The 72,089-nt window shown below is 35.9% G+C and overlaps 2 protein-coding genes and 1 long non-coding RNA gene across 4 annotated transcripts; 1 reads left to right on the forward strand and 2 right to left on the reverse strand.

Annotated features, from left to right (window-relative positions):
• The first annotated feature begins 34,505 nt into the window (after window positions 1-34,505).
• LOC135143248 (G2/mitotic-specific cyclin-B1-like) lies at window positions 34,506-44,511 on the forward strand. The gene is made up of 6 exons (XM_064075127.1): window positions 34,506-34,667; window positions 40,584-40,954; window positions 41,288-41,343; window positions 41,842-41,920; window positions 41,993-42,127; window positions 44,301-44,511. The coding sequence occupies exons 1-6, from the start codon at window positions 34,506-34,508 to the stop codon at window positions 44,509-44,511; spliced, it is 1,014 nt and encodes a 337-aa protein (XP_063931197.1).
• LOC135143088 (uncharacterized) lies at window positions 44,443-45,273 on the reverse strand. The gene is made up of 2 exons (XM_064074936.1): window positions 44,930-45,273; window positions 44,443-44,547 (listed from the first exon to the last, which is right to left on the reverse strand). Exons 1-2 carry the CDS (start codon window positions 45,222-45,224, stop codon window positions 44,537-44,539), a joined length of 306 nt encoding a protein of 101 aa, XP_063931006.1. The 5' UTR covers window positions 45,225-45,273; the 3' UTR covers window positions 44,443-44,536.
• A 10,588-nt stretch (window positions 45,274-55,861) lies between these two features.
• On the reverse strand, window positions 55,862-57,173 carry LOC135143255 (uncharacterized). 2 transcript variants are annotated; one of them, XR_010282716.1, is made up of 4 exons: window positions 57,038-57,173; window positions 56,676-56,896; window positions 56,409-56,623; window positions 55,862-56,355 (listed from the first exon to the last, which is right to left on the reverse strand). It is a non-coding gene; the product is annotated as an uncharacterized LOC135143255 (long non-coding RNA). The 2 variants fall into 2 exon arrangements; XR_010282715.1 differs by having other exon boundaries at window positions 56,409-56,627.
• Between the last annotated feature and the right edge of the window lie 14,916 nt (window positions 57,174-72,089).

Raw genomic sequence — 72,089 nt, forward strand, 5'->3', positions numbered from 1 at the left:
CAAAGCGTGATATGTATAACACAACCCAAATAATTGGTTATAATAGTTCGGGTTCAAATCGTGTGAACAGACAAATGGTTTGCAATCATCATCGGATTCATTCTCTCACGGCAAAATGGGGTTGATTTTCAATAACAACAGCGTTATCAGCAATTATTTAGATGGAACGAGTGTTGCGTGGGATGTAGTTTTCTGTTTTTTTTTTTAGCTAAGAAATGTTACAATTACGGTATTATTTCTACATGAAGTTCCAAAATTACTGAGAAAACAATAAGTTCAGCAGTAGTTGTTAAAAATAGGATACATGTTCTAATGAAACAAGACAAAGTTAAGACCAGGATAGTACTTTTCGTGATTATTGAAACAGAAATCATCCAGTAATGACATGTTTCCATTTACATTTCAATTACATTACCAAATTAGATTTTGCTACTGGATTTGCTCCAAATCAAGTCGGCTTTTGCATAATTATAGACTGTGAAAGATTTTTGATTGAACTTCATCTAAATATGACCTGGAACAACCTCTGCATATTGCGTTCTCGTTATTAGAAATCTGTCTTTGTTTACTTTGTTTTAATTTTGAAAATTAGTGTTGGGTGCCTATAATGCTGTCAATTATTAATTCAAAAAAATGTTATTGTTTTTAATGCCTTAAATGTTTGTGAAACTCTACAACAATAACATCCATTTTATTAGTATTAAAGGTAAACACTTTTGACAATTACGTTATACTCCTAACTATTTAATACCTACAAACTTTTATATAAATTTATATTATAAGGCAATATTTATCCAAATCCAAAGAAATACCTACCTACTTTAGATAACATGTTTTATTAAGTGAATATACCATAATATAATATTTCTTCTATTTTAGGCATAATGTTATATAAAATTTGTAAAATCTAGGCACAATTATAATAATAATAAACTTTATTACGGGGAACCCCATTATATCTAAATTACAAATATAATTAAATATAAATACACTAAAAAATCAAATTAAATTAAACATCCTACCTTATCTACAAAATAAAGAAAGTACAAATAACAACAATAATAATAATAATAAAGAAAGGAAAGAAGAAAAGAAATATAATAACTAGATAAAGAAGAGAAATTAATAATTACGCTGTGCATAAAAACTCGTTATTGTACTACTACAATAACTCTTGATAAATGGATGTCGTAAAGCATCTATGTGACACCATATCTATAAATTCACTATGAACATTAACAACTCGGGACATTCTCGCCAATGATGAAAAAAATCCATAATTTGTCCTGTGAAGCTTGACACTGAAAATTGGCTTGCTTCGTCATATTCTTGTAGGACAGTTGATAGAAAACAAACTCAATAATTCGGAGCAGTCGATAGTACCATTAAAGAGCTTATACATAAAAGTCAAGTCTCCTTTTGTTCTACGTATTTCAAGAGAATCTAGGCCTAAAATATTTATAATTAGATGGTAAGAATAGTCTTTATGGCTAAAACCAATTTTCTAAGCACAGTAACGTAAAAATTTATTTTGAACTCTTCCAATTATCCTTATACTTATAAGTAATATACTGTGTTGACCCTATTATGCTAGCATATTCCAGTGTAGAGCGTACTAAAGAGCAATTTACTTTTTTATATGCATGAACAGAAAATTCATTTAAAACCCTTGTTACCATACCTAACTTTCGTAGTGATTTATTAACAGTCATGTCTAAATGAGGGACAAAACTAAGTTTTGAATCAAATATGACCCCTATGTTATAAGTGAAGTCAAGAAATAAATTCAACTTACCGAGAGAAATTTTGTAACATTTATCAAAATTAATACCCATATCATTAGAAGAACACCGCTGAAAAATATTACCCAAATCCCTTTGTAACAACATGCAGTCATCTAAATTCTTAATTGCTTTATATACCTTTAAATCATCCGCGAAAAGAAGTAATTCTGAAAATTTAACAGCATCGAAAATATCATTGATAAACAATAAGAATAAAAGTGGACCACAATGCGAGCCTTGTGGCACACCTGAACAAACTACAACCGGATCAGAGACAGAATTCCCTATTTTGACGAACTGTTTTCTATTATGAATAAAATTTTCAATCCATTTAAGAAATTTGGTACCAAAATTCATAATCTTTAATTTATATAACAAAATATTGTGATTAACTCTGTCAAACGCCTTGGAGAAATCTTCATAGATGAAGTCAACCTGAAATCCTTTTTCCAAAGCGTTGACAATGTAATCTTGATATAATTTTCTTTTTTAGAATGACTTGCTTTTTCTTTTTTCTTTTATAGAATGATTTGTTGTTTTTTCTGTAATTGGGTTTAAGCCTGTAGAAAAATAAAGTATTATTATTATTAATATTATTATTATATTAAATTGGTTGTAGTGGATCTTCCTTGACAAAATCCGTGTTGCTGACTATGAATAAAATGCTTGCACGACAATTTTAGCTGGTTAGATATAAGTTTATCTAAAAGCTTGGGAATAACCGACTGAATACATACCCCTCTATATTTTGTGATGAGTTCTCTGTTTCCAGATTTAAAAATAGGAACTAAAAAAACTTTCTTTCCAGATGTTTGGAACCACACCAGAAGTAAAGGATAAATTATACAAAAGATGTATTGGTTTATAAATACTAAATATACAAGAAACCAGAAATCTTGTTGAAATTCCATCAGGTCCTACATTATTGATAGGCTTTAAACTAAGAATCGCATCGAATATTTCACTTAACGAAAACATTCTTAAGTTAAAGTCTGTTAAGCACTAAACTGTTTTAAAATAGTCAGCGAATAAATTAGATGCACTCATTGAATCAACTGATGTTCCATTGTTATATTTCATAGTATTTGGAAGACCGTTCATGTTATTTTTCTCTTTCCAGAATTTCCAAAAAGAGTAACAGTTAGAATTGATTTCAGTTTCCATTTTTGAGATACATAAATTGTAACATTCTGTTGTTTTCAATTTACATAACCTCCTGAGTCTAGAGAATTCGTCATATATATTTAGATCACCACTTATCTTATAAAGTTTATGCAGTCTTTTTTTAGAATAAATAAGGTTTTTCAGTTCATTAGAAAACCATTTGGGAAAACGCGATGTCTTAAAGTATTTGACAGGGATCCAGTTGCGCATAGATTCATTTATAATACCATAGAATTTGTTAAGGCATTTTAGATCAGAGTTAGAAAACAGTTCTTCCAAATTAATTTGTAAAAGAAAAAAAAGAGAGTTTATGGCATCATAGTCACCGTTAGAGAAATCGTAATACACTTCATTTACTTTCATGTTCGAATAAGGTGCATTGCATAATAATACTTGAAAATCAAATATAGGGTGATGGATAGAATCACTAATTAAAGTTTCACTTGCATATTGTATCTGTGTTTCTAAATTATTGGAGAAAACGAGGTCCAAAAATGCATTTCTTCTACTAGATATTTTATTAATCTGGTACATATTTAAATAAGAAAAGCAGTTGGCAATGGCCATAGCTTTAGGACATCTGTTTGACGATTTCGCAATTAATGTTCCACAATATTCCACCGTGCGTTTGGAAGCTTGAAATCGCCACAGATATAGACAGACGAATCTTCGTATTTTTGATATTTATTAATGATTAAATCACAACATTGTTCATGCACAATTAATTCAGATCGCGGAGGAATGTACACGGCCCCAAAAATTTTATTATTTCATGACTATATGTGCTTCCCTATCTAAGACAGTTGATATTTGAATAAACGCATGTGACATAGTGTCAAATAAGGTCCAGATTCAGAATTAAATTTTGGATCAAGAAAAACAAACGACGCTCCGATATAGCATAAAAAAATTGGTCGAACGTTATTTCGACAGGACTTCCTCCGCCCCCGAAGTGCAGTGCCACAAATGTCGCTTCTTTGAAAAATTAAAAAATCTGATTTTGCGAATTTGTATTCAATGAAACAAATACAAGAGTATTCTATTTTATTAAATTTATCATAAACATTTTTGAGATGTCATAACATTGATAGGGAGATTGTGCAAATTTTGGTTAGCGTTTTACCATCTACACGATATTCCTAACATACATATAAAATACAATTGGTGGTCCGGCAGTTTTGGAGATTATCTGCCTAATAAAAATCTGAACAGACGGCCCACAGACTGAACCAGGAGACCTAATTTTTCATACTCTATGGGCCATAAAATGTCGAGGAAACATAAAAGTAGCCAGTTGCACCCCGATGGACTCGACTACAATACTTTCTTTGCTTACGCCCAGGAAGTAAAAGTAAAATTCGCAAAATTAAATTGTATAATTTTTCGAACGTTTTGTATTTTATACAACGTTGACATTATCTAGAGAAAGCTAAGCTCTGTATTTGTTCGACTGTATTTCAAGGAGGAGGGAAGTTGTGTATAAGTAACACACTTTACTTCGCTACAGCATCCAGATCGCGTTTGTTTATACATATATTTGAACGAATTGTATAAAATGTGTAGGTGCGACAGCGACGATAATTCCGCTGATGAGCAACTGATGCAGTACCTACACGTTATTGTTGTAAAGTTTCCGGGAGATACTTTTTTATGCATTGCTTAATGAATAATACTTTAGTTTTGCTTATTACATCCAGTGCATTGATTGATGTATCGTTCCAACAATAATAGAAAAATATGAATGCGTTGTAAAGCACATGAATAAACTACAGTGTAATAATAACAGTTACCTATTCTAATATTGTATTCTCAGATTGTGAAAATGGGATGAGCTCTTTCCGATTTAAGGGAAAAAAAGTTGGAAACATGGAAATCGTACCCGGGTTTTCTGTTTGGAAACCACATACACAGATACCTGAGCCAGTTTCTGCTTTTACGACGTATTATGTGGTAAGAACAGTGATACTGCGCAATAATAATTATAATAATAATAATAAACAAAAGCAGGGTGGATTCACAAAACACAAGTGTGGGAGTATAATAATTTATAAAATTTAAGATATATTAATTATACAAAATTTTACGGGGATGTCATCACGTTGTTGGTGGGGATGATTAGACAAATTTTAGTTAGAGTTTTACCATCCACATGAAATTCCTAATATAAATAAAGAATTTGACAACAATTGGCGCAGTACTTTCGGAGATTAATCTCTCTAATAAAAATCCGTGACGGCAGACAGATAGACAGACAGACAGACAGACGAACATACAGACGAACAGACAAACAGACAGACAGATGGACGGACAGACAATTGGACAGGCAGACGGAAAGGGGAGACCTAGTTCTTCCTACTCTAGGGGTCATGAAACGTCGAGAAAACGTAAAAGTAGAGAGTCGCCCGACGGACTCGATTACAATACTTTTCGAGCGTAAGCGAAAAATTATATAATACTGGGTGTCTGGAAAATGGCGGATTAACTCTCCGTTACGCTCTTAACGATCAACTGGTGAGTGTGGGTCAAATTTTGGTGGAGTTATAATGATTTTAAAATTGGTTCTTTTGCAATGGTTAACAACTAAACAACACCATTCATTATCACAATAACTAGTAATAAAACTTTTAGTTAATATTTCTCTCGCCCATGACCATGTTTAATTATTATCATTTCAGTTAGACTGTACAAGGATATGGATATGTTGTTTTTGCAATAATTTGATAAAATTCCATTTGACAACAATGTGTGCCTGATATAAAGGACCACCATCGTTAATAAGAAACCAGAAAGTAAACCGGAGGTATCCACGCATTAGGTGTGTGCAGTGTTGCCAAGTTTACTTTTATAAAATTACGTTTTTTTTCGTAATCTTAAAGAGTTTTTTTATAATTTCTTCGAGATTCCTGAAACACCCGTATATAACGTACTAAAGAGTTAATCCGCCATTTTCCAGACACGCGGTATAGTATGCAGATATTTAAATAATTAGATTCCTGAATGAATTCTTTGGTGATGCAAGGGTACATTATCACGGATCTTACGATAATGAACATCCCTTCATCTTCATCATGATAATTTTTATCATTTTTGTCCATTACTATCATGATCATTGTCAGATATAAAAATTTTGGTTAACACGCACGATCCACATGTAGTTTCATAGTTGCAATAAACCTCAGAGTTCCGGCATAAATCTGTTAGCTGTCGGTATGATCGTCATGGTCAATATAAATCGCATGTTATGATGTCCAAGAATAGCATGGTTGCCTTGCTGACTTCTTTTTCTCATTAATCTGTTACCTAAGTGTTCCATTCCGCCATTTTATTTCAAATTTCGTTGAGTTGTTCCATACTAGATTTGTAAACACTCTGAACACCATGATTAGTTTTATATTTTCAAATAGATGATCGTTGATTTGTGCGGTACTTTGACCTAGGTTACTAATTTCCTATTCAAATATTGCTCTTAATGTTTGTCATCTTCCCTCTTCCTGTAATAGTGGTGGTGATATTACACATGAAGCCTGATTTATTGATTTCTTTTTCGGTGATGAGATATTTAAGGAAATAAGGCATTCCTTTCTAGAAACTATAATAATCTTGAAAATTTAAACATCGCAACAAGGAAAATCTTCACACAGCATAGAAGGCATCATCCAAAATCGTCCATTGAAAGATTCTCATTACCAAGACAGAATGGAGGAAGGGGTTTTCAGAACCTAGAAAACTTATATCAGAGACAAAAAATCATTCACAAAGAATTAGCAACACTTATGAACTTAATCGAAGATACGACATCCTATTACACTTACATTTCATCTCCGTTCCTTGAAAATAACAAATACAAATTATACTGGGATCGCACAATACTTACAGACTTAAACATTACACCTAACAGACCAGACATCATACTTATCAAAAAACACACGAACGAAGCCAATCTCATTGACATTGCTATTCCTAACACAAACAACATTATTCAAACATACCACACCAAGATTTCAAAATATCTACAATTATCGATAGAAATGAAATCCATGTTGAATCTTAAAAAAATTTCAATTCTACCCTTAGTTATCTCTAATGTACCTAAGTGTAGTCCCAAATAGCTTAGTTGAGAATTTAAAGTCTGCATTTGAATGATTCAATAATAATTGTCAAAATTCAAAAAGCTGTTTTGTTAGGAACATGTCATATTGTTCGTAAGTTTCTCGAACAGTCTGATCATGTCAGTCAGATTAGATTAGCACCAGTAGGTCAGAGTAGTGTAGGTCACTTTCCAAGTGATGCGCGGATAAATGATCGGTAGTTACGCTAGACTTTTGAGGATGGGGTGAGATTAGAGAATAATAGCAGACTAATTTGTATGCTGTAATTCTAGAATCTTGAAAGTTGTTTTGTTAATCTAATCAATGCATATCATTACTTGGTCTTAATACCCGTAATGATAGAAGTCTTGCTTGAATGCCGGTCATGTCCGGGTCAGTGGTGGATCTTAATAATAATCAATAATTGCAATTTTACGTTAATTGACTTCATCATTTGCAATCTGCTTTAATACTAAAAATGATCATCGTTATTATAATCATCATAACCGTTGTAGTAATCATATTCATCATTGTCATCATTATAATCAGAATCCACATGGTTAGCACGAACATATTCAGAATTGTCATGATCACGATCATTGTTATCTATCTATCGTCATATTTCCGTATGATTCGTATAATAATTACAATAATCAGATCGTCGTTATAATTATTATCATAATTATTAGGGCCCACATTTACTTCATACGCCTACAATCATTATGTCGACATATTCCTCAAAATTTTCATCAAGTTTACCTATAGTTACTTAAAATTAGGATTCTACTAATTCTTTTGATATTTCACGCTTTCGCTGGTTTGTTGTACACTTCTACCTAAGTATTATATTAAGTACCTAGATGCTGCAAGGCAAAAAATCAGCTGGCGGGTATCTCAAAAAGGTAGTAAACTGTAAAACTTGGAGACTAAAATAATAGAGTCGATACGATAGTTAGATTAATTACTATTAGGATACGCTTAGGAATTAGTAAGATTTTTAATTTTTATATCAACAGCGCTGAAGGAAAGGAAAAATTTCAGTGAAAATTCTTAACAGTACTAGTATTGTAAAATATGCCTTAACGTAACTCGTTGCTAAGACGTTATTTGTATGGTAATATGTATGGATAAAATAAAAAATGTTCCGGAATGAGAATACCTCTAGCCGATCGAACCATCTACAGTTTACAATTCGACGATGATCAAGCAGTTATTGCAGGAGACAAGGAAGATCTGGAATATGTGATTCGCTAGCTAAAAGAAACTTACACAGAATGGGGACTAACAATGAGTATTAGAAGACCAAATATCTAAAAATTGATGATGGAGTAGAAAACCCAAAAAAATAAATGCCACAGAAGAAATAGAAGGCTGTACCAAATTCAAGTAATATTTAGGTGTAATCTATACTTATATTATAAAGCTGAAGTGTTTGTTTAATTGAACGCGCTAATCTCAGAAACTACTGGTTCGAATTCAAAAAATCTTTTTGTGTTGGATAGTCCATTTATCGTACAGGCTACATAACATCACGCTACTATGAACGAATACAAGCATAGAGCACTAAACATAATTTTGTATGCATTAATGCTTAGGACATCCTTATGCTTTAAGCCCATTGTGAATGAGCACTTTAAACAATTACGTTCGCAATACCTTGACAATTCAACGGTTAGACGGTGGTATTTTCGAATGTGCTGCAATTTATAAATACCATGCTGGAAATTTTAATCGCTGAAAAAACCTGAAAGACGCCGTTAGGAAAAACGTTGTTCCTATAGCTCCTAGAAATACATACTATCGTCATCCATTGTTGTACGATTGGAGCAAATGCAGTTGGTAACGCAAAAAATTCCCCTGGTTTGGAACCAAATTTTGTCAGCAGAGAGCTGACAGCACGTAAATGGTTGTCACGTGGTCGTGACGTGCACGCTATTCTTGTTTAAAGTCGTTGTATTATTAGTGGTTCAACAGTGTTTTAATTTAATATTAGGGTTTGGTCTTGGGAGAACTGCATGTCAGTGTAGTGGAATTTAAAAAAAAATTGTAAACCAGTATCTACGTATGAAAATGTTTTTTGCTATCAAGGCAAGTGATGCAAAATTTCACCAAAAATGTATATAGTATGGCTATTCAATGAGTAAAAAAATGTATAAACAAATTTTGTGTTTCATTTAAAATCGTCAATTAATAATATTAATTACTAAATATGATTTTATTGATTAAATTTTATATTTTGTTAATATTTATTTAATCAACACATTTTTTTAATTGTATTCAAATAAAAAATCCAAATTTTGTGCATAAACTACAAACTTTAAATCCAACATAAATCCATTTTAAATTTCACAGTCTCTCAAATAGTGTTAGTAATTTTTGTTTTTGTTAAGTTTACGCCAGGTTTGCTCCACGGTGACGATACTATGGGTGTTCTGTGATACTATATGTGTTTTCTAGGGGCTATCGTTGTTCCTAACGCGCGCGGGAAGTGTTATTCCGAAATTCGTGCAGGCACTCGCTACGCTCGTTTCGGTAACACGTCCACTCGTTTCGGAATCGCTGACTTCCCGCCCTTGTTAGGAAAATAACTATTTCAAAACTCGTGTTGAAAGTGGCTATCATACTGGTGCCATTTTATTCGAACTCTGTTTGAAATACATATTGCCACATAGATACAATTGTTTATCTACTAAATGGCTGCACTATAGTATACTTACTATTGATTAGTTTTTCAAAGATCTTAGCAAAAATGGGCAAAATTGAAATTGGTCGATAGCTGTTAATGACATCTGACTTCGATCCCTTATTTTTATACAAGAGAGTTACCAATGCATGTTTAAGCTCTTCTGGATAGTGTCCTATGGAGAAAAAATTACTATTTATTATGGTGCCAAGAACAGGAAAAATCTGTTTCCATGCATCATTTAGAATTTTGCAGGAAATACTATCGAAACCAGCAGATCCTCTGTGATCAAGGTTTTTATTATAATTTTAACCCCAATGGAATCCGTAGGAAAGAAAAAGAAATTTTGAGGAAAGATTTATATTAAAGTTTTGCGATTTTTAAGTTGAATTATAAAATGTTACTATAAAATTTTGATTTGAGTGCCTAGCATACAAAACAAAGGGGATTTATAAACCACGGGTATAGAAGTATGTTATTTTATAAACTTTAATGAGTATTTATTACGCACAATTTTGAAATGACGTCATCAATTTGTTGATGGGGATGATCAGACAAATTTTGATTGGCGATTTAACATGCTCACGATAAACTTAAAATGTTTGAAAAATTTCACAGCATTGGGATTTGCAATTAGATTAAAGTTAAGTTGTGACACGATTTTGATTTCTTTTACAAAAATCTGGATCTCTAAGGTAAAAAATAAAAGGCAGATTCATAAAACACAGCTACGCTATTTAAAAAAATTTTAATAATATTCACTCTACAAAATTTGAGATGACGTTCTCAAATTTTTGGTGGGAATGATTACACAAATTTTGGTTAACGATTTACCTTCTACAGGATATTTCTAACGTATGTACAAAAAATTTCATGTCAATCAGTCCAGTAATTTCGGAGATTAACTGTCTAATAAAATCGACGATAGACTACATACGACAGACAGACCATTAACCACTGTCGTTATTACAACAGTATTAATTAAACGGCATTACTGTTTACTACATATTTTTGCTTTTTTTTTTTGTATGTAATGAGGTCAATGAAAATATTTAGTACTGTGCACTTTCGTTAAAGTGCACTGTGGAGGCACCACTGAAATAAAGTTTCAACATTATTTTTTTATTTCAAATAAGGATGAGAACGAATTTATGTAAAACCAGAAAGATAACAATTACCAGAATATAACAAAACAAACAAAAATATGTGTTTAATTAACAAACTTGTAGAAGTAGCGGCAACCACAAACTGTCTCGCTTCGTAATTTTGAATCTAAAATGACGTTTATACTAGACTGGGTAAAATCTTAAGATTACGAGAGAACCATGAAGCTCTCGCCTTATACAAATCGGTTCTTGGAAGTCAAACCGTATCGCATATAATGCGAATCGAAGACCATCAATAACTAAGGATGAGGTGAAAGTTCTAAGATATTTCAAAAGATGTCAGTGTCCTTCCGAGATTGCAGTTTTAAATTATAATATTGTATTATGTAGAGGTCAAAGGTTTCTGGAGGGAAATTATTTGTGTTCTGTAAGTGGAGAACAAACTGTGAAATACTCTTATCCAGTGGATCGTGATTGATGTTGAAAACAGTTCAACTGATGGGCTGTGAAACCTGAGTGATTGGTTTATTTGATAAATGAGATATCGTTCACTTAGCGCGAGATACCGATTATGACAAGATAAATTGCCACATAGAGATGAACACTCAAATATTACTAATAATTCAACATAGTCACGTTATTTTATATTTGTAATTCTTTTCACTATCGACATCTATTTAAAAATGATTATTGCTATCGGTAGTAGTAGACGTGCAACTAACGTGGTATATTACACTTTGTACTGATTATGATCACTAATTTTATGTTAATAGCTAACAAATTAAATTAAGCTGTTTGAAAATAAAATCCAGAAACTTCGCACAAACACTGTTTTATCGTTCGTATAAAAAAAGTAATGGTTAATACAATAAACTTAGGACATTCTTTATTCACAAACATTCTTTTAATGGCACCTATATTTAGCGTTTAGCTCGTGTTAGACATCATGATTGATATAGAATACAAATCTGATATGGTTTTAAAAATATATTCCATGTTAAAACTGGATATCTAATTTATCGTTGTGTTTGAGGTGACCGGCTCACAATCAACAAACAGGTCTGCTAATGCTTGCTTAGTATGTTTCGAATTCGAGTGTACCTCAGCCTTTAGTTCATGTAATTGTCGTTGTAAAAAATCTGGTCTCAATGTAGATTATAATACATTTTATTTTTCATCTGTGAACACATTTTATGTTTAATTAGGTATATTAACAGATGTGATTTTTACTATGAAGGGATTTACAAATATTTCGCAATGCTAACATTTTCTTTTAATAATTAATTTAATTTGATTGTACTTGCTTCAACTTTAGTTTAGCCTGTTTCGGCAACCTTGTCCTAATACTATTTTAATCTGAAATTAACAGTTTCAGTTTGTGCAAACTATATTGTTTATGCCATCGTTCTAGTAGGTACTAGCTTTTATTAGCGTATTTCAACAAAATAATATTTGATTGTTCAGTTATTACTTTATGTTACCTACACAACAACAAAGAAATAGCAGAAAAAAGTTGTGCATAATTTCTTGCCTAGGCAGATATACTGTCTTATTACCTACACATGGGTTTGTACCATGTTAAACACTAATATATAATAGCTTTTCATAAAATTTTAATTTATTGAGTGAGTTTAATTTAATTATGAAAACGAAAAATTATATATATTAAGGGACACTTTAAGAGCGCATAATAAAAATTCGAAACAGTTATCTTTAATAAAGTTTATAGACCATTTCAAGGTATCATTAAATACAAATTTGAAGGTTAATTAGACTCAATTTTAACAGGTTCGATAAAAGAAGAAAATACACAATTAAATTTATAGATGAGACTATCCGGGTGAGTACTTTCGAAATTATTTATACGCGTTTACCTGATGTGTTTATATAAAAAAAATGTAATCTACAAGCTGTAAAATTTAATGCCTGAATTTATAGCATCGCACCTCATAAAGTACGTTTTAGTGTAGCTGTCAGGTCATGACCTTCATATACATTTGACAAAAATAGGCTGTAACTTTAAAAATTATTCGAAAAACTATCTCCATATATAGATATAATTAATATTTCCGCCTAAATATTTAATAATAATTGGACTCAAATCATTACGTAATTTACAGTAAACTCTATAAGGTAATTATAAAAATAACCAAAATTATCAATAAAGCAGGGGCATCAAATACGGAGATGTTGTAATTGTAAATGTTTTGCGTAAACTCATACTTTATTTTAATTATTTTGATTTGCGTGCTAAACAGATCTCTGCAAAAGTGACTAAAATACGTTATTTAAACAGAATTTCCGTCCCCTTGTGACGTCACTCCCGTCTGACGTCAACTACAGCACCGGCAGCTAGATTTAATCGGGGCAAGGTCGTGGATCTTTATTATTTGGGGTGGTGACAATATTTTGGGCGCCAGTTGTCGACATTCTGTCGGAATGTCGACGAGAAAATGAAAAAGTAAAGTTTAGACGAAGAGGGAAAGAAGAGGTAGTCGAATGACAGAAACAACACCTACTCGCTGATATGTATATAATTTTGAAACTGAATTTCCGAAATGACTTGCTTTAAATATGCAATAACAATATAATTTTGAAACTGAATTTCCGGAATGACTTACTCTAGATCGGCAATGACATGACGCTTAAGCGTGTAAACGACCCTTAAGATTTACAAAGTGGGTAAAAACAATCTGTACCTTGATTCTTAATTACCTTATGCGCTTACGCCACGAAAACTGATATTCCCAATGCCGCCACTCTTGTATGTTATAATAAATTTCTTAACTGATAATAAATACTGGGATCGAAACCATAAATAGGTAAGTGCCTTCTAAAATGCTCCTAAATGATTAACGTACCTACTAACAATTATAGATTAAAGCTACGAATTAATAACTACTACAGCAAACCCATAACTTAACAATTATAACAATTATAATAATCACATTTTGTGGACCTCTTTGCCACCATAAACCATAAATTGTACAGTAAATACCTCCAAATAGTTGTTAGGGGATGGTATCTCGGGCTAATCGAAAAAAAAAAAAGGCAGCTACCACATTCCACGGCTATTTCAAATTGACTCTCTTGACTCCAGAGTTTGGTAGGGAGTCACCAATATGACACCAATGACAGTACCAAGATATCAGACGTACCATCGGCCCATCAGAATCGGGATCTCAACGGAACCAGTCCACACAAAAGCAGGGGCGTATAGCAGCAACACTATGATGGTTAGCACTCTGGCTTTATGGTCAAAATTACAACCAAGGAGACATAAAAAAAAGGACCTAGGTGTTATTGGTCCTTTTTAATCACATAATTTTAGTGTATAATAATTGTAAGGTGGTATTATTAATAAAATTCAGCCCACAGAATTACTCGCTACCATTTTTAAATCTTTATCAGAACCCCCCTCTTTTTGTGTGTCTTTTTCCGCTGATCCTCGCGCCTTATCAATTACACGGCCAAGCGTCATGTCAGTAAAAAAGAAGCGCAAGAATTTGAAATTAGTGCGAAATAAATGTAACAATTACTACGTGATTGTTACATCCTTCAAATTAATCAATTAAATACAATTAAATAAGTCAAGTTTCTCGGCTAAATTTATTCTAAATAGTATATTATGTACCACGGAATGTAAGTGTCAATTCTGTGGTCGAGAAATTAAATTCGGGAAATCGAGGACCGCAGGGCCCGAGATTTTCTAAACATCTCGCAATTGCAAAAGATACTAACATTCCACGGCGCATACAGTATTTTTCGCCATACCTGAAGTAGCTAATTTTAAAAAATATTTGACAAATCGGTCAAGAATAATTGCGCGATTGGATCGTCGAGTAAAGCAAGTAAGCTTTTTTTTTTGTTACTGTGGACACTTAAAAAAACTTGAATATTAAAATCAACAGAAATTTGAAAATTTCTAAACCCATATTATGCGCCGTATTTTTGGAATCGTCGACAATGGATGTTGAAATGGCGGCGAATCTTGCTTGTGCTTCGGTTAATCCGAAAACAACAAAATTTTGAAGCAACGTCATCAAATTGTTGGTGAGGATTGCCAAAAATATTTTGGATAGCTTTTTACCATCTACACGAAATTCCACAAGAATCAGTAGTTTTATCTGTATAATAAAAGCGCCAACAGACTGCAGACAAATAAACGACGGACGGTAGACAAACGATTGACATATTTTTTTCTACACAGTAGGGGCGATGGAACGTCAAGAAAACGTGAAAGTAACCGTTCACCGAATGAAACCTATCCTATTACAATATTCCCTAGCTTACGCTCAGCAAATGAAATGTCAAGTCTTGAACTCAATTTAAAAGTACTACTACTTTATTACTATTAAAATGCCCTTTGGAATCTCCTCACCTCTAAATGTGTGATGATTACTTTACGTTTTATAAAAGAGATCCACTGATGGTTTTTATTTCACGAGAGAAAGTACTGTAATAGTTAGTAGTAAAGTTTATTTGACGAATGCTGCTTTCATCTTTTCTTAACGTTTCACGATTTACAGAATACGCAAATACCGATTGTCGTCTCCGTCACCTTCGTCGGATGGCGACTTTACCTCTACTAGACGTATAATATTCGGCGTTACCAAACTAATCACATGCAAAATAGTTAGGTGTTTTTTTTTTTAGATGAACGCAAAGTATTAGTAAAATTTTATCAATTTGTTTCTTTAAAAATTGGTGATATTAGTTTAAAATACCATTTAGTAAATTGTCCCTTAAATTATGTAGCACAATATGCTCATCCGCTCATATAATACTAATTCACTCCCCGTTTGAATTTTATTTAAGTGTAACAAGTTTAAACAGTCAAACTTTGTAACTTATCTTACAGATGATGTTATAAAAAACTGTTTCTTTTCTTTTATAAGATATTAAATCCTAATTTGAACATGTGGAATATTAACTAGAATTCATTTTTTCCTTCCTCCCAAAACAGACTATAACAAACGTATTGTTACGTTGAATGGGTGATTGAAATAGACTTAGATAAAATTCAGCAATTTATTTTTTAATAACTCGAATTTACACGACCAACTATTGCAGCGATTATGCACAAAATAATCTCGGACCGACTTGTCTGGATTACATTAGAAAGTTCTCGACGACCCATAGGCGTCGTACCAGGGCGGCGTATGGTTTATTTCGTAACAATCTTATTTCTAGTGTAGCTTACAACTGTCTTCATTTCATATGTGCTACGACTAGTAACAACTTTTCTTAACTCAACTTATCTCTCAGTAAAGTTTACGAATGAATAAACCTTTTTTCTTATTTCTTCATTCAAAGTGGGCATGTTGACTATTGAAAGTAAACTATAAAAAAATTGGAGTCTGAGGTTGTTGCGAAAAAAATTATAAAATTTGATTTTGCGAATTTGTTTTCTTTTATGATAACCCCTGCAAGTTAAAATAAAGATGTGTTGGTATTATTATTAATATATTATAAAGGTAATGCATGTTATGATTGTGTCTCAAGTGAAGTTTTCCATTACAAAATCACAACATTTTAGCAAGGAAACGAATATCTTAGATATGATTTAGTCGGTAAAATTTTGAGATGACATCATAACTGTGGTGGGAAGGAGGGATAAACGGATAAATTTTGAAGAACTATTTACCTTGCCTTTACAGCATTGGATTTGCAGTTTCAAAATTAAATTCTAAGACCTTGTTATATAAATTTGGATTCATGAACCACAAGTGTACAAGTATAGTATTTTAATAAAGTTTAAATAACATTTACTATTATATCTCACTAACAACATTTACTACGCAAAAATTTTCAAGTGACGTCATCACATTGTTGGTAGGGATGACCAGAGAAATTTAACAACTACAAATTTTGAGAAAAGTTGTATGAAAATAATTTTATAGATGCTTTTTATGAACGTCCACGGTAATGATTTTTCTGCCTACCGTTTCCTGCAAACGAGTCTGTTCATATTTCATGAAGTTAAAATTGACATTTCGGCAGAATTGATGCAGAGTGTATTCAAACGACAAAAAGACAGCTTTGATTTTGATCTATGGTGAGTGCTTCACGATTATGTAGAGAATGTTATCCCTAGAAGAGATGTCTTAACAAGATTTTGTTTTGAATTTGTTTGTTTTTAATTTTAACCTGACAGTTGACGTTTAGGTATTTCTAAAACCAAACAGTTAACTATGTTTTACTTTAAAAAAATAGTGTTAGTAAATATCAAGAACTGCTATATAACTGTATTATTAGTTGTATTTTGACTTTTGTTAGGCCCGGACCTTCTTGTGAATAACTCTGTATATAATGTTTTACTTAGGTCAAATGCAAATATCTGAAAAACTATTGGAATAAAAATTATTAGATCTATAGAAAACATTTAACAACACATTTAAAAATACTTAGTTAGTTATTGCTTAATCATTTTATGTGATATTATTTTTGAAATAAGTAATGATGGATGCTACTCATGCGCACTTTAAATACTGCAAATAAATTGAAATTTGTAAAATCGTTTATTAGATGGATTTTAACCAGAAGTCTAAATATAATAATGTTAAATGAAGAAAGCATAAGAAAACCTACAAATTAATCCCATTGAACGCAATACGAGTGCAATAAATCTAAGATACGGAGTAAGAGTATAATAATTCTTATCGGCATCTTGCAAACGACCATAGAGATTATCATATAGTAGCGAAGAGTGCAGTAACAAGGTAAAAAATGTAGTATAGGTAGCAGTAATAGCGTTATCTTAACGGCGAGAAATTTTTTACTAGTACACACCTAGACGCTTTACAATGTAATGAGTCAATTACGGTATCCCATCAGATAACACAATGCGGACCGGGACACTACTTTATAATTACCAGGCGCTGCTCTGATACTTGCGGAATTTGCATAAACACGATGGCTTAGATTCATTATCAGTACAAAGACCGAACACGTCTTTATTGTTACTCTAAGATGAGACATTTTTACTGGTTTTTTGGTCTGAGCATTTCTTGCATATTTGTTTACGTCTTTATTCTACCTTCATTCATGAATTATTTTTTGGCAGGTATTTTGAAAAAATCAAGTCCTAAGGTTTAATTTTTCGCCGTAACTTCTGCGCTGAATGTTCAAAATAAGATTTTATTAAAACACTGTACAATTATTATCGACAAAAAGTTGCGCCTTTCTCTACTACCGAAGTACATTTTGTCTTCTTTTTTTCAAGTTTATTCTTGTTTGATCACTAAATTAGAATTTCTTTAAAAATAGAACCACGAAGGAACTAATTACCCAGAAGTGTGATTTTATACAAAGTACCCACCTGCCAACTGCACACTCATTTATGAGCTATTGCTAGAATACTACGCTTAAGGTAAAAATTCCCCATTTGTAACAAGATGATAAAAAAAATCTTTATAGTTCACATAACGCTTTGAACAACCTAAACAAAACTGTTTTAGCGTAAGGTATTAATCTGTATTTTTGGTAGTTGTGAGTAACTTAATGAGTCAAATTTTATAAAATGTGGTTACCGGTTTTGCACCGTATATTTCTACAACTGTTTGTTCAAAGTATCTGTTATTGCAAAATAAAAATAATATGCTATGTTTGTAATGTCGTAAGCTATAAGCACGCTGTATGTCGTTCCATAAAAAAAAAACAATGAAAACATGTCTACAAAATGTGATAAAACTGTTCTCTCATAAAAGTTGCCTACAGTTGTGGGTTATGTTATCAATAAACGAAAAAGAGTGATATTTGTTACCAACAATTCGATAGGAAAATCAACAACAGTGGTTCATCATCTGAAATCGAAAAATGAAGTTTTAATAAATGATGGGTAAACACCAACCTGAGTGAAGGTATAAAAAATGGCACTACAAAAACTGTTGTACGTAACATAATAATAATAATATGTGACTTTTTCGTCTATTTTTTTTCTTACAAACAAATAAATACGACTATTTATTAGCAGATAAGTGATAAACTTAAAGAATTTAAATATTCATTAAATAAAAACTTCAGGATTGAATGGACATTAATCACAATTTTTAGGTAACAAACGAGAGTGGATAGAAAATCTTACTGCGAAATTATATGTGAAACAAACAATCATCTGGATTACCCTACAATCATAAACTTCACATACTGTGACATCAGACATCAGACATTACGTTAGAGACTCTTAAGGAAAAGTTTGAGTCGGAAGCTAAAGCTCAATTAGAAGGAAATACAAAAGACAAAGTCATACAACCCGAAAATTAAAATTTTCTGTTTTTCAAAGAATTCATACAGTGAAAACACCATTTACGCAAAGAGAATCACCCCTCGATTAATTTTATGAGAATTGTTAAGCTAATAATTTTGTATAAAAATAGGAAAACAATTTTCTTTTTCGTTCTTGTCCTTTTGAAAATTTTTGAAAGTGTATTAAAAAAATTAAATTGCACAGTGTTTAGAGAGAAATAAAATATTAATCACAGAACAGGTAGAGTGTAAAAAATGTTTCTAACAATATCAACTCTTACAGCTTTTTAAGTTGTTGTATCCGGCAACAACTTTAGTAACGTTCGTTTTGCAAATTTCTCTATAATATCGCACATAACCCTTATCCATATCAAGCTTAGCCTTAAGCAAAGTCTACTAGACCAGTTTTGTTTACGACCGTGATTACCTGAATATTTATTTATTGGTATAAAATTGTCAATGCCTTACTCTCTCCCCATTAATGTTAGAACCGTTAAACATTGTTACCGGGCCAACATTTGGAGGCCTGATTAGTGCGATCATTAGGTTAAGGAATTAGATAAGTTGTTTTATTCAAATAATATTTAAGCATGTCCGAGATCCGCGGCACCGCGGTCCGAGATCCGCGGCACTGCGGTCCGAGATCCGCGGCACTGCGGTCCGCTAATCGGAGCGCGGCTGCGACAGCAGCCGCATATAAAGATACGTAAAATTAGAGCAATAAGCAGTTGAGTCGTGGGTTTCAAGGAAGTCTGTTGTCGTCAGTGCTCGCCCCGGCGGCTAAACGGCCAGACAACCCCAATAAACCGTACCTTCTTCTTTCATCGAGGCTTTTTTTCACGAAAAACCCCGTGCTCAGTTTTTTGCCGTAGCAAACAAAGCACCCACACCGGTTCTTTTCAGAACCCCATCACCCAAGGGCACTCCGACACCCTGGAACAAAGTCGGCGTACCGACGCGGGTAAAGACCGGACGCTTCCCCGCTGGAACCGCGAGGTCGCGACGACCCGGTCCCGTAACACATTGGCGCCCAACGTGGGGCTCTTTCCTGACAAAGCTGTCAGGGGGGCTCATTCGACTACAAGGAGACCAGGCTCCGAAAAAAGAAAAACGACTTGGCCAGTACGATGCCGCCCCAAGTCCACATTGTAGACTTCTTTCCGGCCAACTTCCATGGAGGTCAGCGCCGTGAAGACGAACACAAGGCGACCGCCACTCTGAAGACGACTTCCACCAGACACCTGGTCCCGCCACTCCAGGTGGTGGAGCCGTCGCACACATTCGAGACAACGCAGCCGCTCCCGTCCAGCAGCCGCTCTGGGGGTCCAGTGGCACCCAAGACTTCCTGCGGGGCTGAAGGCCTCGTCGGACCGCCACCGCCCCAGATCTGCGACTTGCCCGGCTTGAGTGGCGATTTTTCGCTAATTTTCCAAGGCCTAATGGAACATTTCTACCAACAGATGTCAGCCGCCACCACCGCTGCAGCCCCTGCGGCCATGACCACCTCGTTCCTGCCGATGCCGATCTTCCAACCGGAGGACTTCCTTCTGACGTTCGGGGGCGAACCTGAGGAGGACCCGGAGCTCTTCATAGAGAGTTTGGAGGCCTACTTCCTCGAGGTCGGGCCGATGAGTCACCGCCACCAGGTGCTCGCGGCGCACCGTCAACTGCGAGGAGTCGCAGCCAGGCGTAACAAACATTACGCCCGCCAAGACGCCTGCATCGCGGACCTGTGGAGGCGCTTGCGAAGCGAATTCGGCACGGAGAACAACTTCCCCGAACTGGTGGCCGTATTTACGTCAAGTTTATACAACAGGCAAGAAGATATTGACGTCTACGTCACCCGGCAGCTGCAGCTATACCGCCGCCTGTTTCCCGACGGCCCAGAACAACGCCTGATTCAACAACTAATCAGGCAAATGCCAGTTTCAATCCGCGCTGCCCTTGCTGTCCGCAAGTACGACAGCGTCGAGGAATTTTGTCGGACGACTCGGAGAGTCCTCGACATCTCCGCCGACGACGGAACCGAGCCGGCAGAGAACTGGCATCCACCTAGGGGAGCTTCACCACCGAAACGGCCCCCACCACCTGGGGGACCCGTTCTCCAATTTCCACCCGACATCTACGCCGCTCCGATGCTCCTACCAGAGCACATGAGAGTGGCGAATCAGCAGCCAGAGCCAGAGGCAGAAGTAGATCGACCGGCCACGCCGTCCAGAGAACTTCACCTCCAGGCCGGTCCAACGCTTCAACCGGAGTCCGAGGCTGAGGCAGATCAGCAGGCAGTTTCACCTGCGGAACCTCGCCTCCAGCTCCAGTGCGGTGTTCCCGCCGAACCGACACCCACGACAGAGGCAGATCAGCAGGCGATTCCACCTGCGGAACCTCTCCTCCAGGTCCAGTGCGGCGTTCCCGCCGAGCCGACACCCACAACAAAGGCAGACCAGCAGGTTGTCCCACCTGCGGAACCTCTACACCAGGTCCGACCCAGTAACTATGTGACCACAGCAACGATCTCGCTCCAGGACGTGGTCAAGTCGGCGCAGATCACAGATCCGGAAGTCGCGGACATGATATGCCGACTGCGACGCATCACCAGAGAGGGGCCTGAGGCGAGAGGCGACGTCGGATTTGCGAAGAACTACGTAGTCGACGACGGCATACTATGGCGACGAGGTGACCAACGACGCCTGTACGTGCCGGACACCGCCCGTCCAGCGGTGTTTCGCGCTTTCCACGACTCCGTGGACGCCGGACATCCCGCGCCAGAAAAAACCGTCCACGTCATCGCGCGGCACTACGCCTGGCCGTCGATGGACGCCGACGTTCGGCGACTCGTTAACACGTGCCGCACATGTGCGGGCAGAACAGATGGTCCTCACAAGCAGAAGGGTCCACCACGCACCTACCTTCCAAGGAGACCAGCGCCTCGGGTCAGAGAACGACCCCAACTAGCGACACCGTCCCAGAACAGGCATCAGGATGTCGTCCAAACCCAGCGAGCGAACTGGTCAGGTGATGGACCCGGAGGAGGGGGACCCGGAGTAAACGTCACGGAGCTGGGGTGGAATAAAAAAACATTCCACTCCGATGACGCACTTTGACGGTCCCACCGCACCAAAGTCAGGCCTTCGGAAGAGGGGAGAGTGTTACCGGGCCAACATTTGGAGGCCTGATTAGTGCGATCATTAGGTTAAGGAATTAGATAAGTTGTTTTATTCAAATAATATTTAAGCATGTCCGAGATCCGCGGCACCGCGGTCCGAGATCCGCGGCACTGCGGTCCGAGATCCGCGGCACTGCGGTCCGCTAATCGGAGCGCGGCTGCGACAGCAGCCGCATATAAAGATACGTAAAATTAGAGCAATAAGCAGTTGAGTCGTGGGTTTCAAGGAAGTCTGTTGTCGTCAGTGCTCGCCCCGGCGGCTAAACGGCCAGACAACCCCAATAAACCGTACCTTCTTCTTTCATCGAGGCTTTTATTCACGAAAAACCCCGTGCTCAGTTTTTTGCCGTAGCAAACAAAGCACCCACACCGGTTCTTTTCAGAACCCCATCACCCAAGGGCACTCCGACACCCTGGAACAAAGTCGGCGTACCGACGCGGGTAAAGACCGGACGCTTCCCCGCTGGAACCGCGAGGTCGCGACGACCCGGTCCCGTAACAACATTGATGTACCCAATGTCATATATGTATGTCTTAATTTAGTAACGTTTGCTTATCTTACTGCGCACATACATCGATATCTTCACTCTCCTGTGAATGAAATGTGCACAGGTTAAACAATATGTGCAAGCAAGTTAAACATGTGGATTTGTTAAGTTTAAACTTGGTATTCAAAAATTTGTGTAAATTACAATTTCATATTTTCTAATGTTAGTTTTAGTAATTTAGTTACTTTTAACTTCCTAATGTTGCTCTAGAATATTTTGATTTGTTCTCCTATTATCTGCATTGCTCTATTCTGTTTTGTTCTATTATTATCATTATACTTATTTATCTTTTTATGTGTTTGTTGTTGTTTACTTGTGTCTGTTAGATAAATAAATTTTATTAACATTGTTAGTCATTACAAAAGTGTTTGTGTGTGTGAAAAACAGAAGCGATCCATGTTGAGGCTTCTGTTAGAGTCGAGGCATACACGTCATTAACGACGTCGCTTTTTACCAACAGGAAATCAGCAATACCAGGCAAAAATTCGGCTTTGTAGCTCATATGTGTTTTGTGACATTACGTTGACACTTTGACACTACAAATAGTAAAACGTATGGTACCATGTATCGGTTTGTGCTTTTTTTTTGTTTTTTTTTTTGCCTGGGAGGGGAAATGCTTTGGGAAGCACCGTGTTAGTTTTCTTGCTTACTACCGTAAAACACATCCATCTGCGCAGATACTAAAACTTTGTCCTCTTCACGTGGGTCCTGACTTCTGAGTGGTTACAAAGGTGCTGTGCCACTGCAGTTCGGCTGAGCTATTGACTCACCTCGGAGGTTGCCTCCGCATTATAGGCTTTAATCTTACAGTCCTCCTCTCAACATCGGTGCAAGGATCTAGGGACGGTGTGATCGGTGAGAAGTAAGACCGAGGGCGGTGGGTCGGTGGGTGCAGGGGGTGGAGCCACATGCCGATTTTGACGTCAAGCAGCACCCTGCTGGGCCGCTTGCGACTTCTTGAGCCTTCCTCGTCGAACTCGTAGTCGATGGCTTCTCGGACCAGATGCTGGGGTGTTCTTCAGCTTTCTTGAAGGTGCGAAGTGCAATTTCATACAGAAATTCCTTTAACGTCGCAATATTAGCCTTCCGAAGAATATGGTTGTGTCTAACGAACCAGGAGGCCCTGAAAACTTATCGGAGAATTTTTGTCTGGAGGACTTCCAAATGATGAAATTTGGTTTTAGAATGCTCACAGCTCCAGGCTACTGAGGCATAAGACATGGTGGGGCGAATGATTGTTCGAAAGAGACCAAGTTTGTTTTTGTTCGACGCCTTTGATTCCATTGGTCTTGGCTACAATGTAGTTAATGTGAGGAATGAAACTGAGTTTTTTGTCACTGAAGACACCCAAATATTTTGTTTTGTCCTGGCCGAACATGGGGACGTGCTCCACCGGACCGTGACGACTTTTCGTGATCTCTCTGCAACACTCCTCCAACTTGGCAGCTTGTAAGTAGGTGGTGCGCCGATTTGGAACGTACAAGGATGACGGTGTTGTCTGCATAGATCGTGAAACTGGTTTGAAGGGGTTTGGGAATATCTGCGGTGAAGATCGCATACAGTGGGGAAGAGAGCGCTGATCGCATATTTCAAGTAGGTATCTGTTAGTTCATTAAAGAAAAATATTACATTTGCTTTCCTTATTCTGAACAAATGTACAAAGACATCTCACGCTACTAGAAACATGGTGCTTATACAATAATCCAGTTGTTACAGGAATATATGCAAAATTAGAATAAAATGGATACTTTGTGATGTATGACACATGGGTATTTGAAAATGGTTGCGTAATTAGGTCAATGCATTGCAAATAGTGTCAAAAGTATCAAGCAGTTTAAAGTCAAAGGAGAACAGTATGTTGCAGTGGTACATCCATGTAGATTATTTATTCTTCTCCTTTTATAACGTATTACATGCAGCTACTATACAGAGATATTTTTTTAACTCTGAACATAGACCGTACATGGCCTATGTTCAATTTTAAAAAACACACATCAATACGTGTAATATTGGTTGCATAACTACGCTTTATTACAAAATGGTGTTGCAACTTGCAAACTGTCGTTGTGCTGTCATTAGTATCATTCAACATTCAAGCAGACTCAAGTAATCACGATTAACGAACATGTGAAATTTATTTACTAACAGAAACAAGTACGACATTTACTTTAATCTTACTCGAAGTGACCACCTTCATTTTCTAGGGGGCATATATACTGTGGCGGCATGGTGGCGGACATGCGTAATGTTGGTTGCATAGTTACCAATGATATGATATGTGTTTTTTAAAACTAAACATACAGGGTTAGTCACGAGAGAATTACTTCTGAAAATTATTTTTACGCAACCCAAAATACGAATACCATGTACCATTTGATACTAACTGAATTTAAAATGAAATGTTTAATCCATGATTGCTTTGAGTTTGGCAATCTCATTTTGACAATTGTGGAAAAGGAGGTTACGCGAGTGTCCATGGTGGTACCGCAAGAGAAAATTATTTCTAAAAATTCCTTTTACGGTATTTTATTCAAAGGTTACAACACAAACTCAAACAAGTAAGTAAATAATCTGCTAATCTACTAATCTGTTGAAAATGTTGGGCATTTTGGGGGGATGCTACAGTTTTTTTGTAAATGGATTGCCGAAGAAGTCCAGAGGTTGCGGATTTGCACTTCGAAGAGGCTCTAGGTGACGCAGAGATGGCGAATTAACACATGCACATTAGCGGCGAACAACATTGGTAGAGCACTTACGGCTTCAGTATAGCCCAGATTGATCTGACTGTATGTCGTCGATCCAATGGGGCTCTAGAGGCGAGTCAACGATGAAAAAAAATGTTAAAAATTAATTAACGTCAAAGTGACACTGTCAAAGTCAAAGCAATCATGGATTAGGCATTTCATTTTAAATTTAGATAATATCAAGTGGTACAGGGTATTAGTATTTTGGGTTGCGTAAAAATAATTTTCAGAAGTAATTCTCTCGTGACTAACCCTGTAGACATTTACGGTCTAGATTCAGAGTTAAAAAAATGTCTCGGTATATCGCTGCATGCATAGGCAAAAAGTCTTGATTATCATAAAATTAATCAACACATTTGTCTTCAGTGATGTGAATATTTGCTGGTGATGAATTGAAATAATTTATTTGTCCAACAGAGCATAGTTCCATTTACACGACAAATTATTCCTATCCTTAATATAGTCAGTAAGGTTCGGATTGTTTACATCAAAATATCCAAGAAATATGCGCATGTTTTTGTTCAAAATATGCACCATTTTATTAAAAATATGCAAAACATGCATCTAGTTGAATTCATGTACCTTTTTACACACGTAATCAAAAGCTAACGTCCGAACTAATAACTGTGACTTTATAGTAATTAGTCAAAAAGATGGCAATGTTCATAACGTGTAAGATGACACAAATGTATAGGCTCAGGCAGGTCTTTTGCTTGTGGTGCTTTCTGATTGGGCCTTGATTTTGTTGGGCTGGGAAGCACGCTGAGTCTTTTTTTTCGAGTTTTAATCTTCGAAAAAAGTTTGGGGAGTTTAATACTTTAGAAGATTTGCTCAAATCCAGACCGAGAAAAGGCCCGCGTAACGAAAATATTGAGGAAAAAACATCCGTAGGTACTGTACAAAATATAAAGACTCGGAATAACATTAGAACGTATTAAAGCAAAAAATCCCAAAAAGAAGCGAAAAGCAGCGCATACAGTTTCAAAAAAAAAGCGGGAAGTTATAAACAATTTTGGTCAGGAAAAAAAATCGTTGTGTTTTGATGGACAAAGAAACGAAGATTAAAATGGACTGCAATACACTACCCGGCCCCTAGTTTTATAATGCAGTCGTAGGGGAAGATGTCCTCGATGACATGAAAACAAAAAAAATTGAAAAGTTTGGGAAAAAAGTCTTAGTGTGGCAAGCCATTTGTTCTTGTGGGCTAAAAAGTTTTAGTTTTTTTTTTACGATTGGAATAATTGGGGGTGATGATTACAGGGCAAGAATGTATAAAAACGCGATTATCGCCTGTTTATCGCAAATATCATATCCCTCCATCGTTTTGGCCAAATTTGGCTTCGGTCCACTACGCTGGTGCCACTCAGGAGCTTCTTAATGCCAATAATGTACAGTTTTTAAAAAAGGAAGATAAACCACCCAACTGTTCTGAGCTTCGTCCAGTTGAGCGATAATGGGCAAATATGAAAGCAGTGTTAAGAAAAGATGGCCGAACAACATCATGACTTGGAGAATTTAAAAAAATGTGGCCTCCTGCTACTAAGAAAATCACAAAAAAACCTGTGCAAACAGCGATTCGCGGTATTCGCGCAATAGTTAGAAAATTTTATAGTTTCTGAATATAATTGATTAGAGAATAAGAATAATTATTTCATATAACATTGTTAAACATTTTTATAAAAAAAAAATTAGCCCAAAGTACTCGAATTAGTAGCAATTTTTCAGTGTCCGCTTTATAAAATGAACATTCCTTATTAAAAAATGTGCATTTGAGAATTTCAATACACAAATCCCTACACAGTTTTTGTATAATAGTGAACCTGTATATCATAGTTTTTAATAGATTTATTAGTAATTATTTTCTGTAATTGGGTCTGTCCTGTTGAAAATAAAACACTATTATTATTATGTATTATTATTATTATTAATTCAATCCTCGACCCTCATGTAAGCTGAATACTTCTATACTGAATTCATTGCACTATATTTTGATATGATGATTTTGATTTGATATGATTTCGATCGCTCTTCGACTTATCTTGTTGACGTAGCGTTGTTCGTTATTAATATTTTCTGTTCAAACGGGCTTAGTTATTACTTACTACTACTGCTAACTTCTTATAGCACTTTATTTATTATATTATTTCACACTTTGGCAAACCTTGTTTGATGTATTAGCTCACAATTTTTCTAATTAGCGGATATCAAATAACCTCAAAGGCCGCACTCTCAGTGTAAATTCCGATAGGAAAGTAAATCATTTTTAATAATGGTTTGTAAATCAAAGGCAATTTGGGCGGTTTGTTGGCATAGTCCGAGAGAGAACGAGAAGGTACTTCATTTTAACATATGGATTTGGATTTTTAATTCCCATTGGTTTCTCTATGTTAACTCCCCGTAATTCCGGGTGGGGCCTCCACTTTTTGCAAAGTAATAAGAGCATAACGTTTGACGAATTTTTGTCAGTTCTCTGGTCGGAATTTTGTAGTGTTCGACTTCTTATTTCTAGGCGCGTCATTTGCTTTTTGTTGGCGTTTAGTTTCAAAGTGAAATAGTTCTAATTTTCTTTTTCAAATTTATTATTATCTTTTGTTATTGCTTCTTTTTTTTGTGATTTAATAATTATTGTGTAAAATAAATAAGGGTTACCGATTTTCAAGTGAAAGTTGGATTTTTTCTTTTTACGAGTTTTGCGGCCAACCCTTTTGGGTCTTACAAAACAGCGAAAAGGTAAGTTGTTTCAATGGGTAAGGGAATTATTCCCATTTTTTTGTGATTCGCGATTAGCACTTCTCCGATAGCAGAAAATTCACGCAACCCATTTTGTTAAGACCCTTGTAATGCGCAAGCGCTTAGGTGGTGAAAACCACCCCCCTCCACAAATATTTTTGAATTTTATTCTGATACTTGTAACAGAACCGTGACGAAAACAGTCGGTATCGGTAGTGCCTCGATAGTGCTAAATAAATCCATTATTTATTATCAAACAGTGTTTGTGTTACATATGGTCCTTTGAAGTCATCACCAATTTATCTTTGAGCTTTCGAACATATTTTGTTTAATTTTAACCAAATAATATTATTTCTGATCAACTCACGCACCAGCATTGCTAGGTTGGTTACATTTGTTTAGATTACTTTATTGTTTATTGTTAGTAATTTATGTTCCAATATAGTTCCTTCTTTGTTCCTCATATTCGATTTTCCTTATGTAGGAATAATTAACTATAAGAGATGACAACAACATGTTACAAAGTTACACCAAAGTAAAAAAATCATTAATCACATTTTGAAAACGAAGACCACTGGAAACACAAACTATTTCCTGAAAAGTGCGAAAGGAACTTGTTTCAAAGTTCGTCTCGTATGTAGAGAGAGACATACGAAAAATACAAACAAATATGCATTAGGATTTGACCCTTCAAGACGGAGAATAATTGCTAATTATGAAGTCTCCCGCACTTTGACAAGAGAAACAGAATGACACGCAGCGTCAAGAAACATTTGAGAGGTTAAGCCTTTTTACAACAGAGTATACGTTGCTGTGTCAAAAAATGATTTTGACGACCACAATTTTCTTATACGCTATATAATACGGCACAGAAAATATTGTGGAAATTATTTACGAACCATCAGCTGTAGAGAGAAGAGAATTGTTTAACGTTCCAGAATTATTATTTCATGTTTAATAGCATGCAAAGTTAAAATTATATCGATCAGTTATTGGTACCGGCGTTTCCAAAACATTTCAGGCAAATGACATCGTCATATTCCCATTGCTTTTCATTGATCTATGAGAACCTGATTTGCTCATATGGCCCGAAATTTTCTGGAAACGACTGTAACTACTAGGGTCACTTACTGAATCAACAACAGTTGGGTTACTTGTAAGTGTGTTGTCAAGTAGTAAAAAATTTGTTATTAAAAAATTTATTTTTATCTTTAAAAGAGACACTTATGTGCGTCGTTAAGACAAGATATAAAAACATTAAAACTGTCTCAAGAAAACTTATGTAGTGCACTAACATGCCGCTGCAAATAATATTTCTTCTACAAGAAAAGCTTCACAGGAAAGGGCTAGGACAACTTTTAAAAGAAGAACAAAGAGACAGTGACAACAAATGAAATTCTAATATAGGGTAATTCGAGGGGACGCGACCATGGTTTACTTTTTTGACAATTTCTGTGTTACTGTGAAAGCAAATGACTTCAAATTTGAAGGAGAATGTTTTGCTACACCATAGATTTCACATATCAGTCAATAAATGCTAAAGACCTTCACAGTGAATTTTTGTTGTTTTATCGATGGATGGACATTTCTCTCCTTGAAGGGTGAGGTGAGAAGGCCATACTGTGTAGGGAGTGATGGCCATACCATTTTTTACAGACATTACGTATAAAAAAATAATTTTTATAAAACATTTATTAAAAAACACAAAAACAAAGAACATTCGTCATAAAAACTTCAAATAAAATAAACAAATTTAACAAAAAAAAAGGTGGGTACAAATCCAAGCAACTAGTAAAAATGTTAAAAAGAACGTCCAGATTATACGTTTAATTAAAAATCGCATATGTAATTTTTCGGTGTATTTTTTCCACTGCATAATTTGTGCACCCAAGTTCCGCATGAAATGCAGCGATACCAGAGATCCGATTTCCCTTGTTCTCCACAAATTATACATGTTTCATCATCAGATTCATCATTAGTACACTCGAATGAAGAATCTGAAGAATATTTTCTCTTCTTTCGGAGCGAGGAAGATGGTGTTGTTTTGTAAGATTTCTTGCCACCATTGGACGCTGTGACCTCATCTTACCGCTGGTTTTTTGACTCGTATTTTGCTTCTTTACCTGATTAATTCTACATTTTTGTATATGCTCTGGTGAAGTTAATAAGCAAGCAACACTTTTTGCTCGCTTTTTAGCTCGTTCCACAGTCAGCTTCGGTACTTCCGAGATGTTTTCTAATATTTTAAAAGGAGTTTCTTTTTCTTTTTGTTTTTCTGCATGTGATGTACTGGGTTGTCTCTCACCTTTTGTCTGGTTTAATTCCACAGCCAGCATATCGATATCTGAGAAGCTTTCCACTGCTTCATGGCAGGTGTATTTGTCTTGTTCTTCTTCTAGAGAGTGCGAGGGACCAGCTTGCGGTTCATCGATGGTTTGCTGAATAGAGTTATGGTCTTGTTTTTCAGGACTTGCTATAACTTCGTGTTTTTTCTGAATATTACTCTCGTATGATTTACGAACTCGAATCTCAGGATGCCGACGCAGAAATAGTTGAGGCCAAGGATACCCAGCTTTTCCAGTAACTTTGTTAAATCGATTTGGGATTTTGCATTGCTCAGCAAATTTAAAAGCAATGTGGCGAATGTCGTTTCTTGTTAGCAGAAATCCCATTTTCTGCACTTTTTTAATATGATTTACAATTTTTTTTCATCTGCATCCCCAAAAAGACCACTAGGTCCCAATCTACCTTTACTTGTATTATTTGTTTTTAAACGTCGTTCTAATGTTTTTCGCGGAATGTCATATTAAATAGAGGCACGTCGACCTTTATTTACAGCCTCCATTGCTTGTATTAGACCTTCTTGGGACCATAATTCACGTTTATGTAATGCCTTTCGTTTATGTATGATCGACATCTGAAAAATCAATCATAATTATGGGATAGATAGCCATGGTGAATTATCCTCAAAAAATGTTGGCCAACTCCTCTTTCTGTAGAGGAGAGATGACCATAGTCTCCACGGGCGACACATCCACATTTCATGTCGGTTTGAGGTTATATTAATCGTGAGACATTATTTGAACACTAAGGGAACAAAATAGAGCAATCAAGAATGTTATACACGATATTATTGTACCAGAAAGTGGATGCTTAAAAACTTTTGGTTGTCATATCTACGTAACACCTGTAAAATTTACACCTTCAGAAGTTTTGGCTCCAGAAACTATGCACGAACAGTAGTATCTATTAGTGGGTTGCTTGTATAGAGGCGTTGGCCATCTTTACTCTATGGCGATATTCCCTCGAATTACCCTACATTATTTTGTAATGTTACAAAAGCTCCTTGAGAAAATAATCTTGCCCGCTGCAGTCCCCCAGTTGAAGTAAAGGGTGTTTTACGGCGAGTAGCGGGGACGCTTTGATCTGGTCCACAAGGTCGTAGCCAGTGCGTCGCTAGGAGTGTTTACAGCTAGTAAAAAAATTACTTCTATGTTACCTACTATATTACTTCAAATAATAATACTCGATGCCCTTTTTAATTTTTCAACCACAGGACCACAGATTTGTGATCTTGAAATGTTATATTATGTTGATATAGTCCAAAAGAAAAATATATTCATAATCAAACTTTCGCCGCGACAGCACTGGATCTAGCGTGTGAGATACAATTCCGCGCGTTGGTTATAAGTTATAACTCAACAATTCTCACTGTAAAGGAATCGTACAATACACCAAGTCGCAGACCAAGTGATTCGCACCAATAGCTTGATTTGGTAAGATTTTAAACCTCACTTCATTTATGTGTCAAAACAGGGTGATATAAATGACAGATACACTATGTTTATTTACTTGATTGTATGGTGTTCCTCTAAATTTTTACCACATTGAATTGTGGCTAAATGCACGTCTGGATATAGCTTACAATATACGAATCTCCTAAAAATTTTAACCCAAATCACGTTTCTTTGTCCTTAAGTCTAACATACGACTTTATGTAGTATTTCACTAAATGAAAAAGTAGGAACCATTGGTGTAATAATGCATGCTGCAATGCAGACTATATATTTCTACCCCTGATATGAAAGACAACAAAAGTTTGAAAGGGGATATGCTTTCCGAGGTTTTTTGTTTATAAACCAACAATCAGCATATATTTATTAATTCGGAGATATTTTATTTATAGTTACAGTAAAAATTTGTATCAATGCAATCTTGAAATACATTTTTATTTATACTTGATAGACAATGGTACACACGACAGTTATCGAAATTATAGAATATATATTTAGAGAACAACAAAAAGTTATTCTACGCACACGTATTTGCAATCCTTAAATCAGGCTACATTTAAATAGAGGGTTTCTATTAATTATTATTATAGGGTCGAAGCAGGTCATGGAAGTGTGCCGTCTGTCACTTTATATGTGATTTACTAAATTCCCAAAGACGCACGACAAACACCATACGCATCTGTATAACTGGTTGCCTAAATGTTTCATATCTTATGTTGTTAAAAAATAAAACTAATTCAAAATACGATAAACATAAACAAATTTATTGTGGTTAAACATCACAGTAAATGTCGAAAATGTTCACCAATTTGTCCAAGGCACATGGTCACTCTCTTTTTCTTATTTTCAAAAATGTTCTGTAACATCCTTTCGTCAGTGCTTTGGATCCACTGTTCAATTTCATGTTGTAACTCTGCCAATTTATCCACTTGTCGCTGAAACACTTTGCGTTTCCCATATCAAAGTATTGAAAACCCTGTGGCGTGAAATATGGGTATGAAAAGGCGTTTACAAAAACATGTGGGTATTCCGCCGACCAATAGCCAGATAAATGAAACCACGCTTATTCACTAAAAAATGTGAGGTCCAGAACTTATCATCATTTAAAGTATTCCAAAAACAATTGCAATATTCCACGCGGCGTGGAGGATCTACTGGTAAAAGTTGTTGCACAATAGTTATTTTGTAACAATACATATGCAGTCGTTTTTTCACTACTTTGTGACATGTGCTCGCAGGAACTCCTAACTGCTGAGACTATGTTGTCAAAAAAGATTTGCGGATTCTGCTGGAGTCGTTGTTTCAAACTAGTAACAACATTCTCGGATACTGAAGGTCTTCCAGGAGATTTCCCTTTGTTGGCACCGCCAATTCAAACAAATCTATTGATTGCATTTTTAATGTGAGCCTCTAACGATGTTTCTTGAATTTGCAAATCAGGGTATTTGACCAGATATTCTTGCTTACAAACGGTTACAGAATACACACACTCTCTGTCTACAAATGTCCCATTGCGATACTAAGACATAACAATGAAAATGTCTTATTCACCAAAATAAACCATTTTCACGGTCTCCGTTTCCTAGCACAAAAACAAAATTTTCGCACGCAAACATCAAGTCTTGAGAAAGACTGCTTTGTTGTTTGGAGCTTGAATCAACTAGAATTATTGTAATTCACGCCTGAAAAATTTTAGAACAATACAAGCCATGACTTTAAATGACGGGTTACAAATAATGACAACTGAGAACCAATGAGGCATACTTTCAGCAAAGCGGGATTTTTTAAATCCATGGCCAAATACGCCCTTAGAATCATTTATATTATAAAAAACATGTATATGTGAAAGCAATTTTTGTGAAGCCTACAAACCATAGATAAAAAACATCTAGAAAAAAAAATTGGTATAAAATTGTTTCGACAGAATTTCCTTCGCACCTCAAGTACAATGAAACATATACAGCAGCATTTTCGTGCAGTATAATACTAAAAATAACAGTATTATATTCCCAAAATTTTCTGGGAAAATGAAGTGATTTAATCAATAAAATAAACTGACTCATTCACTTTTTTTGAGCCACCTGTTTAAGCAAATCTAAAAGATATGAATGCAATGATAGATCACAAGTAAAAATTCATCATATTTTGCACATTTTGGGTAGAATTTATTCCAGAAAATTTTGAGATGACGTCATCATTTTTTTGGGGAGAATACACAGACATATTTGATTAATAATTTACCGTGGTTACAATAACTTTAAAACTTCTGCAAGATTTCAAAGTATTTGTAAGGGGGAGCAGCCAAAGACCGCATGATCCTATCCGGGATAGCCATCAGTAGGGTATAACTCGATGCTTCGATTAGGCAAACACACCGCCTTTATCGTTCTGTGTCAACCCCATCTTGCATCTTGTATTAGGTCTGATTGGTGATAAGCCTGAGGACATGAAATGGGTACGAGAAAGCCAGGCGACACAAAAGGCTGCGGAATACTTGTATGCAACTCCCGACAAAATGCCTTTCAGGGAAAGTGGAAATACTTAGTTGCTGCACCAGTTTCCGATAAGGATTTACGTAAAGCCACAGAAAAATTTTTTGAAGGTCCATGCCAGGTGTGAAGTGACAGAAACGCTCCCGATTATACTGGGACCTATTCCATCGAACTGTATAAGCTTGATTGGAAGTTTCTGAGTCAGTCGTACCGGCATGAGAGGCGAGATGGCAGTGTACTTTTTAGACACAACTTTATGAGAAGGTTGTCGTGATTTCCACCACGGAATTAGTTATTCGTAGAATGAGAATTATAGGTTCTTGTTCAGTTTACCGACACTGATTTATTTTTATTACTTTAAAAAAAATCGTCGATGATTTTTATGTTATCTACACTTAAAAAATATGTGAGAAATTAGATCTTTACATTTACAAAGTTTTTATTTACTGTTTATTATTGTTATAAAAAGTAGGTATATAACTCTTTATATTTGTGTTTAAAGTTTTAGTTTTAAACAATAACTGTCTCACCAAATTAGGTAGGACCATCTTTTCAAAGTATTTTGAGGAGTAGAGGGAGCCATATGCAGTTTTTTTTAAATTGTCGATAAGTAAAAAAAAGCTTGTAATAACAAAATTATCCTGTACGTATAATAGACTAGGATCTTTTTCCTATTACTTTAGCTAAACACAATTTTATAAGCAAGTGATGTGTCACTTATATATCACTTTCACCCTAAAACATCAAAAATTGTAAGGCGCGTCAAGTTATAAATGTTAATTTCTCAATTCTTTTTAGAAGCTCTTTAAAATTACGGTGAATAAAATACTACACAAACCTCTGGGAAAGTGTCAATATTTTCTTGAGCAATAGTTCACCTGTGTCCTTCGGTTAACTACTTTTTCGCTCGAAAGTAATGAAACCGAGGAGGGTGGATTAACAACGGAGAGATAACACGCTGAAATTTGTGGTGCTGACCTTTTTAAATCTAGACACCGTTTACGACTATGCACTCAAGTTAACCACACCCCTTGGTTCGAAACTATTTCTAACCAGTGGCGGAACAATTTGATTTATCATCGGTCATCGAGATGAACCAAACTGAAGCTTGTGAAAATTAAACGTGTCTTTCCAAAATTGTTTGCTTCCATTTCATGATTTACAAAGTTTGCAACTCACCATGCTGAGTTTATAAAAAAAAATTACACATAACGTATAAAGACAGACGGTACGTGGGGGGACAAAATAACTGACATATACGTCTATGGAATACCGGTAAAACGAAAGAATTTTCTAGCCTGCTCGCACGTGCGCACAACCGAGAAACCCAGCGTAAACAATCTTTGATTTTGTCCCAATTTCATATTCCTCGATGTTGATAAAATAGATATTTTTGTATTAAAGATTAAGGGTGTGATGAAGGCGATTTTAGGCAGCGGCGGATTTATAAGCCCGAGGCCCGAAGGGCCAATGGATTATAAGAAGCCGAAGGGTCAAAATCCTCGTTCACGCCCGAAAAGCAATTGAGATTTTTTGTAAAATCGATTAAATCCACCTTAAAGCATTAAAAAAATAAATGGCACAATTCGTTTTCAAAAATAAAGTTATATAGTTGGTTGCCAATGTGCTGGAAAAAACAAAAAAAAAAAAAACATTAAAGTTAGAAACGTTATTGACGTGTTTCACTTAGAAGTTGAATTTGTGATAAAAATATGTTCGAAAAGGGAAAACAAGTATAAATAGCTATTTTAGCTGAAGAAGCAAAAGCTGTACTGTAACACTTGAGTTATTGCTACGAAAGTCAAGAAAAATGTATGAAAAAACTTTCAAAGAATTTTTGCAATGATGCACCCAGAAAAACATCGCTAACCGCCAGATTAATGAAAACGTTTTATTTGTTTGTTTCAAAAAAAGTCGCAAAAATTCTAATGAGAAGAACCTTTATGTGTCAATCCTGCTACTGACCGAAATATACAGCAAAGTCAAGTGTTGACTTTGAAAATAGATATTAATGTGAATGTAAACAAGTTATTTTGTTTATTGTTTTAGTTTTTTCAGTTTTCATTATTTATTAGGTATTAGGTAAAATAGTTATAGCAATTGTTGTTTTTTTCGGCTTTAGGGCACAAAAGGCATTATTTACTCCCTCAAATTACTTCATTTTGATACGATTTTACAAAAAAGCCATTTTTCTATAGTGTACCTACCACGAATTATTCAGTTGGACTAGCATACATGAATGTTGAAATTTAATAATTTATGTATCAGTACCTACCTACCTGCTTTGTATTTAGCCAGTTTTATATTGAGCCGAAAATGATTACTTACACAACCAACGTTTTCTAGGTATTAAATGTCTAATGGATCATACTCTGTAATAGATCTCTCGTTTGCACTAATAAATCTGTATAAAAAAAACTTAGTAACGTCGAGAGAGTGATATAAAACTATCCATATAGATGAATTAACAACTCGAGCAGTAACGGAAGCAAAGATGCACGCACAAACATCTGGTTTCTCCATAAATGTGTTTATTCACAAGTCATTTCCCATCATCTAGTTCACAAGACACGCCGCCAGATTCTTGTCATGAGTTGAGTGCAAGCGACAGAACTTAATGTCTCTACTCCATATTGGCTACAAATATTTCTCTGTTGGGAATACCTAAACTGAGGCACGTGCATTGAAAGTTTTGAGAAATAGACAGGCACAACACTAGGAAAATACTAACGTGCTCTTGACAATTCGCAAAAAAATTTCACTGCGTGTTGCGTCTGCTATTGTGATATTCATTTGTGTTAAAACTCTTACTGCTATGCTCTTTCCACTTTAAAATATTAATCTATTCCATAAAAATTGGTCTAAAGAATTTAGACAGTACTTCCCTCGCTATCGGAAACGTGACTACTGCATGCCTATTATGATTTTTTTTCACAGTACATTTCAAAGCATTCGGTTTTGTAGATCCCATTCATTAATTTTTTTGAGTCACCCGGTATATGCTAATTCAGATATGAATGGAATGATGATTGTAATTCATCTGTACAGACTCATCATATTTTGTATATTCTAGATAGGATTTATTCGGTAAACTTTTGAGCTGACGTCATCAGTTTTTTGGAGAAGATAACCAAATATATTTTGACTAAAAATTTATTATGCTCTTTATAACCTCACAACATCTGCAAGATTTCAGAACATTCGGTTCTGTAGTTCCTGATTAAATCAATAAAATACATTTACGCATTCATTAATTTGTTTGGGTCACAAGAAGAGACTCATCATATTTTGTACATTTTAGATAAGATTTATTCAGCAAAATTTTGTGGTGACGTCATAAATTTGTTAGGGGGGATGAGCAAATACATTTTGATCAAAAACTTACCATGCTTATGATAACTTTTAAACATTTTCAAGATTTCAAAGCATTCGGTTTTGTAGTTCCTGAGTAAATCAATAAAATAAATTTACGCATTCATTAATTTTTTAGAGTCACCCTGTATAACCAAATCCAAAAAATATGAAGGTAGTGATAAATCACAAGTACAGGCTCATCATATTTTGTACAGTTTAGATAGGATTTATTCGGCAAATTTTCGAGCTGACGTCATGAATTTTTTGGAGGGGATAAGCAAATATATTTTGACTAAACATTTACTATGCTTTTTATAACCTTAAAACATCTGCAAGATTTCAAAGCATTCGGTTTTGTAGTTCCTGATTAAATCAATAAAATTAATTTACCCATTCATTATTTTTGGGTCACCCTGTATATGCAAATCCAAAAAATATGAATGGAATGATAGATCACAAGAAGTGACACATCATATTTTCTACATTTTAGGTAGGATTTTTTCAGCAAAATTTTGGGGTGGCGTTGTCTATTTTTTAGGGGGGATGAGCAAATATATTTTGATCAAAAATTTACCATGCTTATGATAAATTTAAAACATTTCCACAATTTCAAAGCATTCGGTTTTATAGTTCTTGATTAAATCAATAAAATAAATATGCGAATTCATTCAATTTTTTGAGTCACCCTGTATATGGAAATTCAAAAAAATATGAATGGATTGATTAATTACAAGAAAAGACTCATCATATTTTGTACATTTTATGTAGGATTTATTCAGCAAAATTTTGGGGTGACGTCATCAATTTTTTGGAGGGGATAACTAAATATATTGTGATTAACATTTTATGATGCTTATCACAAGTGTAAACCATCTGCAAGATTTCAAAGCATTCGGTTCTGTAGATTCCAAATTAAATGTCAAAATGTTGTTTAATAATTTTGATTTTTTTCCAAAAATCTGGACGTTTCGGGTAAAATCTCAATCCAGAGTCATAAACTACATGTATAAGACTATGTTATTTAATACAATTTAAAACCCAATTACTATGTACAATTTTGAAGTGACGTCATCACATTAGTGGTGGGGATGATTAGACAAATTTTGTTTAGCGTTTTACCATCTACATGATATTCCTAATACAAATACAAAATTTGACAACAATCGGCCCAGTACTTTCGGAGATTATCTGTCTAATAAAAATCCGGGACGGTAGACAGACGGACAGACGGACAGACAGACGGAAACGGGAGACCTATTTCTTCGTCTTCTCGGAGTCATGAAAGATCGAGAAAACGTAAAAGTAGAGAGTCGGCCGACGGACTCGATTACAATACTTCCTTTGCTTACGCTCGGGAAGTAAAAAACGAAAAATTGAAAGATTGAAAATTGAAAACTGATGAAACGAAAAATTGAAAAAAGTGAAATTGAAAAAACAAACAATTTTAAATTCGAAACATTGAAAAATTGGAAAAATAAAGAAAATAAAAAATTGAAACAAAAAATTGCAAATGAAAAAATTAAAAATTGAAAACTCGAGAAACTCAAATCGAAAAATTGAATGGAAAAGTTGAAAAATTGAAAAATTTAAACTTGAAAACTTTAAAAAATAAAGGAACAAAAAAATTAAGAATTAAAGAAAAAATTCTACTCAAATAAGCTGCGGGAGTGTTATTTACGCCACTGGTTTTTACTTTTAGAGGTTATCAGAAAACAAAAAACGCTGCACTTCAGGGGCGAGGAAAGTTCTGTTGAAATACCCTTCGACCAATTTTTTATTTTGTGATAATCCCTATAAATAAAAAGTACATATATATAATACAAAGTCACACTAAAAAAAACACTCGGTAAGATTGAGATTCGAACTCACACAGAGCAGTGTACAATTTCTAAATCATCCATTTATCCCGTTGAATGACCAAACAGTTCATGGACACATGAGGTATCGATTACATAAATTGTAATTACAAGGATGCACAAACATAATTTTTGTAAAGTAGTTGTGATAAATATCAAGGAGGATTCATAAACCACCAGTACGGGAGTACATTATTTCAATAAACACATTTGATACAGTTGGAGCATTGATAAGAAGCAAAAAGAAAATAATGTTCGTATTTAGTATCTAATATCTTCAGCTTTACATCATTTTATTATCATTAAAGCTGTCGTAAGGTTAGAACCTGTCATTTCGGTGATCGAGATGCATTGAAGAAGTTTGTTGGTGATGTGGCAACTACGACGAAGGTACTAAGCGGCAATACGGCTTACGCTAGACCCGATTTTTTTATAACTGTAATGCGCGCGCTATCCTAAGATAAAAGTTTTCGACAGTCAGTGAACTATCATTTATTCTGTGACTATCATGTACATTGTTAACAAAACTGAGTGTTATATTTTATACAGAATTTTACCAATTTTAAACACAGTGCAAGGTGAGTTATTTGAATTTAGTTATTCATTTGAGAGTTAAATTGCTTTTATTTTTAATCGGAAGTAACCGTTAATAAGTTGATAACGATCAATTTGATGGTAGTTTTTGTCAAACGTTTCAAATTTAAGCTTTTCACGTTATATTGTGAGGTCTAATTGCAGTAAAAACGCTGCTTTACAAGCAGTTAAAAATTACCCAGTCAGTTAAAAAAACAAAACAAAAACTATCCTTAATATTTTTGCTCTTTCAGATGGCCCACCGCCGGCGACATCCTGAGCTCGTCCCCGCAGTTACTGACCGTGAAAATATCACTATCAAGCCAGGGAAATCTCACCCCATCAAACAGATTTCCCTAACAAAACGACCACCGTTAGACGAGCTAAGCAACAAACTTATCGATAACAAACCCAAAATCAAGAAGTCAGACCCCGCCCAAGACCAAAAAGAAGCCCCAAAGCCCGTCCAACCAGCAAAAAACGAAAACCACTCCATCGTCAAAGCCTTCTCTTCTTCCCAATTAACAACTATTCTTGAACATGACCCTAAAATCTACAATCACCCGCAAATGGCATCAGAATATCAGGACGATATTTTTAAATATCTCCACGAACTGGAACTGAAGTAGGGGAGACCTGTCCAAAACCGTATAGCTAAGCGGAAATGTATATATCTCTGTAATAATACACAATAGAATTGTCAAATCAACATTTTCATTGACCAGTCTTATTAGGTACATAATTGTAAGAACAAAAATCGAAAGATGTAACTTATCTACGAAATAAAAATATTAAAACAAAAACACTTCTAATTACGGTTTTACCCCGTGTACTGTCCAAAACCGTACACAATATACGATTTTGCGCCAACATTCTCACCAAACATTTATTGCACAAAAAATCATCAAGATCATCGGAATCGTAACCTGTACAACCTTCATGGGCCCAGCCATTACAGGAAGTACACTGTACCCAACCCTCATCCATGCGACTTTGACCATATTTTTCAAGACGGTACAGGCAAAGATCTTTACTATCTCCAGTTTTACTTTCTACTTTATCTTTATTTTTTTTCTTGGTTTCTGACAGATTCAACTTTGGTTTTTTAATTTTCGACTGCGAATTACTTAGAAGCTCGTACGGTTCTGCCCCAAGGTAACCTCAAATGAACATTTTGCTCATCACAACAAACACAAAAAAAATCGGTTAAGACAAACACTGAAAATAATAGTAGAAACACATACAATGATATCGTAAATTACGTACTTACATTGAATGCCGTTAGCAGTATACACTTGCAGTGATTATTTAGTTAATAATAATTAGATTACAGCACCCGAAAAATATTAAATTTATTTAATTTTGTAACGAGCGTGGCAGCATTAACAAGTTTTTGTCGACAAATGGCTCTCATTGGTAGATCCCATTGACAGAAGTTTGAGCGGCAAATTTAAACAACCAGCAGTTCTAAGGGCACTATACGGTTTTACCCCGGTATACGGTTTTGGACAGGTCTCCCCTACCCCATAAAACCGAATTTTCTGGAAGACCATCAGTCGACGCCTCGAATGCGTGCCATTTTAGTAAACTGGTTGGTCCAAGTCCACGAGAAATTTAAGTTATGCCTTGAATCCCTACATATATGTATTTCGCTGTTTGACAGGTACCTCCAAGACAACACTCAGGTGGGCAAAGAAAATTTGCAGCTAGTGGGAGCTTCGGCTCTATTGATTGCTTCTAAATACGAAGAGACGCACTACCCGGAAGTCGAGAATTTCGTGTATATATGTGACAACATGTATACAGCGAAAGAGATTTTTAAAATGAAAATCACTATTTTAAGGGCTTTGGAATATAATCTAGGGAAACCGCTTTCCATAAATTTTTTAAGGCAATATTATTATTATTTAGCCATCCTAACAGATAAACCATTTATAAGGATGGGAAAGAATTAAGAAAAAAAAAAAGAGAGAAAATCTAATTCAAAATTATAAACGCAAACTTTTAATTTGGCGGATACTGCTGTTGAATAGGTCAAACTGATTTCTGTATAAATTATAGTTACGACACATAGTGACAATAGGTGAAAACATATGTACGTTTATTCTTGAAAATTCAACGTAAAAATGTCAAATGCCTTTGAGAAATCGGTATAAATACAATCAACCTGGGCTTCAGTATCAAATGATTCTGCAACAAATTGAGTGAAACAACAAAGATTAGTCTCAATAGATATACCTCTGAAGAAGCCATGCTGTAATGGGGTGATATATGTTCTAATATGATGAACAATAGCATTATGTAATAATGTTTCAAATGCTTTAGAAAAGTTACACAGCAACGTTATGGGCCGATAATTTTCTATTTCGCTTTTGTTTCCTTTTTTGAAGACAGGAAAAACGTATGACTCTTTCCAAAGAGTAGGATATATTCCAGAACTAATCGAAAGATTAAAGATAATCATTAATGGAAAAGCAAGGACGCTTGCACAATCCTTTAATAGAAAAGACGGGATGCCGTCAGGCCCAGATGTCATTTTGTTTTTCATTTTTTGCAGAATGTGGAGAACCTCTTCTTCACTGAAAAATTTTCTAAAAACTGAGGTACAGTGATAGGAGAAAATTGCACCAGAGGGATCAGATGGGATAAAAGATTGCTGAAAAAAGTCAGCAAATGAATTAACGATGTTTATAAGACCGTTTATAATTTTATTATTGTACGTCATCGAATTCGGTATGAGATTTTCTTGTTTAAAGCTCCTAATATACTGCCAGAAAAGGTTCGGATCAGAAGGAATATTGCTTTCGATGTTTTGCATGTATGCAATATGGGACAGTTTGATCTCATTTTTAATCTCAGCTCTTAAATTTTTGAATTTATTATAGGATTCAACATCATTACTACGTTTATAAATAGCCCAAAGTTTCCATTTTAGCTTAAGTTTTTGAATAATGTGGCGATTAAACCATGGTGGGTACTGACGTTTTTTGAATCGTCTGCTTTTAGGAACTGACAACTCAAATATGTTGTTTAATTTGGAGTAAAAAAAGGAGCACGCAATGTCTACATCAGTACAGCTAGTAATAAAGGACCAGTCTGTGTTCAGGAGTAAGCTGTACAACTGATAAAAATCAGCTTTTCTGAAATTATAGGTTTTAAAATTGCCATTATACAAATATTTACCATGACACAACTTGAGGCAGTTTGTTTCAATTTCTAAACTCGGGTGATGGGCGTCTTCGTTAAGTAATACGTCACTAGCTTTCACAATTACACACTGCTTATCTGATAAAACTAGATCTAATAATCTATCGTAATTATTTGTAATATAATTATATTGATGATAATTAGTTAAATTTAAGAAGTAAAGAAGTGAATTAGTTTTTGAATCTTTTAATTGAGAATTTACTAAATAAGCAGAGTAACTTGGTATATTGAAGTCCCCAAGAATGATTATGTTATTACCTAGTAATGAACATAATGAGGAAAGAAGTTCAAAAAACAGTTCTACATCACCGGCACTAACTCTTGGGGCTGGAGGAACATAAACTACTACAATAACATTAAGAGTACCATGAGCCATGCAAATTTTTACAACCAATACATCAATTACTGGTAACGCACTAAAGTTTAAACTGTATAACCTCTTATCTTCTTTTTACGCCGGTGCTACTTTCGGAGAGCGGGTTCTTCTCGTGGTGTTTGCACTTACCTTGGATTCAACTTCGTTGCTAAACTCTTCCTAACCAAAAATAATAGGGCGCCACTCAGTCGTTATGGTGGAAAGGAAGGTTGGGGGGACTGAGACCACCCAACTTCACCAATGCTCTTTTTATTTATATAAAATAAATTAAATGGACTAATTACACTATAAAAAAAAACTATGACTTGAAATCAAAAAAATGTGGTGGGCAGGAGTTCGGTTGGTTGTAGCGTTTAGCAGTCCATGAACGCGGTTAATTTACCTCCAGGTTGGCGGTTCGACAGACTTACCAGGATGACAGGATGACACCTCTCCTTGACACTAACTTTTCACCCCTTTTTCGTGAACAACGACACCCCAAAACTTCCGTGTCTTTCTTTCTCGACCTTCTCTCGTCGCCGTCTCAAAACCCCAAGCCACGCTCTTCTCGAACCTTCCAGCTCCTACCCCCCTACTCTCTAAATGCGCGCGCTATTTAAATCGTGGTAACATTTTCATGTTACACTACCCCCCTCCTAAAAGAAAAAAATATATGACGTGCAACGAATATATTTTTTAACAAAAAGAAAATTCTGGAAAAACCTCTAATGAAACAAAATTGCAACACCTTATTACAAAAAAAAATGTTGTCGGGAACACTCTCGCTTTCGTCCTTATAATTGGGTAACTGCGCGTACCGAACGGTTAATAGCATAGAACGGGTATTAACTGAAAGTCATATGAATGACGCGGTAAGATGAAATGTCACAGCCGGGAAAAGTCACAAATTGGGTAGGTCGCAAATCGGGTTTCGAAAATCATTCCAACAACAATGAAAATAAAAAGGAAAGAAAGAGAAAAGAAAAAAAAACTAAACTGAAAATTGAAAGTTAACAAACCGAAACTAAAACTACTAACCTTGGGACTCGACATCGGAATCTTCGGCCGAAATAAAGGGCTTCAAGTCCTTTATGTGCCAAACACCTATATTTGCGTTGGATTCATCCACCAGCTCATAAGCAAGCTTAGACAACTTTCTCCGTACCGTACACGGAACATAACGCGGTGCTAGTTTCTGGGCGAACGCTTTGGATGCGTTGGACAGTACTTTATTCCGTTTCCACACTCGATCACCGACAAAGAATTCAACATCGCGCTTCCGTAAATTGTACGTTCTGCTGTTCCTAACATAAGCCTTATTCAAGCGCTTCATGACCCCCTGAAAAATACTTTGAAGACTCTCCAAGTCCCTAGCGTACTTCTCTCGGTCGTAAGCTGTAAGAATATCGGGATTGGTACAGACTTTCCCGTAAAATTCTCCGGTACACGGGACCACGCGTCCGAAATTTAAAAACGCTGGACTGAAACCAGTAATTTCACTAACAGCGGTTCTAATGGCATATCCGATCTTCGCTATCTCGGCATCCCAGTTTTCGTGGTTACCCTTAATATAGCATCGAATCGCCGTCCCTATCACACGGTTGTAGCGCTCCACAGGGTTTGCTTGTGGATGATACTTGGCTGTAAACCAGATTTTTTGGACTTTATACTCCTTACAAACTCTAATAAAATTCTTTCCGATAAACTGCTTACCGTTATCTACCAATATGAATTGTGGTACTCCATATACTAAAAAGACTTCGTTTTCTAAAAAATTCACAATGTTAGGACTATTAGCTTTTCTAAGAGGACACATGACGACGTATTTAGAGAACCAATCCACTATTACGAACAAGTACGTGAATCCCTTCTTCGATCTTGGAAGTGGCCCAATTAAATCGACTGAGATAATTTGCTAAGGAAACTGAACGATCTTTTCTTTCCCCATAATCCCCGGACGACTTACATTTGGAGCTTTCTGAGCGCTGCAAACTTGACAACTCAAAACGTACTTACGCACGTCTCTATGGACTTTCGGCCAATAATAATGGATCTTAAGTCTCGATAGGGTCTTAAAATAGCCTAAATGAGAAGAAGTGGGCTCATCGTGACATAATCGCAATACCTTAACGCGTTGACTTTTTGGAACGAATAATTTCCACTCTGGGACATTGCTTGTTAGATTGATTTTGTTCGGAAAATATTTAAAAATAAATTTACCCTCGACTTTCCATGATAAGTATTTCTGTGGATCGTCAAGAATGGTCTTTCGGATAGTGGCGTACGCTTCTTCAGTATCATCCACGGTCACATCTAAATAGGTATCGGTATCGACAGAGCTAATTTCGGCGGGAAGACGCGATAACGCATCCGGAACAACATTCAAACATCCTTTCCGGTGTACTAAGTCAAACGAGAACTGGTTTAGCCTAACGCTCCACCGGGCTAGTTTACCGACGGGGTCCTTCATTTTTTTCAGCCATAACAAGGAATAGTGATCAGTTATCACGGTGAAATGTACTCCTTCAACATAAGGGCGGAATTTTTCTAGCGCAAAAACCACGGCAAGGCATTCACGTTCCGTCACGCTGTAATTGCGTTCCGTTTTACTTAACGATCGACTGGCGTAAGCTACAACCTTTTCTTGGTCTTCGATGGTTTGGGTAAGCAAACCGCCCAAACCCGTATCTGAAGCATCGGTATGGATCGTAAAAGGTTCAGAGAAATTTGGACTGGCTAAAACAGGAGCTGATACGAGCGCTTCTTTAAGCTTACGGAAAGAGAGGTCAGCGTCTTCATCCCACTCGACTTTTTGACGTTTGCGCTTTCCCTTTAATAAACGATTCAACGGCGCTATCAACGACGAAAAATGCGGCACGAAGCGGCGGTACCAGGAACACATTCCTACAAATCGCTTTATTTCAGTAGACGTTTTCGGCACCGGATAATTGGCCATACTCTCAACCTTTTCGGGATTTGTACGGAGCCCTTGCTGATCCACTATAAAACCCAGATATTTTAAAGACGGGCGAAAAAATTTACACTTGTCTAGGTTAATCGAAAGATTCGCCTTCGACAGACGTCTCGCTACGTCGCGTAGTACGGACATGTGCTCGTCAAACGTTTTCGACAATATAATTAGGTCATCTAAGTATACGAAAACTTGCGGCTCTAGTTCTGGACCGAATAATTCATCCATTAGCCTTTGCAAAGCTTGAGCTGCATTAGTGAGCCCGAAAGGCATCACCGTAAAATGGAAAAGACCACGCCCTGGTACGGCGAATGCTGTTTTTGGTTTCGACGATTCTTCCAACGGTATTTGCCAAAACGCTTGTTTCAAATCTACCGAACTGATATATTTCGCGTCACCTAGCATGCTCAATATCCTATCTACTAAAGGCAAAGGATAATTATCCCGCACGGTAACCGAATTTAACTTTCGTCCATCAAAACATACTCTAAATTCCCCAGTAGGTTTTTTAACTAAAAGAATCGGAGAGGACCATGAACTATTCGAAGGCTCTATAACCTTAAGCTTCAACATTTTATCAATCTCACGATTCAATTCCGATAACATATACGGAGACCACCAAAACTGTCTCTGCTTGAAGGGAGGCGCGTTTCCGGTGTCGATTCGGTGTGGACTAACTGTAGCTCGACTCAGTTGATCGGTGTAATTCAACTTTTTAAATTCCCCAATTACTTCTTCTATTTTCTTTCGACTATCCGCATCAAAATCCGTAGATATTAACTGATCGATATCCGAATTTAACTCTGTTGATGCTTCTACTGCACCTACATGCGATATTTTTGGCTGCTTTCGACCATTATTTAAACCCGCACTTGAAATTTCATAAGAAAATGTTCGAAAGTCCAACTTTAACGCAAAAAGTCTGCAAAAATCACTCCCCAAAACTATTTTATGTATCAAATCAGGTACTACATAGAAGAAAATTTTATGACGCCTTCCTTGCAACCCAATCTCCAGTTCCACTGCGCTTGCAACACAGTGAGATTTTCCATCTGCGGTGATCACGGCCTTTAGCTTGGAAGGAACCATATTTATATGATATCGCGGTTGTTTAAGTAAATCTAAACCACCACGTCCCATAATACTGCAATTAGAACCAGTATCTAATAAACCCTCGACAAATTTACCATTTAATTGAACCGAAATAAAGGGCCTGTTATCCCCATCCCTTTTCGAAAATGTAGGAGCGACTTCCCCCTTTTTAGGACTAATACTACTCTTATAAAATTGACGCACAAAATTAACCCATTTGTTCCAATCATCCCGAGTCTGAACAAAACTTTTTACTTTAGAATAGGTAGTACCGAAACGATTGCTCCGATCAGCGTTAGCCTTGTGAAACTTTGGAAACGACGACCGGCCTAAAAATCGTGTTTCCGTTACTCGTTTCCCGAACGACATTTTGGACAAGATACTACAGTCACGTTCCGCAGACCACATTTGTAACAAAATTTCACGCGCTTGGCCACACAATTGCGGTAGCTATGATTTGGTTGTCGGCAATTCCAACAGATCAATAGGGTCTTCCGCGGATCTTCCTTGCCTTGTTTTACTTCACCCTCACCGAAAGGTTGTACATCTGCCCTCGACGGGACCACAAAATTAGAAATTTTCTCGTTACTGGATTTTTCCTTAAACGTATCCCGAACAGGTAGTGTTTGTACACCAGCCAACTCGGCTTCCAACAAACACGACTGTCGACACGGAACCTTAGATCTTTGTCTCAAACTAAGCATCTGCTCGATTTTCTTACCGATCCTAATTAATTCATCTAACGTTTTTGCCTCCGCGATCTCTAAATGATTCAAATATGCTAAGCCCAAATTTTTTTGGATTACTTTGACTTTAGTGATTTCTAACGGAGCACGCGAAAGGCGCGAGAAAAGTGTTTCCATCACTGCTACGTAAATTGATATGGACTCGCCCTTGCTCTGCATTCTATTTTTAATATCATCCCATAAAATATCGTCACAATCACTAGGAAGAAATTCTTGCTTGATCGCGTTCACTAACGAATCCCAATCTACGTATTTATGTCTAACAGCTCGATACCATAATAACGCTTTTCCGCTAAACAAATCAACTGCTGAGTTATACAAATCATCCTTAGTGGCATGTCGGGCCTGACACAACTCGTCAACACGTTCAAGAAATTGATTAACCCCTACACCTTGGGCTTCACCGCTAAACGAAATCCCCCACTTGTAAATTGGTACTAATTTAGTATTGACAACTAGTGGAAGCGAAGGAACTACTGACGGAAAAATAACGGGAGCAACCGGAGAAGACACTTGCGGCGATGCGGTGGTCTCTACCTTATCATACAATTCGGCCTCGAGTAGCGCACACGTTGCATGAGATTCGTTACGGAACTCCACCATTTCTTTAGCGTCGTGTTCGGAAAGATTGTCAGGAATTTTAATTCTAAGAACCCGAAGAGTCGCATGAGCAATTCGCGTTCGCAACCGTTTAAATAAAGCATCTTGAGGAGAACCTTCAAATTCCGGCATCAACTGTTTAATACTATCAATCGTACTATTAATTGATTCTACTTCCTGCTCGTAATCAAACTGCGGGTCTTTATACGCCAAAATTAGTTCTAGTGGTCGACCGATGTCTTTATCAACCGAACGCTGCAACAACCTCCGTTTATCATCACTACCACGCTTGGTTACAATTCCCCTTATACGCAACTCATAATCGAGCTCACCTGCTAGTAAATACCTTGCCTTAAAAGTGTCTTCCATATTAATATCACCAATGTGAAATGGTTATAAGACATCCAAAGCCAAGACATACAAATTCGAGATGTACAAAGTCAGGATAACAAAGTCAGGATGACAAAGTCAGGATGACAAAGTCTAAAATGCAGAGTAATTAGAATTATGTTCGCACGATATCATCAACAAAATGTCTGTCACCACCTATTTCATTACTTGGGCTGCTAATTGCCACACCACCGTACCATACCTCAACAAACTCCTATGACCTTATAGAATTCCACAAGTAACGAAGTCGAACCAAGTCGTAAATCCACCTACCACTGTCAATACCGCATCTGGCCCCACGCTACGGCGCCATTTTTTGTATAACCTCTTATCTTCTTTTTACGCCGGTGCTACTTTCGGAGAGCGGGTTCTTCTCGTGGTGTTTGCACTTACCTTGGATTCAACTTCGTTGCTAAACTCTTCCTAACCAAAAATAATAGGGCGCCACTCAGTCGTTATGGTGGAAAGGAGGGTTGGGGGGACTGAGACCACCCAACTTCACCAATGCTCTTTTTATTTATATAAAATAAATTAAATGGACTAATTACACTATAAAAAAAAACTATGACTTGAAATCAAAAAAATGTGGTGGGCAGGAGTTCGGTTGGTTGTAGCGTTTAGCAGTCCATGAACGCGGTTAATTTACCTCCAGGTTGGCGGTTCGACAGACTTACCAGGATGACAGGATGACACCTCTCCTTGACACTAACTTTTCACCCCTTTTTCGTGAACAACGACACCCCAAAACTTCCGTGTCTTTCTTTCTCGACCTTCTCTCGTCGCCGTCTCAAAACCCCAAGCCACGCTCTTCTCGAACCTTCCAGCTCCTACCCCCCTACTCTCTAAATGCGCGCGCTATTTAAATCGTGGTAACATTTTCATGTTACAAACTGTCAAGTTTATATTTGTGAGATCTTAAATTTGAATCTACAGCAAGAAGAACACCTCCTCCTCTTTCACAATCAAGAGAAGAATATTTGCGGTCACTTCTATAAATAACATAATTAGGACCGGAGATTTCAGAATTTTGAACAGTCTCACTCAAGAATGTCTCAGTAAAAGCAACTACATCATAGTGACAACTAGCAAGTGAATTGTATACGTCAGTTAATTTGGTGTTAAGGCCTCTAACATTTTGATAGTAAATAAAGAGTACTTTGGAATTTTTTATGCAGATATTGCCAGAATTATCTGACAAAAATTGATTAGATGAACTTGAACGAGGCAAGGAAGTTACCCTGGAATCATCACGTGATTGCTATATTGGCAGTCCAAATAAATCTTGTTTTATTTTTTGGAGGACTTGCTGGTGTGCCCCGCATTTGCTATAATCCCAGGCCGCGTGGTTAACATTAATTTCACTGTTTTTATTTTTAATGTTTAGATTATTACAATTTACATAAGTAAATGAATCTGTATCTGAATTGCAATCCTTAAGACCGTGATTACCACCACAACGAGGACAAGAAACCGTATTTTTACAATATTTCTGAGAGTGGCCAAAGGTATTACAATTATAACATCTTGTGATATCTATGGCGTCATAAATAGAACAACCGTTTAAACCAATAAGGCAATGACCTAAACTTAACGCTTTTTTATATGTTATTAAGTCAACTTCAAAAACTGCTTGAAAGACCGTATTATTTTTTTTTATTGGACTGAATTTAAGTAAATTACAAGTGGAGCTCTCATCAAATATGGATTCGTTTTGTTTTTTCATATAGGAAGATACATCTTTTGATTCTATATAATCAGGGATACCGGCGATTCGAATCCTAGGTCCTACTGATTTGACCTCTCGAATTTCATAAGATGCAGATAGTTTATCTTGGGCAATTTGTTTAAAATTGCAGGAATTATCACATTTTAATAACAAACCGCCATCTTTCAAATTCTTAACTTTTCCAATGTTGACGTCTTTAAGAGGATCAACACTTTTCATAACATCAAATTTTGTTTTATTAGTAGACTGTTTATCGTCTTTTGGCTTTACTATTATCGTCTTCTGGGAATTCTTCGTAACTACATTCCGGTAAGAAGTTTTTGCATTCTGTGCATCTATATCAGCAAAATTGGTTTGTTCACAAGGTAAGATGTTATTTAATTTACCGATTTCATTGCGTAGGTTCAAGTTTTCAGTAGATAAGTCCTGAATTGTCATTTTTAGTTCAGAAATGGCGTCTATTAATGGCTTTATATGTTTGGCTACAATGGTATCAATCATTTTCATAGTCTCAGGTGTCAATTTAGGATCACTGGTATTAGTTTCTGGATTGACCACATTAGGATTATCGGCAGAAACCAGAGAAACTGAACAAAATGCACAGAACCAATTATTAAGTTTACCTAGTTCTTTCAACCTATTGTAAGAATCCTCATCAATCGTCACACAGTCGCAATGAAAATGTAATTTGCATGCTTTACATGATAAATGATTGTCAGCCCGAGTGATAGTACGGTTGCACTTAGTACATTTGATTGCCATCGCTCAAATTCAATAAACTAACAAACGTAGTGCTGATAAATCACACTATCCCCCCTACAGGGTCAGATAGCGATAGGAGTGTATTCGAAAAAACTGTTAATAAAAATCAAGGTAATATGAAGAAAATTAGTAAAATAAAGATTTTCGAGTATAGGTCACTCACCGACCCCACCTAAGGGGGTGTCGACGTACTATGCTAAGTATCACTCAGTTCACCAATTTCCTTAAAAAACTTTAGCAGAAATCTCAGGAAATAACGGAATTAAATGTAGCACCGTCACCGCACAAGTTAACGACACTTATCACACAAATATTGTAGACTAGGGGCCGTCAAACTCGAACCGTATAATCTTTCCAAGTACTTAATAGAACTGGCCCTTTTGGACCACAATATGTCACATATTAGACCTTCATTACAAGCTGCAGCTGCTTGTTGCTTATCAATCGCTATTTCTAGCAACGCAAGTTGTCCATCTAAAGTATGGTCTGGACGCCTCGCAAAATATTCTAATTGTAAATATTGCGACTTCAAACATGTAGTTGTTAAATTTGCCAAGCTGCTCATAGCTGCACAATCCTCACACCATCAGTCCATTCAGGAAAAATATGCGGATGATAAATACAGTAAGATTAGTTCGAATCCGAAATTGAAAGGGTTTTTAGTTAAAAAACTCGCCGAGACTGCGCTCAAAGTGTGACCCTTTTTTTATTACTATAATTACTATCATATATGTAGATATTATTATACTTTTACCACATTTGATAATGTTGTCTACATCGTTGATGTTTTTATAAAATATTTTATTATGACTTCTATAACACAAATACATTTTTTTGCCAAAATGTTTTGAAATTTTTCATTCTATACTGGTCTGTGCGAAAAACGGGACACATAATATTTTTTTGAATACAGTGCTTTGCAATTTTTTTTTGCTTAACTTTGATATTGTTTCTTGACCAGCATACTTATTAACTGAGACGTCTGGGAACTGATCCCCGTAGACAAATAAACCAAAGATTTTTTTGTCATCACACTGGTATTGAGAAATCGCCACAGAACTACTGTGGAAGCCAAAAATCAATGTCTCCATGAGCAAACGTACTGTGCGAAGAAAGGTTGAGAAAGCGGAAGTTAAATCTTGAAGACCCACCATTGATCCAAAGAGCTTCTCAGTGAGACTACAGTTCAATCGGAATGATCAAAATTGTTACCAGGATGACTAGCGGCGTGTAATGTTTTCCGACGAGCTGAGGTGTGGGGTCATGTTGTGAAATTTCCTGCTGTGTGATTGTTGAATTTTTATCATTTTATATTAAAGTAATTTAAATTTTGTGTACACATTTTCAGGCTTTTTCCTAAAAAAATAAGGGCGACCCGTTTTTCATGCCGGTCAGTGTACAGTATAAAGTAAAGGATTGTCCACAAAATATTCTGTTATAGTTTATAACTATAAAGATGAAACTGTGTTATTGTTTGCAATTGTCAGATTCTGATGACTCATCATGTTGAACTTAAAATAATCCATCTCTAACAACCCTTCAACACTAGGTAAAAGCTCAGGTGTTTATTTATGTTTATACATCGAAAGAATGTCACGTAGAAACTAGTTTGATTTGAATGAGTTTGGCTTCTCAAAACACAGGACTAAAATTAATTAAACCACACTCGAACAAAATGTTCTGAATATTATACTTAATTTAATTTTCTTTCCATAGTTTGGTTTCAAATAGTTGTAACAGAACTTGATCATTATTAATTTTGATAATTCCAGTACAACAAAGCCACCAAATATTGGTTTGTATGTTATATATTATATATTATTATTGTATATTTTGCCTGTTTTTCTTAATATGCATAGTCATCTTTTCACAACAAGAAACTTACGACATGGTTAAAATGGTACATTTTTGCAAGAAAATGTGAACTTTGCAATTATGGGGCGGAGCCTAAATGCAAAATCGATATTTCCTTATACAAATTTTCCATTTTAAATATGTTTTAGGTTTCATGTTGTGAGAAGAAGTTTTCACATATTAAAACAAAAAAACAAAATGTAAGCCCGCCCACCCGTCCTATCTCAATTGTGATGATTTTTTTATTCGCCGTGAACCAAGGGGGGGCGGAGCTTAACTGCAAAAGACCTATTTCTTTACAAGAAATTAAAAACATGTTTTTGAGTATCGTGTTGTTCAAAGAATACCATGTATATTAAGAAATAAAAACACCAAAATGTAAACGCCGTCCACCAACGCCATCTCAATTGTGATAATTTGTAATATATATACTCAAAAACATGTTTTGTGGTAGCTCAGCGGTTTATTGATAATAAGCAAACAATACAAAGCAAAATATGGGTATGGGTTATCGAAGTGGTGGCAATTCTCGTCGGGGATGGTGGCGGCTCCTGGGACTCAGAGCGTCGTAGGGGATGACGGCAGCGATGTATGTAGCACAGGACACCTGGACGGTGCGACCCTGGAGATGACGACGTCGGCGATACGGCACAGGGGACCTAGAGAGTGCGACCCTGGAGATGACGACGTCGGCGATACGGCACAGGGGACCTAGAGAGTGCGACCCTGGAGATGACGACGTCGGCGATACGGCACAGGGGACCTAGAGAGTGCGACCCTGGAGATGACGACGCCGGCGATGCGGCACAGGGGACCTAGAGAGTGCGACCCTGGAGATGACGTCGTTGAAGCGGCGCAGGGGGACCGTAAAACAGTGCAGCCCTGGTGATGATCTCGAAGCGGCGCAGGGGACCGTAAAACAGTGCAGCCCTGGTGAAGATCTCGAAGCAGCGCAGGGGACCGTAAACAGTGCAGCCCTGGTGATAATCTCGAAGCGGCGCAGGGGACCGTAACACAGTGCAGCCCTGGTGATCACCAGAAGGGGACCGAGACAGTGCAGCCCTTAAGGTGGAGATGGTGGAGTTCCATCTGCCTGGAAAGCGTCCGAGTTGCCCTTTTATAGGCAGGGTTGAGATGCGTGGGAGTACCTGCACAATGAAGTAACTTCAGGTGGGGTGCGTTCCAGTGGGGGTGAGCTTGGTGGGGTTGATATCGGCGCTGCCGAGGACAGCGCCCTCGAAAGGGTACTAGCGGAGCGCTTTGAAAGCTCCGCTACAGTTTTTAATTTCTCGTTGACAAATAAGGATTTTGCAGCAACCTTAAAACATCTGCAAGATTTCAAAGCATTCGGTTTTGTAGTTCCTGATTAAATCAATAAAATAAATTTACGCATTCATTAATTTTTTTGAGTCACCCTGTATATGCAAATCGAAAAAATTTAAATGGAATGATAAATCACAAGAAGAGACTCACCATATTTTGTACATTTTAGATAGGATTTATTCAGCAAAATTTTGTGGTGACGTCATAAATTTTTTAGGGGGGACGACCAAATACGTTTTGATCAAAAATTTACCATGCTTATGATAATTTTAAAATATCTTCAAGATTTCGAAGCATTCGGTTTTGTAGTTCCTGAGTAAATCAGTAAAATAAATTTACGCTTTCATTTATTTTCTTGAATCACCCTGTATATGCAAATCCAAAAAATATGAATGTAGTGATAGATCACAAGTACAGACTGATCATATTTTGTACATTTTAGATATGATTTATTCGGCAAATTTTCGAGCTGACGTCATCAAATTTTTGGAGGGGATAAGCAAATATATTTTGACTAAACATTTATTATGCTCTTTATAACCTTAAAACATCTGCAAGATGTCAAAGCATTCCGTTTTGTAGTTCCTGATTAAATTGTAACGGCATAAAAATAGGATACCGTTTTATTAAACATTCCATCACAGTTTACACTTATTATATTTATGCCAGAATAGCGTCCCTCGCAAACCTTTTATGTTGTTCACCATTTGAGGTTACTGTAAACAAAACACGTCATCATCTTTTGGCAACCCTGTCGCCTTGTCATCTGAAATAGGGATTTTTGACTCGAACTGAACAACAGCGCCACCGGAATTGACACCATCTTGTCGAAAATAAACTTAATTCGAATTGGTTCCTAAAAAGGCGGGAAGGCTTCTGCTGATGACGGATCATTTTTTTTTAGGCAAAAAAAAAAAAATATCTTCATCCGTTAGATTTTTGCTAACCTTCTTGTGTGGTTGTGCGAATTCTGTTCCCGGAATTTTTAGCTTTGAGAGACCTAAAAGTTTAGATTGGTGAAATTGCTTGGAGTAATTGTCGCTAAGGTCTTACTCAAACAACTTATTGTGTCGGATTTTGGAAAAAACCGGAGGAAAAGGTGCTTGCAAAGCACGCAACGTTTGTTAGATTTTTTTTTGAACGCCACCACACCCTCAATATCTAAAGCAGCCTCGCCCATCCAGAGGTAAAATGATTAAATATTCTCACAGTTTCAACTTTTCTCGTCGATGAACCAATTTGTGGCCCATTGTCAATTTCCTGGCGAACTTTCTAGAACTTCGTTGTTTTAGGCTTTTATTATTGGAGTGTACTACTCACCCGGAGTTTTCCACCAAGTTCCCTTCGTTTGGTGCTTCATTGCCTGGACGCTAAAGGAAAATTCAGCAGCTCCTGGAGCCACGATTTTCGGGGTCTTGCTGTGATTGCTCGATTATGACTTAAATCCGGATTCCCGAATCCTTTTTGAGGAGAACCCTTCCATCTAGCTGAAGGTGACGTGGAGGACACCGGAACGATAAGTACCCGGAATACCATCCTACCTACGATCGTGCGAGCGTATATTACGATAATACCATAACATCGTTGTAACTTGTAACAGTTTAATTTTGGCATTTTTTTTTGTGTGCCATTGTCGATTTTATTCACCTTTTTTTTGATTTAGGTTTTCTTGTGTAACTTACCTAATTATTGTAGTCCTGCAGTTGGGGCTTCACCTCACTGTGGTATAACTTGTGCACCGGTTGTTATTTTGGGAGCGCTATTTTGTTGGTTGGTTGCGTTATCGCTTATTTCCATATCACGTTACCGATAAGACGCCGTTCGACTCAGCTGATACGCTCTGCGTTTGATATAAGGTACGTTCACGAACATCGGTTGACGATAAAGTGCGCGAAATATAATAACAACTTGGTCTTATTTATTTGTTTATACATTTAGTTGATATTGACTTACGTGTCACTCATTGTGTGACAATCTCACAACGTAACAATTTCACCCTTGTACAACTTTCACTGTTTTTTTGGTCTTCGATAAGCTTTATCGATTTTTGGATCTTCTTGGATTATATTTTAGAAACACTATCTGTCATTATCATCATTTAACTAGACTTTTTTGTCTGTTTACCGTACAATATAGACTGCAGATATAAATTTGTTCCTTTTTTTCCCTCATTGCGGGTTGCTAGCTGCTCTTTTCGAGTTTGGGGAGGCAAAACAGGATTAGACGATTGCGATAGGGGCGTTATAACGAACTCGTGGCGCCCTAATAATTTTTCTCTTTTTTTGAAACCCACCCACACGACTAGCTGGCTGGCCGCCACCTATCGCAACGCCTGTTTAAGCAGTTTGACGTCACAAAATCAATAAAATATATTTACGCATTCATTAATTTTTTTGAGTCACTCTGTATATGCAAATCCAAAAAATATGAATGGAGTGATAAATGACAAGTACAGGCTCATCATATTTTGTACATTTTAGATATGATTTATTCGGCAAACTTTCGAGCTGACGTCATCAAGTTTTTGGAGGGGATAAGCAAATATATTTTGACTAAACATATATTATGCTCTTTATGACCTTAAAACATCTGCAAGATTTCAGAGCATTCGGTTTTGTAGTTCCTGATTAAATCAATAAAATATATTTACGCATTCATTAATTTTTTTGAGTCACCCTGTATATGCAAATCCAAAAAATATGAATGGAGTTATAGATCACAAGTACAGACTCATCATATTTTGTACATTTTAGATATGATTTATTCCACAAACTTTTGAGCTGACGTCATCAAGTTTTTGGAGGGGATAAGCAAATATTTTTTGACTAAAGATTTATGATGCTCTTTATAGCCTTAAAACATCTGCAACATTTCAAAGCATTCTGGTTAGCAGATTAAAAATTAAATTTCAAAATGTTGTTTTATAATTTTGATTTTTTTTTCCAAAAATCTAGACGTTTCGGGTGAAAAGTCGATTCAGAGTTGTAAACTACATGTGTAGGACTATGTTATTTTATACAATTGAAAACCCATTTACTATGTACAATTTTGAAGTGAAGTCATCGCATTAGTGGTGGGGATGACTAGACAAATTTTGGTTAGCGTTTTACCATCTACATGATATTCTTAATATAAGTACAAAATTTCACAACAATCGGTCGAGTACTTTCGGAGATTATCTGTCTAATAAAAATCCGGGACGGCAGACGGACAGACGGACAGACGGACGGACAGACGGACAGACGGACAGACGGACAGACAGACGGAAATGGGAGACCTATTTCTTCGTCTTCTAGGGGTCATGAAAGATCGAGAAAACGTAAAAGTAGAGAGTCGGCCGACAGACTCGATTACAACACTTCCTTTGCTTACGCTCGGGAAGTAAAAAGAAAAGATTTTTCAGTCTTGAATAACTATGCTACAGTAAAATGTTTATTTTTTAAATTTAATACCCCAATGCCTTCTTTTGCACCTGTGGAACGGGTGTTTAGTAGCGGAAACCAAATTCTGACACCAAGAAGAAATAATTTAGGTGACAATACGTTCGAACTGTTGTTAATTTTAAAAAATTGGTCTAAAGAGTTTAGACAGTACTTCCCTCGCTGTCGGAAACTTGACGACTGCATGCCTATTGTGTTTTTTTTTCTCATTACATTTTTGTAGTGGGAATTTAAAAAAAAATTGCGATGACGTCATCAACATTTTTGCAAGGACACGTATATCAGTTGGGATAGATGTAGTGTAATACTAAGAATAAAATTATTATATTCTCAAATTTTCGGGAAAATGAATTGGGTCGTTTGAATATTGATTTGTAATAATCAATAAAATAACGAAACAATTTACTCACGTATACCTACGTATCAGAGGCAACTGAAAATCGTGTATGTATAAACATTGTTAATTTAAGATGACAGGCGTAACAGCATACGTGAGAGCCAAACACAGAAACTGTAAACAAAACGACCGTCGGTTTTATTGCTTCGACTTCCGCTTATTATATAAAACATTGGGTTTTATTTTAATTCTTGACGGTGAAATTCACAATTGGTTGATTATAAACATGTCTATTTCACATTCGCGGAATCAAGTGAATGGATAAAACAAATGCAGGTCTGTAATGTTAAAGTCGATGTAAATAAGCGTGCTACCCTTATGTTTCAACCGAGTTTTTCCTTTAACAAATTTTGTGTCTACCAAATTGGGTTGGTTGGGGTGTAATACTAATAATAAGTGTTGCCTTTAATTTAATCAATAAAATAAATTGACTTCATTAATTTTTTTGAACCACCTCTTAAGAAAATCTAAAAAATATGAATGGAATGATAAATCACAAGTACAAACTCATCGTATTTTTTGCATTTTAGATAGGATTTATTCAGCAAAATTTAAGGGTGACGTCATCAATTTTTTTAGGAGGGATGAACAAATACATTTTGAACAAAAGTTTACCATGCTTATAATAACTTTAAAATATTCCCAAGATTTCAAAGCATTCGGTTTTGTAATTCCTGATTAAATCGATAAAATAAATTCACGCCTTCATTAATTTTTTTGAGTCACCCTGCATATGCAAATCCAAAAATATGAATGGAATGATAAATCACAAGTACAGACTCATCATATTTTGTACATTTTAGATACGATTTATTCGGAAAACTTTTGAGCTGACGTCATCAGTTTTTTGTAGAAGATAACCAAATATATTTTGACTAAAAATTTATTATGCTCTTTATAACCTTAAAACATCTGCAAGATTTCAGAGAATTCGGTTTTGTAGTTCCTGATTAAATCAATAAAATATATTTACGCATTCATTAATTTTTTTGAGTCACTCTGTATATGCAAATCCAAAAAATATGAATGGAGTGATAAATGACAAGTACAGGCTCATCATATTTTGTACATTTTAGATATGATTTATTCGGCAAACTTTCGAGCTGACGTCATCAAGTTTTTGGAGGGGATAAGCAAATATATTTTGACAAAACATTTATTATGCTCTTTATGACCTTAAAACATCTGCAAGATTTCAGAGCATTCGGTTTTGTAGTTCCTGATTAAATCAATAAAATATATTTACGCATTCATTAATTTTTTTGAGTCACCCTGTATATGCAAATCCAAAAAATATGAATGGAGTGATAGTTCACAAGTACAGACTCATCATATTTTGTACATTTTAGATATGATTTATTCCACAAACTTTTGAGCTGACGTCATCAAGTTTTTGGAGGGGATAAGCAAATATTTTTTGACTAAAGATTTATGATGCTCTTTATAGCCTTAAAACATCTGCAACATTTCAAAGCATTCTGGTTAGCAGATTAAAAATTAAATTTCAAAATGTTGTTTTATAATTTTGATTTTTTTTCCAAAAATCTGGACGTTTCGGGTGAAAAGTCGATTCAGAGTTGTAAACTACATGTGTAGGACTATGTTATTTTATACAATTGAAAACCCATTTACTATGTACAATTTTGAAGTGACGTCATCGCTTTAGTGGTGGGGATGATTCGACAAATTTTGGTTAGCGTTTTACCATCTACATGATATTCTTAATATAAGTACAAAATTTCACAACAATCGGTCGAGTACTTTCGGAGATTATCTGTCTAATAAAAATCCGTGACAACAGACGGACAGACGGACAGACGGACAGACGGACGGACAGACGGACAGACGGACAGACGGACAGACGGACAGACAGACGGAAATGGGAGACCTATTTCTTCGTCTTCTAGGGGTCATGAAAGATCGAGAAAACGTAAAAGTAGAGAGTCGGCCGACGGACTCGATTACAATACTTCCTTTGCTTACGCTCGGGAAGTAAAAATTCATTAAACAATACATAAAAAAATACATAAACATGTTTTCAGTTATTTTATTCGCCAAAGCTTCAAAAAGTATCTGTTTTTTTGTATCTAGTATCTAGATACATTTCGAAAAAATCGAAAACAATCTGTATCTAGATACTTTTATCTTCCATATATCTATATCTGTATCTAGATATTTTTAAAAGTATCTGTCCTCAACACTGTTAATTACCATCAGTTACTTGTGTTTTATCTGTCAGTTGTCCAAAAGGAAGCAGAGGTGATGAAATAATAATAGTGCCATGAATAACCACTTTATGTACCGTCATAGGTATACATGCGTCCATAATCTTTTTGGTAATATCTTTTTGGTATATGCGTTGAATTCCTATAATTCCTATTAATCAAAATTTCCGATATTCCATTAATGTCTGTTGAAGTTTTGAGATCATCAAAAAATCTTCTTGCAGTGTTCCCATCAGTAGAAGATAATTCCTTCCTGCAGGGCATATTGAACACAAATCGGTCTGAAAAACACATTTATTAGCCTAAAATAAAAGACATAGATTTACATAAAATTTCTGTATATTATAACTATGTATGTATTGCAAACGACTTTATATGTGTGCTTAACAGATAAAGCAACCTCACCTATTTTGTCAAATATTTTGAAAAGAGATCAAAAGGGATTTTTCAAATTTTGAGAGTTTTTGTCTTCAAGCTTTACAGATATATTCCCTCTTTATATAAGCTGTTCATTATTGACCAAGAACCACGTGATCAAAAATGTATGCAACCAAACATACATAAGATTAAAATAAAGCATTTTATAATAATTGTTTTTATTAAAGTTCTTACAGTAAATGTTGACAATGGTTTCCTTCGTTAACAATACACATATTAACTCGTCTTTTCATATTGTGAAATATTCGATATAGAGTCTACAGTACATGACTGCAACGAATAAGACTATGTTCCGTCTGTGTTACGGGTTCCACTTCCAAAGTGAGCCATCAGAATGAAAGCATTCTACGGGTGTGGAAACCATCAACAGATTTTCCCGAAAATATCAAAGTAAATTTACTTCATTTTATATAGATAAATTAATTGGTTATGTACCATACAGTTTGTTAAAATCAAATAGTTAATTCGGAAAAGAACTGATTTGTATGTAAGTAATAGGTATTTATTTTACACGAAGATAAAAAGGAAATTTACCCACGAATGAAAAGTTTGCCTAACGAGCGAGCGTAGCGAGTGAGTTGGGTAAATTTCATGAGGGTAAATTTTTGTTTACCTTCGAGTGGAATACAAAATTTTATTTTGTTTTTAAATATTGTCGTTATATTTATAATCATATAAGCAGCCCCAGGGCCGCCGTAAGCGGGGGTGCAAGACGTGCACCGCACGCGGGCGCTGCCAAAGGGGGGCGGCAAATTGGCAGGCAAAGTAGCACTTTTCAAAATTCCCAAAATAATATAAAAAAATGTACAACTCGAAAAAAGGGTTTATTGAGACTTTGGGAGAAAGCAAAAAAAAGAAATATTGTTTAGGTCATCCAGTCATCGATAAATCAATAAACATATGTTTTTTATAGTGCATAGTGAACAAACTTGTAGATCGGTAAAGCATAAAGGAATAAGTTTCCAGAATTGCGGGTGTTGTTTGTCGGAACGTCAAGGGGGATGTTAGCAATAAATTAAATTATTTTCGTAATTCACAGAAAGGTGTTAAAGAACATTGCTCCAAAAATTAGTTGGTGTCCGAGCTGGCAAATGCAACATAGTTGTTATTTGCACTTGTAGTTTGGACGGTAAATTTATTTCATTTATACGTATCACATTTGCAAAATCTTTGATGATTTGCTGGAAATATCCGAAAATACTTCTTCATGGCAGTTATTTGTTCAACGATAATTTGATTTGATAAGTATTCTGAATCAAATCAACCTCTTAACTAAAATGATGCAGAATCCTAACATCAACATCAAAGTATATATCAATTTACTTAAAGATGTAATAGGTTACTTTACCAAATATCGTTCAGATGAAAGTTTTGCTAAAATTATAACTGAAGCAGACAAACTTGCCTATGAAATTAATGTTGAACCATTTTTTCCGCCAATCCAAACCATGCGTCCAAGAAGAAAACCGAAACATTTTGATCACGAGCAGAAATACGAAGTCGTAGATCCAAAAATTAATTTTAAAATATTTTTTTTTACCGAATTCTGAACCAAACTTTGTCTTCTTTAAATAATAGATTTGAGGAACTAAACACATAATGATAATGTATTTGGGTTTTTCAATAATGTGTTTAAGTCCTCAGAAGAAGACATGTTAAAAAACTGTAAAGATTTACATTTAAAACTTGCAGTTGATTCCCCTGGTGAGGTCGACATTGCCGTATTTAATAAGATTAAAGCTTTAAAACTGCACTCTTCAGCTGTACCGTTAGAAGATCCCCATCAAATTTTACGTATTGGTTTGAAAACAATTTAATATCAACTTTTCCGATACATCAATAGCATTAAGAACTTTGCTTACACCACTAGTTTCGGTTGCATCTGGCCAGCGATCCTTTTCAAAATTGAAAATAATAAAAAATTATCTCAGATCAACCATGAGTCAAGGCAGGCTAAGTAACTTATCTATTGTTGCAATTGAACATGAATTGTTAGACAGTTTGGACATAAAAAAATAGTTGCAGAATTTCCCAGTATGAAATCTAGAAACATTCATTTGGTTTAGTAACAAAATATTTAATTATATTATTTGTATGCTTTAGGTGTTTTCGTTTCTTTTTTTTTGTATTCAGTCATATTATATGGATACATAATGTATTTATGTTTTTTATTAGCAAAAATTTGTGTTCGATAAAGGTATTTGTTTGTTTATTTTATACGAAATAAATTTTAATTTTAACTGCTTTTAATACAATTTTTACTTAAAAAAATCTTATATTGAAGAGGGGCGCTAAATTCAAACTTGCACTCGGGCGCCAAAAGTTCTAGCGGCGGCCCTGAGCAGCCCATTTTACTGTAACGGGAGAACACAAATTTTACTTTGCGCATATGTGTTGTTATAGTTATAAAATGACAGATGTTATAATAACTTAGGTTATATGATCGATTTGATATATATTGGCATCATCCACGAATTTAGGCCAGTTGTTAATCTTAACCGTGTTATTAGAGGTTTTTTCTTTAGGCATTACGATGTTTAAGAATATTTCACAAGTGAACACCACGACTCAATTTTAACTGAACGTCAGAAATATGGCAAGTGATATTAGCGGAAGTGCATTTACACAAGAACTAATAAAAATGTGTTACAAACTTATTTGTAAGATCAAGTATTACAATCGAAAGCAAAGGCGCAAGACGTCTTTCAAAGAGCTACTTACGCACTTTATTGGTGTTGTTTCCTGGAAAGGTCTGCTTTCGGCTCACCTATTGTGTGGATGTTTGTGAAATTACCGCAAAGCAGCAAGTTTAGGACGTTTTAGGTCACATATTCTCATTTTAGGCAATTTGGCAATTATCAGTTAAGCTCAAATAACGTTATTTTTTGCGAAACACATTTATATCTAATAAGTAATAAGTTTCATGAAAAACCTAAAGTCCGGGCCCTAATTATTAGTATTGCACTGCATCTATTCGAATTGATTATACATGACCTCGATAAAACGTTGATGACGTCATGACAAAATTTTGTTACTTGAAATTTCGCATAGCATGTTGCTTTACATACACTTTACAAATTGCAAAATTAATTTTTTTAAATTTTCACTCCACTTTATAGGCGGGGGAAAGTCTGTCGAAATGACTTTCAGGTTAGTTACATGTTATATGTATTCCTGTTTCGTTTTTAACCTGACATTTACACATATGTGCTGTATGCCCTTCACATGAACGTACGTTTCTAAACTACCAGTCTACCTAGATTAAAAATTTAAAGAAACGCACGTTATTATAGCGGGTGTTAAATTGAAAAATCATTCAGAGTAGACGTTGGAATATCTTTTATCAAAAACCGCATGTCTGTTCTTATAACATAAAACATATAACAAGTGGCGATAGACATGCCTTTTGTGTCAAATGGAATCCCAGTACCTACTCTGAGTGATTTTTCAAACGAACTCCCGTTACTATAGTTTCAAAGGCAAATACGCAAACAGATAAAAATATTTCCCAAAAAAAATATTACTACTCTTATTACTGAGTGCGAATTTTTCTATATACATACATATATTTACTTTCATCACGTGCAGTTTTACAGATGGGGATTAAAAAATAAAATAATGATATAAAGGCTAATTCTCAAAAAAAAAAATTATAACTACTACTGCCTATTCTATACTAGGCATATTCTTCTCACCGAAATTGACAGAATTAAAAAAAAATATCAGTTAAATAAACTACAGTAGAGCGACGCTACCGAGCTACCGTGTTTTGTTTTTTACTTACGAATTACTCAGCGAATATTTTTTTATCTCATTCAACTGAAGTCATTTAATTCACTAATATCCAATTAAAATAACATCACGTTTCGTAAATCGATTTGCAAGCAAGAATATTTACCAAACAAATCCGGGAAGAGTTCTGGAATTCCACACGCCTATTTAAATATCAATGAATATACGTGATGTCGGCAAGTGGATGCACCGATACCTCATTAATTAAATAAAACATGTCTAAGGTAAATCCAATAGGGAATTAAGTATTTGTCAACAACTGAGATTATGTGACAAAAACAACCATTGCCAATGAAACCGAGTCTAAGCCAAATACGGAAAAACACTGAATACCGACATCTCTGCTTAGACAGTGGATTAACCGGGTTCAGGTAATAAAACGCACGCGGCATCAAATGAAATCGCGCATTTTCTACAATCATATAGGTAAATCTCAGTTAAGAAGTATGTAAACTTACAAAGATTTTTATGTCATAATAAAATAAATTCAACATTTTTATAGCAAAGTTCACAATAAAAAATATTAAGACTTCTGACCCACGGTAATAGGCAGTTATCGCACGATGTACGCTAATAAATAATGCAATTATTTCAAACGTCATTTGTCACCTTTTACTTTTTATTCATATTTAACAAAGCAAGATGGCCATATACTGGTGCAATGTTATTTTTATTAGGTATACAAGGACTCCCGGTCAACCTGATATTTTTAAAATCTCTGATAAATCCGAACCTGTAGAAAATTTCCCTCCAATTTACTCATTTTCCTTCTTTCTACTCGCAGGCAAACAAAAGGCAATTTGTTTAAAGTTTATTCATTAACTATTTGAAATTTATTTTCTCTTACCTATGTTTTTAAAAAAGTGAAGGATGTGTGAAAGTAAATAAATAATTACGGAAGCGCAGAATGGTCAAGGGGAAATTTTATTTGAACTCGACATGTCGAGTTTAAAGTCAACGTGTCGAGTTTTTTTCAATCCAAACCATTAGCAACAACTTAGAATATATGCTTGGTTTGATTTTGAAGTTACACTTGTGTTTAAATTTAATCCCTCATTACGTCAATCGTATGTTTGTATCTATGTATACTAGTCCAAAAGGTATAAGGTAATATGACCATCATAAAAGTAGTTGACCGCAAATAAATACCCCCTTTGTGTAGTTCGCACTAAGCTTACCGGTTGGCAATAAATCGTCTTCTAAACATTTCTTGCTCACATTTAACAGGGCCGACTTTCAAAGCGAGTGGTTATTTCGGAATCCTCAGCGGCTGTAGGGGTAGTAAAGAAATAGTGGAGTGGTGGATTTACATATTTAGTGAAAGCCGCCCCTGAACGAAATCACAACAGCCGGTCGAGCTGCAGTGGACACGTTATTTACGACCATAAAACCTTTTCTATTGTAAACAACTTAACTTCGACACAATGGAATGATTTTATGATGGCTATATAACCTTATAGCTTCTGGTCTACTATACAAGAGGATATACCTATTTGTATATTTGGTGTATCCTTTTCTTTAAGAAACTATTTATTTTATACTAAGCAGTACTGGTGTAGGGTTTTTCCTAGCATAAGCCTTTAGAGATTAATTAAAATTAAATGCATGACAATTTTATAATACTTATGTGTACGATATAATTTTCCTTTCACAGCACACACAAAAAGACCACTTGTATGCCCATTTGATTTTCTCAGTGGTGTCAATTTTATTTCTACTTCTACCTGAGTATTTCCCTGAAAATCGCATACGTGTTATGTAAATAAAATTGAACACACATTTCTTTTCTTTAAGTCGAACAAGTATATTTTAAAATTATAATTATGCAATAAATAATTTTCAGTGTGCACAAGTTTAGATACAACATAATACTTTCAGAATTTATAAATTTTCCACCGCCGAATTTTTTTTTTGTTCACCGCTATGATGCAAGAGTAGTTATTTTTATAACAAGTACCCAAAAAGAATCATTACGTAAAAGTGCTGTTTTCCGAATGAGGCACAAACGAATGCGGAAATCTGCACGTGTTAACGTAAGCTTTTTCGGTACATTGGTATAAACAATGTTTTTCTAACAACTGGAAAAATATCTTTAAAATAATAAAGAATAAAATTTCTCTAAATTGATAGATCGCATCAACTTACTATCTGATGTCATTTATGCGTTCTTGAGATATTTTGTTGAGTATTTCCTTTAAAAAAATTGATCCAATCAATTCATTTATATTTTTGCATGAGGGCCAATAAAAATGGAATTTCAGCAATTTTGCACTTGAATTATAATAAAAAAATCTTTGCCTCCTAACTCGCTCTTGTACACAGGAAGACAACTGACGGCCCCTGTATTTTTTATGTTACACTGCGGATCTTTTGCGACAGTGTTCCTTAGAGTCTTGATTACGCTTTCCTTATATTCTGTACCATCACGTCGTCTCATTCGCGAAATCTTTTAATATGTCAAAGCGGGTTCCAATGCAGTTGTATTTCTTTGAAAAACGTATCCTCTTGCGATATAAAAATGTTCAACTTGCTTCCATACAGATGCTTTTGATTTTTTAGTGTTAGCTGGAGTCACTATTTACTTCCACATCGATTTTACTCGAGCAGCTTTCGCCAAACTGGCCAGTACTTTTCTCTGTTTACGTTTTCATGCAAAAATTTGTGTAGATACAGATCCATAAAATAATAGATTTTCTATGTTTTGACATTGGAATGGCACTTTCCAGCACGCAAAATCATGCAGTAAGAGACTCTCTTCAATTCAATTTTTGGTAACATTTTGTTTAAGGAATTGGTACGACAGCGGACAGCCTTTCTTCGCCGCTAGATGACACTTTACACAGTTATCGGCTGTTCATCTCTTCTTTCATTTGACGTTTAACAACCAAAATAAATATGTATAATAATAGTATTTAACATTAGTAAAAGGGTTTTTACTGGCGGACATAAGGATATGACTGGCGAGCCGCAGGCCAGCCAGTCACCTTCTGGAGCCAGTAAAAACCCGTTACCTTGCGTGTATTGTTTAATATTTGATTTGTTTCTCACTTGTAAATAACTATTATAAATTATTAAAAACTCTAGAAGGTCCAATATTTGAAGAAACATCGTATGAACTTTGGACGTATTGCCTTGGAAACGCACGTCAGCATGGCACTTGTCATAGCATTTACTGTGTTGTCTAGTTCTGTCATTTAGATTTTTCGATGTATCGAAATGAGTGTGGCGCAAGCTATATTACTGAGGAAGCAGCAATTGTGAGTGAAAATTTACCTGAATCAATTTTGGCTGTCATTTCAACTTGTAATAGTTTAAAAATGTTTAAAATACATGGCTGTATGAGCACGAGCAGGGCTGTAAAAATTTTACTCGTTAACCAGTAACATTTTTGACAGGCTATAGCCAGTTATGTGACATTTTCATGTTGAATACAGTGACTTGGTAAATTGATATTTACAAGTGAGGAACAAATAAACTATTTTTAATAATTAGGCATAACACAACTACTAACTGCAACAGTAACGGTAAATACACTTAATATTTTTAGTCGTCTCGACTTTGCAACCCTGTATTAGTAATAGTGCAATAATTGTTATCCACATTAATGGAAATTTTAGATCCCTCCCCAGCTTGAATAGAAATTCCAGCGAGATTTTGACTGTTGAGAATATGAAGATTCTCCTTATCATTAGTGAACGGACCAGCGGTGGGTTTTCTAAGGAGATTTTGACTGCTGAGGAGATGAGAATTTTCCTTATCATTAGTGGACGGAGCAGCTTTGGTTTCTGGATCGGATAAAAGTGCTGCCACTTCAAGTCTTCTTGGTAGCTTCTACATACCCTTCCGCGACAGCCGAACTTTTCCACCCCCCGTGTCGCTTGAGGGTAATTAGGTCGCCTCCAACATTTGCCAACTGTGAGGCGGATGACCGCTGAAACAGTGCCCAGAAAACTGTTCAGGATTTTCTAAATTCAAATATGTAGCAATAACCCTCGGCATTTCTCCAATTTTGTTTAAACCAATTGGTTGTACTGTACCACGTCCACTTTTATAATAAATGAACAATCTTCGGTGGTTTATATGTGCTGGTCTTAGATTAATGTAGTTGGTGATTAAATTTATCCAAATCGGATTTGTTATGGCAAATAACCTTGGGTTATTTGTTTTCGTTTTTGCTGCAGAGACAAAAATTGGATCAGTTTTAATGTCTATATCGTCAATTTTCATCTCTGTTATTTCTTGGCGCCTTTATGCCCCACAATAACCCACCCACAATAACCCATTATTAGTGTACCTGAAAATTCTGTTGATCTGACGCATGTTTAGAGGGTTAATTAACTCACCTTTATGGTAAGATAATCGAAATTAGGTGCCTCAGTGATGACTGATGAATCTGTAGATTTCTTGGTGTTCCAATATTTTGGACTTTTTCGGTATGTATTCCTTAGAATATTTTTTAGCAGCGCTTGATGTTTATGAAATTTAGAGATGCCAACATTTTTTTCAAGATTTAGCATTAGGCGTAGAATGGAGTAAATTTTCCACAAAGTGGAACTTTTGTAATTCTTATTTAAAATTTCGAAATACGCCAATAAAACATTTTCAGATATAATTACTACATTTTTCTCTTGGCAAAAAACATGAATTTACCATACTCCTTTTGATAAACAATTTTTGATTTGACTGGCACCAAATCGTCACCACTGTCCAGAACCGCATTCTTATAAGAACTGAAAAAACCACAGCGGAACGCGAAAGACGGGAAAGAAGACCCGCGACCCTGGACAGTGGTTCGCCGGCGCTCGTTCTAATAGGACCTCGATGCAAGTTAAATTAAGTGAAAATGACTAATTACTGATATTTAAAATAATTCTTTACTCCAAAATGTTTAAATATCCAGTCAAAATTGTTTCAAATTGATTGTTTCTGAAAAAATACTTTTGACTTTTTACTTCTCCTTTCGTTGTCAATTTTTGGTTGCTATGTTTTTAAAAAACGTGAATTAATTGAATCTGATAGCACCTCTTACAGTGGCGCGAATAAAGCTTGCATAAAGGGTAAATTTACTTTGCAACTTTTGATAATACAACAGGAGTTTCTTCATTCCTTATGCTCTCGGGAACCCCTCCATTTTTTTTGTCGGTGCATTTTGGAAACACCCTGTATATACAACAATACATGTGACCGTAATGGACTCCTCTGATGGTCGGTGCAAGGATCTGAAAGAGCAGAAAGGGCGCTAGGCGCTCGTATTAGATATATATATATCTAATACGAGCGCCTAGCGCCCTTTCTGCTCTTAGCGACTTACTTGCCTTCGGAGGTGGTCGCTCGGTGGGATCACACGCCGATTGTATCGTCAAGCAGCGCTCTGCGGGGGGGTTGGGGTTTTCTTCAGCTTTCTTGAAGGTGCGGAGTACAATTTCGTTTAGAAATTACTTTAACTTCGAAATGTTGGCCTTCCGAAGAATATGGTTGTATCTGACGAACCAGGAGGCCCTGAAAGCTTATCGGAGAATTTTTGTCTGGAGGACTTCCAAACGATGAAATTTGGTTTTAGAAGGCTCACAGCTCCAGGCTACTGAGGCATAAGATACGGTATTGATTGTTCGATAAAAAAGTTTGTTCTTGATCGACATATTGCTGCATCTGCCGATTAGTGGCCCCAGGACGCCTTTGATTCCGTTCGTCTTAGTTACAATATAGTCAATCTGAGAAATAAAGCTGAACTTTTTGTTAATGACACTTTGATATTTTGCTTCGTCCGGCCAGATCTGGACCAACATCGAAACGCGCTCTACCGGGCCTTGACGAAATTTCGTGATGAAGAGCGCAGAGCTTTTATCGAGATTGACTGTAATGCGCCAGCATCTGCACCACTTCTCCGACGCATCAACGGCCTCCTGTAAGTAGATGATCGCACTGTGCGCCGATATGGAGCGTACAAGGATGGCGGTGTCGTCTACGTAGATCACAACACTAGTTCGAGGGGCTTTGGGAATATTTGCGATGAAGGCCGCATACAGCAGGGAAGACAGTGCTAATCCCTGAGCGACTTCGGCGTTTATTGAATGGTCTGCTGATGAGTGTGGTCTATGTGGGCACGAAACGTGCGGTAATCCAAAAATGAGTCTATGAATGCACCATCACCAACGGCAGCAAGGTGGAACTTGTAAATAAGTCCCTGACGACAGACACTGTCAAAATCTTGAGAAACACTGTGCGTGTGAATTGCTTCCATTCAGTTGACTTTGCTGCGAATTGTACGACCCGAATAAGTTGGTCGAGAGGTTGAAATCCGCACTGCTCATCGGGAAGGATTTCAGCGATCTTTGCCACTGAGGGTAGAAAACTACTGATAAAACGATGATTTAGGGGAAAATATTGACTTTTTCCGGGTTTCGAAATGAAGATGATGTTGGCCTGTTTCCATTTATCTGGA

This window comes from Zophobas morio, unplaced genomic scaffold, assembly GCF_036711695.1.
Source record: "Zophobas morio isolate AGI-343-1 ecotype UQ-CSIRO unplaced genomic scaffold, CSIRO_AGI_Zmor_V1 ptg000058l, whole genome shotgun sequence".
Lineage (NCBI taxonomy): Eukaryota > Metazoa > Arthropoda > Insecta > Coleoptera > Tenebrionidae > Zophobas > Zophobas morio.

What these genes read in the sequence shown, in the direction of transcription:
- LOC135143248 (XM_064075127.1), top strand. Translation starts at nt 34,506, where the DNA reads ATGGGTACGAGAAAGCCAGGCGACACAAAAGGCTGCGGAATACTTGTA. An exon ending in CTCCACGAACTGGAACTGAA is followed by an intron (nt 40,955 to 41,287) that starts GTAGGGGAGACC and finishes CAGCCATTACAG; the next exon opens with GAAGTACACTGTACCCAACC. An exon ending in TGACCATATTTTTCAAGACG is followed by an intron (nt 41,344 to 41,841) that starts GTACAGGCAAAG and finishes GGTTTTGGACAG; the next exon opens with GTCTCCCCTACCCCATAAAA.
- LOC135143088 (XM_064074936.1), bottom strand. Translation starts at nt 45,224, where the DNA reads ATGAAGCGCTTGAATAAGGCTTATGTTAGGAACAGCAGAACGTACAAT.